At 37.7% G+C, this 64,959-nt stretch overlaps 1 protein-coding gene across 2 annotated transcripts; it reads right to left on the bottom strand.

Moving 5' to 3' along the window:
• Positions 1-45,249: 45,249 nt before the first annotated feature.
• Positions 45,250-48,981, bottom strand: LOC145031755 (protein PIN-LIKES 3-like). 2 transcript variants are annotated; one of them, XM_078980376.1, is made up of 11 exons: positions 48,668-48,981; positions 48,249-48,383; positions 47,747-47,826; positions 47,549-47,673; positions 47,313-47,434; positions 47,054-47,227; positions 46,886-46,975; positions 46,185-46,285; positions 45,828-45,880; positions 45,567-45,755; positions 45,250-45,469 (listed from the first exon to the last, which is right to left on the bottom strand). In XM_078980376.1, the coding sequence occupies exons 2-11, from the start codon at positions 48,381-48,383 to the stop codon at positions 45,345-45,347; spliced, it is 1,194 nt and encodes a 397-aa protein (XP_078836502.1). In that variant the 5' UTR covers positions 48,668-48,981; the 3' UTR covers positions 45,250-45,344. The 2 variants fall into 2 exon arrangements, with proteins under 2 accessions (XP_078836502.1, XP_078836503.1); XM_078980377.1 differs by lacking the exon at positions 48,668-48,981 and having other exon boundaries at positions 47,747-47,806; positions 48,249-48,378.
• Between the last annotated feature and the right edge of the window lie 15,978 nt (positions 48,982-64,959).

The following is a 64,959-nucleotide window of genomic DNA, read 5'->3' on the forward strand; positions in this document are numbered from 1 at the left end:
GTCTTAAGATACTTGAATAATGGGGAGCGTATAGTGAAAACCTGTTGTTCAATCACATCAACCTGTAGGTAAATTAGGGAAACGTAGAGAATGCATCATACAAACTTATAAAGCTAGAATTTTTTCTTGAATTTCATGCATTTGAAACCCCCTTTTTTAACTTCCTCAAACCACATTCATTTGAAACTCCCTTTTTTAACTAATGCAACTCAAAAGTTTTCTTAATTATGATTTAACACTCAAAAGTTTTATAACTTATATTATGTTTAATTAGCATTTAGTGAAAAGTTTACTATAAAAAGACCAATCTTTTGTGTCTTTTGTGTTATATAAAATCTTACATGTATGAAGGATATGAAGATATTGTGATTCAAAAGTTTTCATATACGTGAAGCATTCATGATCCAAATATGATGATTTGAAGAAATGAGTTATGTCGCATTGATTTTAATTGTAATATGATTTTTTCTTTTAACCAAAGCAAATGAATCTTTTATATTCTTTCTTTATATTCAGTTTGTCATTTAATCTTTATATGTCGTTTGTGTGTATTAATCAATCTTGAATGTTTTGCTTGGAATATCTTTCTGATTCTTCTTTTTCAAGGAAAATATTTTGATTGCAGATGGTTGAATGGTGTTAAATGAAGAAAGAAGATTCATAAAATGGATATAGGTTTTTTTGTTTGAGCAAAGTTGACGAATGTTAGTTTTTCTTTTGATTAAAATGTATGCATATGTACTATCTTTATATTCAACCACATAATGCTCTTATTTATTTGATTGTAGTTTTCTCTATTTTGATTATGTTTATTTTATATACAACATATTTAAAAGATAACATAACTTTGAACATTTGATATGTAATTATGATAGACTTATCATGATATCTTCTTTATATAAAAGTAACTTATCCATATTACTACAATAAGAATTACATATGATATTTACGAATATATATATATATATATATATATATATATATAATATGTGCTTTGTTTAACATGTATATGCACATATGTATGTTATAAATTTATAATTAAATACCTTTATGTTTAATAATTGAAGGGATTAAAATGATGTATCAAAACCAATTATTTAGACGAATATAATAATAATAATAATAATAATAATAATAATAATAATAATAATAATACATTTCCAAGTACCAGATTCATTTGAAACTCACGCTACAACTTAAGAGTTTTCTAATTTATGCATATTTATTAGTTACAACTCAAGAGTTTTTAACTTATGATTATTAATTACTAATCACTAATAACGTTTTATTTTCATTTCTTTTATAAGGTTGTAAAGTTTTGCTCTTTAAAAACATTAATATATTTGAAGAGATTTGTGATTTAAATATGAAGAGTTAATATAAATGTTATAATAGATGTTTTAGTGTTTTTATGTTATTAAAAGTTATAGTGTTTATTTTTCATATTTTTTTATTCGTTGTATATATCTCTTTTTTAATACAAATGTTATAATAAATATTTTTTCTATTTTTATGTTACCAAAAGTTGCAGTTCATATTTTTGTTCATAAGTTTTGTTACCCGTTATATTATCATTTATTTGATATATAATTTATACAATTTTAAACGGTTTATAAAATTATCAAATAATTGTATATATCACAACGACTTAAAAATAAAACTATAATGTTTAATAAAACTAATATGTTAACTATATGTTTGCTTTACTACTAACATTTTATTTCAAAGTAGAAATATTAAATAATAATTTGGTAAAAGTTATTATTTTAACTATATAATTTTATTCTCGCGCAACGCGCGGGAATTCACCTAGTACCTTATAAAATTTAGCACACAAATATAAGTATCATATTTCTTAATTATTGCTTGTTATTTGTAATATCTTAAAAAATACTAATAAAAAAATTTCATTTTCAAACCATCAAATACACATAATGTTTGTTCCAAAATCGATCAAAGTAAAATGTATCACAATTATCAGAGTAAAATAACAATCACCAATATGGAAAATCATCAGCGGATGTTGTGTAGTCAAGTCGGGTCATTCCCTTTGGAACTAGAAGTACCTGAAAATGTTTAAACAAAAAAACCGTAAGCACAAAGCTCAGTGAGTTCCTCAAGATACCATATAACCTAAATAACAACGGGCCTTGCTTACATATTAGGCCCCACCCATAATACAAACAGACTTAACCTAACATACAAACGAGCCAAACCATACACATAATGTAAGAGTCACAATGATAGCTAACATCATACATAGTATTGTGAGAAGACTCACGTCGCAGAAATAGTCAACAACGAACAACTCTCACATCTAATAAATTAGGTGATACTCACCTCCTAATAAAATGTTCAAGGTAAACCCTTAATCCACATTCTAAATCTAGCTAATTGTCCCAAAAGGCAATGCTCAAAGTCAGCATAAGCTAACTCTCACATTGTGACCAACCCTTGGTGATGTCGTAGGAAAACGAACTCGACCCGATCACAAACTCAGTCGCGATCCAACTCAGTCGCAATCCAAGTTACTATTACGTTATGATGGTTAGGCCACCACGTCGTGACAAAATTGATCCAAAATAACTAGGAAACCCGCTGAAATATCCCAAAAACATGACCCAAAATTTTCATTTTTCATTTAAGTAGAAACCTGTAAGACCAGATTCCTGGTATGTTTTTAAATTATAATTCTATTCATTTTTAGTCAAGAACTCGATGAGTTGCAGGCTCAAATTCGTCGAGTAGGTAATGAATTTAAACGCGGGTTTTGAAGTATACTCGACGAGTTAGGAGCCCCAACTTGACGAGTAGGTCTAGCAGTGTGAAAACCTAATTCCAGGGTTTTGCACCCTATTTAAACACGATAATCTCCAAAGTTTGGCCTTGATTATTATTGGCCCTGCATGAAGCGGGACATAGCTTGGTACATGGAGCGATGCTTGACCTGCAGGAAAGTCAAGGCTGAGCACCAGAGGCCACACGACAAGATGCCGCCGTTGGAAATTTTTGTATGGAAATGGGAGGATATTACTATGGATTTCATCACAAAGCTTCCCAGGACCGCACGGGGAGTGGATTCGATTTGGGTGATCTTGGATCGATTGACCAAGAGTGACCATTTCATCCCAATCCAGGAGAGAATCTCAGCCGAGAAGCTGGCTGACATCTACATCTGAGAGGTAGTAGCTCGACACGGAGTGCCAATCTTCGTGATTTCTGACCGAGATGTACGTTTTACTTCCAGATTATGGAAGAAATTTCACGACGATTTTGGTACTCGTCTGCACTTTAGCACTGCTTTTCACCTGCAGACGGATGGTCAGAGTGAGCGGACCATCCAAACCTTGGAGGATATGCTACGAGTGTGCATTTTAGACTTAGGTGGTAGCTGGGATACCTACCTTCCCTTGACAAATTTTTCCTACAATAATAGCTACCACGCAAGTATCGACCGTCCTCCTTTCGAGATGTTATATGGGAGGAAGTGTAGATCCCAGATATGCTAGGGTAAGGTGAAACAGAGGGTCATGGGGAGTACCGAAGTGGTACTCAAGACGACCGAGAGGATCCAACAGGTCCAGAGCAGGCTTCGGACTACTTAAAGTCGACCGTATGCTGACAAGTGTCGTTTAGACCTAGAGTTTTAGGTAGGAGATATGGTCCTCTTGAACGTGTCACCTTGGAAAGGTATCATCCAGTTCAGGAAGCGAGACAAGTTGGACCCTAGGTACACTGGTCCTTTCAGTGTCATAGCCCTGTGGGTAAGGTGGTGTATAGGCTGGATCTACCAGCCGAACTTAGTCAGATCCACATCACCTTTCATGTCTCCTAGCTACGAAAGTATTTGGTAGATGACTCCGCAGTGGTGCCACTAGAGGACAACAACTTGAACTACATCGAGTGCCCGATAGCCATCCTTGACAGAATGACGAAGGATCTAAGGAACAAGAGGGTTGAGTTAGTAAATGTGCAATGGCAGTACTGAAAGGGCTCAGAATAGACTTGGGAACCGGAGGACGAGATGAGGGAGCACTACCCAGAGTTATTTCCAGACGCAGCAGACTTCGAGGACGATGTCTAAAATAAGTGCGGGACACTTGTAACACCCGATTCCTGGTATGTTTTTAAATTATAATTTTATTCATTTTTAGTCAAGAACTTGACGAGTTGTAGGTTCAAACTCGTCGAGTAGGAAATGGATTTGGACGCAGGTCTTAAAGTCTACTCGACGAGTTGGGATCCCTAACTTGACGAGTAGGTCTAGTAGAGTGAAACCCTAATTTTAGGTTTTTGCACCCTATTTCAACACCGTAACCTCCAAAGGTTGTCCTCATTTACAGCCTCCAAGTCCCAAAACCCTAGCCATGAAACCCTAGATCCTTGTGTGAACTTGTGAGACCTTTTTGAGAGAAAAATTGTGCTTTTGAGGCTTGTGGAAGAAGATGAAGCTAAAGGACTCAAAAAGAAGAGAGTAGATCCAAAAGTTAAGCTTCATTTCTGGTTCAATAAAGGTAAAAAGCTCCTAAGTTGTCCATTGTGTGTATAGATCTCTTTATCTCCAGTTTTGTTGAGTTTTCAATCCAAATAGCTTGGTCCTTGGGAAATGGACGTCCCAAGTGATTTAACTTTCATATATGGGGTCTAGAAGGGGTTCCATGGCATAAAGGTGCAGGCTTTATGGCCATGGAAGCCCTATGTAAGCTTGAAGGTATCATTTCGGCCTTTTAAGCCTCAAAATACCATGCATGGAGGGAAAGTCTGAAACTCTACATGTTCATTTGGTGTCTGATGCCTAGATCTTAGTTTTCATGCTTTGGTTTGGAGTATTATGGACCAAGATCTAAGTCTTAAAGAACTAGGTTTTGAGCTAAACCCATTAAGAAGGACTATTAACGGGTAAAGCTGGAAACTTTACCCTTAAAAGGACATTTTCAGTGTGTAGACGAAGTGTAGAGTCCAAATTTGGAGGATAGGAGCTTAATCTATCAAGATGGCTCAGCAGACTGAAGAACTCGTCGAGTCCATGGAGGAACTCATCGAGTTGGGTTGAAAAGTCCCGACTCTATAAAAGGGAAAACTCAACGAGTGGAATGGGAAAGTCTTGATACAATAGATAGGAGGAACTCGTTGAGTTGGATTGCAAGTTGAAGGTTTTATGAATCATGGAACTCGACGAGTTGAGTCAACCAGATGTTGACTTTGACTAGATGTTGACTTTGACCAGGGTGTTGAATTTGACCAACTTGACCCTTAATGGGTTATGAGTATGAAAAGGGTAATTAAAGGAACTGTTTATGTGTAGGAGTCTGAGAGGGGTCGATTTCAAAGCAGGAGCCTTTGCAACTATTTCCTAGTTATCGAGGTGAGTTACCTTCCAGTAGAAGTGGGTTGAAGGCACCAATGTTGGCCCACTAGTAGTTGATTATAGTTAAGATGAATGTCTTTCTAATAATTGTCTGGTATGTCACTATCTGTTATGATTTATGTGCTAGTATGTTTTGATATTATGTGATAGTGGTAGGAGGGGTGGATAGACCCCGTTATAGGTTATAAGGAGTAACAGGGTAGGTCGGGCACGCAAATATGCCTGGCAGTATGTTATGCTATGTTATTTTGTGGTAGTGGTAGGGGTGAAATAGTCCTCGTAACCGCTTGAAATAGAGTAGAGGGTTGGTTGGGCACCCAGATATGCCTGATAGTATTTTATGCCATGTTATTATGTGGTAGTGGTAAGGGTGAAATAGTCCCCGTAACCGGTTGAAATAGATCGGAGGGTAGGGCGGGCACCTAGATATGCCTGGTAGGGTAGGTCGAGCACCCATATATGCTTGACAAGGGTAGGTTGGGCACCCCGGTATGCCTGAAAAGGGTAGGTTGAGCACCTAGATATGCTCAGCAGGATAGGTCGGGCATGCAGATATGCCTGACAGTATGTTTATTGTATGGTATGTGGTATGATAGGGGAACTCACTAAGCTTTGTGCTTACGATTTACAGTTTTGGTTTCAGGTACTTCCTCTTTGAAAGGAGAGGAGCCGACATGACTACAACACATCACACCTAACTCTTCCACACTAAGGATTCTTGGGATTTTGTACTCTAATATTATTTTTTCATGACATGTTTTGATTATGGATACATTGGTTTTGATATGAGTAGTACCATGATGTTTTCAGACAAATGTTTTTTTTTTTTTTTTTTTTTTATAATTATTAAATTTAAAAATAAAATTTTTGGTGGTAAATTTTGGGATGTTACAAAACCGTATTCTAAATCATTGTTCATACAACCCAAATAAAATAAGTATGTAAAACGTCAAAAAAATCAGATTGTGACCCATAAACAAAATCCTTATGGTGTGTGCAATGCAGTCACCCCGAGCTCTTCCCCTTGCCACTAGAAGTACCTGAAACATAAACTTTAAAACTATAAGCACAAATATTAATGAGTTCCCCAAACTACTCCATACCATACATAATAAATCATATATTGGGCCCCTGCCTAACATTGGGCCTTGCTCGGCATTGGGCCCCTCCTGCCATCGAACCCCGCTTAGTTTATAGATATGTTATTCTCAGGCCTCTCTTATCATTGGGCCTCGACAGATATACACATACAATCTATATCACATAATCATGCTAATACATATAATGATCACTATCACTAGCGTATGTTCCAATCCTTAGGCCTCGCCTGACATCAAGCCCCACTCAGTATACATAGCAGCACATAAGACATGCAAGGGACATGCAGGCTCCTAGTACCCTAACATAATCAATAAGGGCTGACATTGGTGCCTTAGACCTACTAAATCCAGTGAGGAAACTCACCTCGAATGTTGAATCTCACTGAAAGAAATCCCTAATTGTTTCCCTGACAACCCCCCGAGCTATCAGTACAAAATAACACCCAATCAACATTTGGGTTCCAAACTATAGCCAATAATCCATACTTGGTATAAAATGACCATTTTACCCCTGGCGTAGCTTGATCCAAAACTATGGCCCAAATCCACAATCTAAAAGGCCCAAAACCAAAAGTCATCCAAGGCCCACTTATGGAAAATTGGGCCTATCCCCTCATATAGGCCTTAACCTAAAGCCCAATAAATTTCATTAGCCTAAAAGCTTGGTTTTAGATGGCCCAATAAGGCCCAAAGCAACCAAGTCCAAAGAAATGGCTCAACCGAGGCCCAATGATGCGAAGCCCAATCTGACTGAGTACGCGGGGAGTACTCAGTTGTATGTTGCACGTACATGCTGCATGGCTTGTACTGGCTTATATGCCCATCGTACTCCTTCATTAATCCATTCTTCCATTAAGCTCTTAATGCTCATATCTAAAGGTACAAAACACAGATCTAAGTCCCAAAGGATGTCTAAAACCATAAAGACACGGACTTGGTGACTTTACATGCCCCAATGAGCCCAAAAATCGAATTATAACCTTTTACTTCCATAAAAAAAGGGTTATTTCTCATGTATGGATGGGTCTAAGCTTCAAAGGTGACAACTTTATCAATCTAGGACCAAATGAACACTAAGAGTGGCAACTCTAAGCTTTTCAAATGATATGAACCACAAGATCTCATCAATGGGACCAAAAAGGGTCCAAAGGCTAAAACAAGGAGATCTAAGCTTCTAAAGATCAAGGTCAAGACTTTATACCTTGCACAAGGTAGAAATAGAGCAGATAATCCAGATCTAGAAGCTTCTCCTTGAACCACCACCTTTCTCCAACCTTTTCCTTCTTGAAAATAGAATAAAACACACCAAAATGCAGTTAAAAGATATTTCAAGCTCAAGAACACTCAACAATGGGGTTAGGGTTTCATGGAGGTTGATTAGAGACAAGAGGGGGTTAATAGAAAAGATCCTTGTGACATAATGTTCTTTAAAAGTGCTAAAACCCTAAATATTAGGATTTTAGGGTCTGGACACATATGCTACACGTACTTCCTTGTACACAGCACGTACGTGCATGACATCCACGCCACTTTTACTGCAGTATGCCCAATGTACATAGGGTTGTACGCCCCGTGTAAGGTATACCCTAAGCCTAAAACGAAAAGGTCCAATGACTTCAAGGCCTAAGCTCTATATAATTAAATAACTAAATTTGAATAAATACCTTAGAACATCAAGCGTAACAATACTCCACCATTTGAATCAAACTTCGTCCTCGAAGTCCGCTGCCTCAAAAAACTCTGGATAATGCTCTCTCATCTCATCGATGGGCTCCGAAGTCCACTCTGACCCCTTGCGGAGTAGCCATTGCACCTTCACCAGCTCTATAACCTTGTTCCTCAAGCTTTTGTTCTTCCAATCTAAAATTACCACCGGTATCTTAATTTAATTCAGACGATCATCCGCCTGAATATCCTCTAATGGAATCAACCATTAAACATTTCCACAACTGAGAGACATGAAACATGCTACGAATCTGAATGAGATCGACTGGAAGATCTAGACGATACGCAACCTGACTCACCCAATCCAAAACCATGAAGGGACCAACATACCTGTTGGAACGCCCCGATTCTTAGGTATTGACGTATGTATGAATCTTTTTGGGTCTACTCGAAGAGTTGGCTGCCCTACTTTTCGAGTAGTAGCGGGTTGGTCTGCGTGTTTTAGTGATCTACTCGCCGAGTCCAAGAACAGACTCGACGAGTAGGAGCTGGCAGATGAAACCATAGATTTCGGGGCATTTCACCCTATTTAAAGGATCTTTGGCCTCCCCCAACCTCCCCTTTACTGCTTGTTGTCCCTCTCAAACCCTAAATCGAGTGTGTGTTCTTTTGGTGTGTTCAATATTAGAGGGGGAGTTTTGGAGGAGGAAACACTAGGGGAAATCAAGCAAGTAAAAGCAAGAACTCGTGGGATTCAATATCTACATCAGTGGACATTCTCTTGATGGTATTAGACTATTTTCCTTGGCTCATGTTCATCAAAAATCTCTTTTGGATGGGTTTTATGAAAGGGTTTTTGTGTTTGAGCTAAGATCTGAAGTTGTAACATCAGATTTGGACTCCCTTTGACGTCTACATCGATAAAGTTATTAGCCTTTCCTAGTATGAGACTTCCTTCAAGTGCAAGACTTCATTACAAGGTTAGTTTTGTCATTTAAGGGCATTAAAGCCTTGCATGCACATAAATTTTACATGCAACTTTACGAGATAAGCATGCCTAAGGAGGTTGGATCTGCAATCTGGAACCTTTGCATGGCTTAAAATGCATCTTTGTGGATGAAGAATTGAAGGGACTCGGCGAGTCACATAGTTAACTCGGCGAGTCATATGAAGATGGTCCTGAACTCGATGAGTTTGATGAACAACTCGGCGAGTCCGATGAAGATTGTCGAAAACTTGGCGATTTAGTATAGTGACTCAGCCAATCAGTTTGGGTTTTTCTCAACCACTGGATACGTATGAACTTGTCAAGTTGCAAGGGGGAAAACTCAACGAGTGGCCATGGAGCTTCGACCACGAACCTTAGGAATTCGACGAGTCACTCTGGTGACTCGACGAGCGGACGAGTATTTGAGGAACTCGTCGAGTTGATGAGGGTACTCAACGAGTTGAGGTTAACATGGACCGTTGACATTGACTATTGACTTTGAATTTGACCATGGGTTGACCAGTTGACTTATGGAGGACATTTTGGAAAGGCTGGAAATTTACAAGTATGGTTTACAATGAATATAGGTGGTGGAGTTCGTAGCAGGGATCCGAGAATTTGAGCTTATTTTACGAGTCGACAGTTACAAGGTGATTTACCTCACTATACTAAGGGGTCTAAGGCACCAAGGCTGACCCATTGGATATGTTATTCTAGAAGTGTTAGTATGTTGAGTATGAAGTTAGTTTTGCATGCTAGTGGTTATGCCAGTTAGGTAGATTTGTAGGACTACCTGTGTTGTTATATGATTATCTGCATGCTCGGTGATTATGCTATGTGTTGATATGTTATGTGGGATGGGTTGATGTAGGACTGCTTCATGAGGTAACCAACAAACCCAGGAGAATTCCAGTTTCGGGCTAAGGGAGACTTGTACTGTGGGCTTGATAGGTAGCCAGATGTGAGTTGTGCGCCCGCAAGGCAATCCAGACTCACACTGTGGGCCCAAGGGGTAATCCAGTCTGTAAAGCTGTGGACCCATTGCATGCTGTATAGTTTGTTATGTTATGATATTATTGTTAGGGTTACTTGTGTTATGTTATGATATTAGTATACTTAGCATAGATGTGCGGGTTACTTAGCTTATGTGGTGGATACGTGTGTTGGAGGTTAGGTTTCAGTTTCAAAGGTCTCGGTTGTCAGAGACTTTACAAATGTGTTTCCAGAGGAGTTACCTGCTGTGCCTCTTGAGAGGCACGTCGATTTCATGATTGACCTTGTGCCAGGTGAGGCCCCGATTGTCAAGGTGCCATACCGCTTGGCACTGCCTTAGATGAAAGAGTTGTCATCTCAGCTGTAGGAGCTGATAAACAAGCACTTCTTCAGACCGAGCAGTTCTTTGTGGGGAGCACCGATTTTGTTCTTCAAGAAGAAGGATGGTTCATACCAGATGTGCATTGGTTACTGGGAGTTGGACAAGTTAACGGTGAAGAACCGTTATCCCCTTCCACAGATTGTTGACCTCTTTGATTAGTTGTAGGGTGCATCTTGGTTCTCCAAGATAGATTTGAGGTCTGGTTATCTGAAACATCCCATAAATACAGTCCAAAAATTTCATTAATAAAAACCATAACTATTGATCATCATAATAAAATCATAAATCACGTGTCTCAAAAATATCATAACATCTGTCAATATATCAAAATCATATGTCAAAACATCAGAGTAAATCCTCCCAGGCTAAAATGCTGTGGTGTGTGCCATGCAGTCATCCCGAGCTCTTCCTTTTACTAGCAGAAGTACCTGAAACCAAAAATGAAAACGATAAGCACGAAACTCAGTGAGTCTCCCCAAAATACCACATACCATACACATAATCACATAAAAACATACATTGGGCCTTGCACATTACATCGGGCCCCGCTCGACATCAGACCAATCCGGCATCGGGCTCCGCCCAACATCAGACCAAAGTTCGTTATACATTTAACATATCAACAAGCATATAACATAAAGATATAAACATTCATCGGGCTTGCCCCGACATTAGACCGAAGTTCGGAACATATAACACATAACATATAAGCTAAACATTCCTAGGGCTTGCCTCGACTTCGGACCGAAGCTCGGAACATATAAACATACACATGCAAGAATCATGAATACATCAAGCATATAAACTTTCCTTGGGCTTGCCCCGACATCGGACCAAAGTCGAGAACATATAATCTACATCAGGCTAACCCCAGCATCGGACCTAAGTCCAACATATACTAACATACATGACTGGGTAGATATTAGTGCCTTCGACCTGTTCCTACTGGAGGAAAACTGACCTCACAAGTTGGGTGTTGAATCTCTCGGTAAGGGAATCTCTATCGGCTGCTTCCACGACTCCTCAGCTAACATCATCACAATAACACTTAATTAATATCCAAAATCTTTCTTATGGTAAAATTACTACTTTACGCCTGGTTAAAGTCAATCTTCTAGTCAAAGTCAACATTCTAGGTTGACTCAACTCGCCGAGTTGACCCATCAACTTGCCGACTCATCCCATTGACTCGCCGAGTTCCCTTGCTACTCGTATTTGTGATAAAGCGAGTCAACTAGCCAAGTCCCTCCTCGGACTCGTTGAGTTCTACCTGGTACAGAAGCAAGACAAATCGAACCAACTTTTCGAGTTCCTCTATGGACTCGATGAGTTCTTCAGTTTGTTTGGGCCTTCTTAGTGGATTAAGCCCCTACTATTTAGATCATAGCTTCTTACTTATAATGCACACTGAAAACATCCTTTTAAGGGTAAACGTTCCAACTTTACCCGTTAATACCTTTACCCCTTAGGACCTAGATCATGGGTTTAGCTCAAACCTTAACCCCTTAGGACCTAGATCTTGGTCCACAAGCCATCCATACACTAAATTAATGCATACAAACTTAGATCTGGACCCAAAACACTCCATGAACACATAAAGCTTCCACTTTTCACTCCATGCATGGACTTTTGGAGCTTAAAAGGCCAAAAAGACACCCTATGGCTTGTATGGGGCTGTAATGGTCATAAAGTTTGCACCTTTATGCTATAAAACCCTCTATGATTCCAGATCTAAAAGAATACTCACTTGGGATGTCCATGTCCAAAATATCAAGTTTTTTGGACCAAAAACCCCATAAAATGATGATAAAGAGATCTAAGATGCTACTAGGCAAGTTTAAGACTTGCTTACCAGAAAATGATGAAGAAGAAATGAAGTCTCAAGATCTACTATCTTCTTCTTGAATCCCTAAGCTCCTCTTTCCTTCACAAGCTTCAAAACACACAAAGTTTACTCACAAATAGCTCACAATTTGCATTAGGGTTTCTGAATCTAGGGTTTGGTACTTGGAGGATGGAAATGAGTCCAACAATTGGGGATTAAGATGCTTAAATAGGGTGCAAAACCTAGAAATTAGGGTTTCATTTTGGCAGCCCTACTCGCCTAGTTGAGGGATCTCAAGCCTCCGCTTAACACATATGATAATTATCTCTAATTAATACTCCAATCATAACTCTAAATAAACCAAGTGCTATTTTCTCTCTCTTACTCTTGGGATGGGTAGAAGACCATTTTACCCCTCCATGGTCCCCACCATCCCTGTCTTGACCAAACCATAAAGTTAACAGAAGTTACACTCGAGTCAACAATCCATGTTGACCCGACTCGCCAAGTCCCCTCGTTTCTTTATAAATGTCGTGAAAATACAACTTAACTCATCGAGTTGTCTCATCAACTCGCCGAGTTAGTCATGTCCAGACTCATTGGGGAAAACCCTAGCCGACTCGTCGAGTCAGTTCATCGACTTGGTGAGTCCATTCGGTCTATGTTCTCATTCAGACGTTTTAAGGCAGATCTATAATCCCAAACTCTAGATCTAGCCTCCAAAGGCTAAGATACCACGTAAAGCCACAATCTTTACATCCATGCATGGTCCAGATCTGAATTCTGGATCTGACAAGGTCCAGATCTGAATTCTGAATCATTTGGTAAGATCAACACACTCATAATCTCAAGGATGGATGGAATTAGCCCTAAAACTCCATAATCATGAGATCTAATCAATATAATGAGAAAGGTCGAGATTTTTTACCTTCAATAGAAGCTATGGATGAAGTAACACCAAATCCAACAGTCCCTTCTCGTTCCATGCTGTGATTCTTCTCTCTTTTCTTCCAAAAGATCACAAAAATTCCCAAGATTAACTCTGTTTTCTCTCTTTGCTCACTCTAGACGGTTAGGGTTTTACTTAGGGGAGTAAGGTGGTTGGTGAGGCAGAAATGAGGGCTTAAGGTTCTTTGAATAGGACCCAACCCTAGATATTTAGGGTTTCTTCTCAAAGCACCAACTCGACGAGTTGGTCTCTCTGACTTGCTGATTGGTTGTAAAACCCACATGGCCAATTCGTCTCTACTCGACGAGTTGTGGCATCCACTCGTCGAGGTACTCATTCAACTCAGAAATAATAATATAAATATTATAACTGGGAGTCAGGATTTTACAATTCTCCCCCACTAGAATCAGACTTGGCCCTCGAAGTCATGCTCAGGAAATAACTCTGGTATTGCACGCTCATCTCGGACTCCGGCTCCCAAGTCCACTCAGATCCCTTCCGATGTTGCCACTGGACCTAAACCAGAGGCACCTATTTAATCCTCAAAATCTTCACCTTCTGATCCAAGCTCACTATTGGCCTCTTAATGTAATTCAAGCTAGCATCTACCTGAATGTCCTCTAAGGGTACCTGTGACAACCTGAAATTTGTTTGCTTTGAAATCTTAGTCAGTCAACTCAACTGAGTGTTAGACTCGTTCCTACTATCATTTAACCTCGTTTAGAGTCCTTTAAAAGGTTCAAAGCTCAGTACATTAAAGCATTGAGTAAAGGATTGGATTGCGTACACGTAAAGCACCAAATTTGAGCCTTACACTCCAACATAAGGAGTGTACGGCCGCACACATGGGTGTGCGGCCGCACACCCCTCTCCTGGCAGCACACCCCCTCCTAGAAGCACACTCACGTCTATAAGTATAGATCTCATCCTTCTTTTATTCCTTTTCACCCTCCCAACTCTGGAACTCGATTTCTCTCTCAACCAGCATTCGATTTTCAGCCTAGATCTTCAAGAACGTAAATACTCCTTCCCTTTTGCTTAATACTTGTTAGAACACTAGTTTAAGCCCTTAAAAATGCCCAAAATTCATAATCATATGGTGTGTGCAGCTGCACACCAATATGTGGCCATACACTCCTCAAAACACCCTTAAAGGGGCCTTCAAAGTGCATTCTAGCTTCACCCCTTGAAGAGCAATTGTCCTATAAGCTTCCCTACCATTGGAGATCGATTTTGAGCACTCTTTACCATGAGTGTGCGGCCGCACACTCCTTGGCTGCACACCTAGGGCCGCACACTCGTCAAAGTGGCCATACACTCCCCTTAGTTCAATCACATGTGATTCCAACACTTGGTCAAACTGTTTCCTAGTCCCGTGAAGTGTTTACTTGCATTTGGTTGCTTCTAAATGCTATATTTATGTCAATATATGCAATTATATGTCATTTAGGACTCGTTGAGTCTCGTGAGTTTATTCGTGGAGCTTCTCATCCTTACACATGTATTCGTTTGATTCACCCACATCAGGTGAGTTCATACCTCGTACTCAATCTTTCCACCTGTTTTAAATGCTTTTAGGGGGGGGGGGGGGTACAAGTTGAACATAATTGATAATTGTGCAATTGTTTTTTAAAACATCTTTCACAGGTTGATTATGTCTTTAATAAGTTATTAAAACATTACAAAAACTCTTTTAAAGTTATGTTACTTTTTAGTTTAACAAATCTCCATTTATAAAGTACAAGCATAACTTAGTAGTAAAATGAGTCTTTTTAATAATAGTTCAAGTAAAACATTAGTAAGCTATAATTGGGTATAGTTTAGAGAGTCAGTTCATACTAGATACTAGAACATACTATAAAGAGAAACATGGAGGTAGATACAATACATGATAATATAAGAGAACACACAATAAAGAGAAACATGAAGGAAGATACAATACACAATAACAAAAAGAACATGCTAAGCTACTATAACAGAACAACCATAACAAGGTGCTATAGCATGGGACAACTACAGGATCTAATTATACCAATGAATCACTAAAGCATTGTTCTAAACAAAATGTGATAGCTATATCAGGTATACATGATCATATGACCTTATTGTGAAGTTACACGACCTAGCAACTCGTTTGATGAAGTCGCGTTTGGTTCCCATAATCTTTTGACAGGGAGACCGTTTAGTATGGGAACTAGCGTTCACATTATGACCTTAATAAAACAAATATGTTTTAAGGTAATTAGTACGTCAGAACGTCAATTTATAAGACAACTGAGTACTTATATTTCCCCATTACTTTCATAAAGTGACATTTCCACTTGAAAGTTAATGCAAAATATTTTCGAGTGAAGATAGTTATAAACTAGGGAAAAACTTACATCCTTTCAAAAGACAAATAGAACAGTCGGGTCTAGTACATTCAGTAGAAAGGGACCATAATGCTAACCTTATGATTCCTTAATGTATACATCAAGATATATATATATATATATATATATATATATATATATATATATATATATATATTAATAATATCTGATAGGTAATAGGATGTATGCTTTCTGCTTCATTCCCCGTTCCTTGTTTGGTTATAGGTTTAGAGCGGATTCACCTAACCTATTATCCATTCGATAGTAATTATATATATGTTTCATATACATTAAGTCATCATAAGGTGTACCAGGTATGGGTCCGGTCATAGGACACAAATTCAATGCACAATTTTCTATTACAAAACATACTTTTCAAATCGGAACTTTGGATATGCAAAACTAGAAACTTACCAGTAAAGGGTTTAATCCATTTTATTAAACATCATTTAAAGGACCGTAGGTAGTTAACTCTATAATACCTTAGTTTATACATTGAAGGTTATATATAATTAAAATCCAATAGGTAGTTGGATGTGTGCATTTCGCCTTATTCCCTGTTCCTTGTTTGGTTGTGGGCTTAGGGCAGATTCACACAATGAACTACCTGTTCGATATTTGATTATATATAGCTAGTATAAACTAAATGATTATAGAAGGAACCATTATGGCTACTATTTTATTATCAGAAATAAGGGTTTTCTTAAAGTATCTTTTCATAAATTATAAAGGAACTATTACAGTTAACTCCGTGAGTACCAAAGGAATACACCAGGGTTATATACAACAAGGATCTAACAACCAATAAGATGTGTGTCATCCGCCTCATTCCCTGTTCCTTGTTTGGTTGTGGGTTTAGGGCAGATACACACAATTGATTGTTTGTTTACTCTGAGGTTTATATAACTCGTATCCATTTAGTACTCATAGAAATGATTGTAGAGTTATTTTTACTTATCTTTCACCAAAGCAGGAAATATAGGATTTTCTGGAGGAACAGGATAACTTTTCTAAACATAACTTACAACTTACTACATTTTGCAACTACATTTTACAACAACTTTCTACAACTTACTCACATCACCAAAATCTTATGAACTCACCAGCTTAATTGTTGATAAACTGTTTCAAATAACTTGTATTCTCAGGGAACTAGTAGACAGGTACTTGCGCTGGGAATTCAGAAGATGGAGCAGTATAGCTCCAAGTCTTGTTTTGTTATTTGCTTATGTACTTTATGTTTTCTGAACAAACACATTGTAAACAATTTCTTTCTAATGAAATGGTTGTTCATTACTTTGCTTACTATGATGCATGTGTTGTGATACTAAACATGACGTCCTCTACCCCTGAACGTTTCCGCCATTCCGGTTTTGGGGTATGACAGATTGGTATCAGAGCATTGTTCATAGTGAACTAAGTATATCAACCGATAAAAGATATACAACTACAAATACAATGGGGCTTAAGTGGTCTAGATAATAATAATATATTTTTAGAATATAACAATAAGTTATAAAAATATACCTACTTGCTTATACATGTACTTACTAGAACAAGTATCACAAGAAGAACAGAACACAAGTATTTACAAGTTGAATATTGAGGTTAAACCTGGGCAGTTATGTAAATGTATCTGGGGTCAATATATCCTGATCAACTATATTCATTTTGAGATGCGACCGACATGTGCTTGGGAGTGATGTAGTGTTGCAACAGTGTTAAAACGTACCTAACTCTATACAAAGGATCTCTAGATCAGAACATGAAAGTTAAAATACTATATTAGTATTCTATGATACTATAACACGATAACAAGTTTGAAACATACTAAGTACATTACATTAAAATACTAAAGGAGTATTTTAGGCACTATATAAATAACTTATGTGATAACTTAAAAGACCCTTATGGATAGGTTTATAATCTTGCAATGTATACTTCCAAGGTTTTATATAATTGAGATTTTATAGACTTAGAATTTGTGATCTATGCTTCAATACTTGTTCCTTGTTTGGTTGTGGTTTTGGAGTAGGAGCACTTATTCGAAGGTCTATTTAATCTTAAATTATATACAACTTGTATGCATTGTACGATTATAGAAGGATTCTGTAAGAATCACCCCATAAAGTTACCTTTAATCTTGTAGATTCTTTAAACACTCCTATTCTCGCACGACAAACCCAGATAGATGTAACCACTTCCTCACTATAGTCGGAAAAAGAGTCAAGAAGGAACAAGAGTAAGTTCAAAAGAAGTTCTCTAGGAGGGATCAGCCGAAGTAACCAGAACGTCATATGCGTCGCACTAATAACTAATAATCTTGGTTAACTTAATGAGTTAGTGGGAACACTGCTCACCCTATGTGTTAGGATTATTTGCTTTACATAAAACTGGTAACAGTTCGAGGATAGCCCTTCTCATTCATAAAGTTTATTCGATATAAACTCTTTTATGAATCGTTTCCAGAACCCTATGGAAATCAGGACCCGATACATTCAGAACTAGGATAACCTTATCTTTCAGCTTTCGGCTTATCTCCACTGCTATAGACTTATCTCATCTCGTCTTTGTATTCTTAGCAAGGGTTAATATTATAAAAGCCCTAAATTTTTAATCAGTAATTGGAAAAAACCATAATATTTTTTTTATTATTGTTATGACCACAACTTTTTCACAGAATTATTACTCTAGCCCACTTAACGAGTTTTATGGTTAACTTGGTTAAATTTTTTGCAAAATCAGTCCTAAAATGTTCAAATTTAGTTCCCGATGTTTGCAAAAAATTACATCACATGACTTTTTAACTTTATTTTTCGTTTTTTGTATACTTTATTTATTTTCGGTTTTTTTTATAAATATATATACATTTTTATTTGCTTTTTCTATATACTTTATTTATTTTCATTTTTTAACTATATTTTTCAACAATTTGATTTTTTTTACCTTTCATACCTTTTGTTTTTTATTTTATAGTGTATATATAGAGTATATTAGAGTTTTTTTTTTTTTTTTTTTTTTTTTTTTTTTTTTTTTTTTAGTTTTTTTTTTCATATTTCTTTTCGTATTATATTTTATTTTTTCATCTTTATATTTTTTTATTTGTTTTCCAATTATTTGTTTTTTTTTTTTTTTTTTGTATTTCAAAACACGAATATATCATTGCAATGTAGATTCAACATGCAATGTTAGCTTGGATATCTTGGAAGAAAATAGTTGGAGTCATGCTTTAACAATTTCAAAGGTGCTACTTGCTTTGAGATCAATTTTCACCGACCCTAACCCTTGTATGTATTTCATTCTTGTTGTTATAGTTTAATCGTTAAACTCCCTATCTGAATTGTTATATTATAATCTTTTAGCATCTTTAAAAATCTAAAATTTGGATAAAGTTGATAATTTTGTTTTTCAATTGTTGCAGATAAACCTCAAGTTCCAGGAATTGTTCATTTGTACTTGGTAGACAGAAGTAAACATGATGCCTTAGCTGTAGAATGGACTTAACGATTTGCAAAGTAAAAATTGAGCATTTAGGAAACCAAATAGTCATGTGTGTTTTTAATTCATATATTATGTAGGAATTATACTATATATTTCATGTATAAGTATCGGTTTTTCTTGTATATTACATTGTAAAATGGCTTAAGAAGTGCATGTATTTTACATTTGGAAGATTTTCAAAATACTCGGTCCATATAATTTAAAAATACAAATAATAATAATAATAATAAAAACATATAATTGGAAAACAAATAAGAAAAAAAATTAAAAGATGAAAAAATTAAAATATAATACGAAAAGAAATATGAAAAAAAAAACCAAAAAAAAAAAACCTCTAATATACTCTATATATACACTATAAAATAGAAAACAAAAGGTAAAAAGGTAAATAAATCAAATTGATAAAAAATAAAGGTAAAAAATGAAAATAAATAAAGTATATACAAAAAAGAAAATAATATATATATATATATATATATATATATATATATATATATATATATATATATATATATATATATATATATATATAAACGAAAATAGATAAAGTATACAAAAAACAAAAAATAAAGTTAAAAAATCATGTGGTGTATTTTTTTCCAAACCTTAGGGACCAAATATGAACTTTTAGGACTTATTTTGCAAAAAAATTAACCAAGTTAACCATGAAACTCGTTAAATGGGCTAGAGTGATAATTCTGTAAGAAAGTTGTGGCCATAGCAATAAAAAAAAATATTAGGGCTTTTTCCAATTACGGGTTAAAAATTTAGAGTTTTTATAATATTAACCCTCTTAGCAATGATGCTTGGCGGTAGACCAGTGAAACGCGTAGTCAACAACACGACAGAGAATCTGCCACCACAGTTTGACCTAGCTGCTTTCCAGGCAACGGTAACACAACAACGGTAGTTGCCCTAACCTAAATTCGTGCAAATGGTATCAGTGGATCTAGTAGCGGTGCTCAACCAACCAACCAACCACAGAGGTACCCACGAACACCCACGGGAGTGTTCGTACAAGGACTTCATGAGCTGCAAACCCAAGTCCTTCAATGGAAATGGTGGAGTCATCGCTCTGATGCGATGGTTCGAGAAAACAGATTCGGTCTTCGCAATCTGTTCATGCCCAGAAGGGAGCAAAGTCAAGTTTGCTTCCTGCACCTTCTCTAGCAAAGCCCTAACATGGGGGAATAGCCATGTTAAGTTACTGACCGTATCAATGGCTAACTCTATAGGTTGGGAAAACCTAAAAGAGTTGATACTGGAAGAATATTGCCTGAGGGGAGAAGTTCAAAAGCTAGAACAAGAACTATGGGAGCATACCATGATTGGCTTAGACATAGTGACCTACACTGTCAGGTTTTGCGACCTGGCAACACTATGCCCTGAGATGGTTACTCCAGAGAGTAAGAAGATAGAAAGGTACATTTGGGGTCTAACTGCCCCTACCCAAGGAGATGTGATGTCTTTTAACCCAACCACATTCGATAGTGCCAAACACTTAGCCCAACGACTCCTCGACCATGGAGTCCGCCATGGCATGGAAGTCCCAGTTCCCGAGCCATCAAAGGGAAAGGACTATAATAGGAAGTCGGAGAACAAGAGAAAGAAGAAGCGAACAACATAGGAACCCCCGCAAGAGCAACAAACGAGTACTATGTATGCCGCTGCAACGCCTACTGCTCCAGCACATACCAGTCGATATGATGGAACCCTTCCGAAGTGTGGAAGTGCAACTATCACCACACCGGGATATGCCGGGAAATGTAGTGTTTGAACTGCCACAGAAAGGGACACACAGTCCGTTTCTACAGGGCACTGGCTCAACTGATCTCACAAATCCCCGGAGTTGAAGAAAACCAAGCCTGCTATGGCTGTGGCGAGATTGGACACTATTAGAGGGACTGCTCGATAGTGAAGAACTCAGGCACAGATGGACACATTCTAATGATCAGCGCAGGAGAATCAACCCCGAAGTCGCCAGCGAGCAGCGGTACGTTTTCGAAATAGTAATTACTTTAAAAATAAATTAATTTATATTTATTGATGTGTGTGAAACGAACTAGTTTTAATCCTACTAACTTAGACACAAATTAAACACACGAAAGGCAGTGTACCTATCGATTAGTAATATAGTTTAAGCAAGTAGGGTATCGAACACAGGGAGCAGTAAAAATTTAAAATAAATGCTAATATTATCTAAATAAAACAAGTAATATAAAGGGGGGTTTCTCTAGTTGTGCAAGACTAGAAACTTAACAATAAAATAAAACTCAAACTAAGCAACTAACAGTTAAAGAGAATAAACAATCACTAAATTCAATAATGGAGAAGACTTCTGCTTAGGTTCGACTCATTTACTCCCATGGTTGATTTTATGGTAAGTGCAATGGATTATTCGTTATTGGCTACCGATTAGTGTGATTAGGTTCACGTTTGCTATTACTAATCCTTAGAAAACAAATTAATTTAAACATTGGCCAATTGGTTAAACTAATGAGTTTCCTAGACTATTGATTAAGGTTAAGTAAGACTTGTAATTAGCTAATCAAATTACTAATTCAATTAACCTCTTGTTGATGGTTTGTCACACAAGTCTCACACATTAATTTACCTATTTTCTAGTTAACCCTAGTTTCACATTCATTATTCCTAGGCACACAACAATGTGTTCACATAAATCACATGAGATAAGCAGTTAAGAGATGTTCATGCAACTTAATTACTTAGCTAATTAACAGAAAATAGTTGTTGTTAACACATGAGGATCTTTAACAAGCTTAACAAAATAAATTCACCAATTTCAGTTAATCCAACCACAAAAATCAACACATAGTCATAAATTCATCTACCCTAAACAGAAGATATGAGTTTTAGCTCATGATTACAGCAGAAAGTTTATCAAAAACGAAATCTCATAGTTTACACATAGTTCAAACAAAAGATTAATTAAAGAGTAAACCTAAATTGCCTTTTATCTTCTTAAAATTGAAAGCTAGAGTTGTTACACGAGTTCCAGGGCTTCTAGCTGCACCTCCAGTCGCAAATTAACCCCCAAGGGTTCCCCCATTTGTTAGGGTTCGAATGAAAAGCGTTTATATATATATATATATATATATATATATATATATATATATATATATATATATACACGGGCTACTCGGCGAGTCCAGTGACCTACTCGACGAGTCCATCACTTAAAATCCTGTGTACGGCAAGGCAAAGTCAAGAATTGTGAAACTTCTGACCAATTCGTCGAGTTGATGGCCTACTCATCGAGTCCATTTGGAATCATCATTTTCTCAAAACACGAAAGTCGTCCGAAATTGTGTCTAGTTTTCAGAACATTTTGATTCTCGTCTGTCAGAGTTACGGTTCATGAGATATGGCCGAAACACTGACGAGGGGTCAAGCTGTCCAAGAGCATCCTTCTTTCTTCAAAATCCAAGATCCAAGCCTCCAATCGCTAGTTCCGCTTCCTTTTCCATCCGAGCGTGTCTTTGTTGCTGAAAATGAAATATTTAAGATAATTAAGCACCTTTGGTTCATTATTTGAGATAAAATTAACATAAAGTATTAAGATCATGCATGATTCTTATGACTAAATATGCCCATATCATTTATATAAGATTAAAACTTGGGGAAACCACTTAAAAAGTAATTATAATAACTCCTGTATTGAAATAAATCATAGTATTCAAGAAAACTAAAAGATCCGTTTAGAGAAGCTATGATGGCTTAGCATATACATCAGGGTTGTGCCTAGCTAAGATGTTGCAGACTGAGAGTGAGTGAGTCCGCCTTAATTCCTGTTCCTTGTTTGGTTGTGGATTTGAGGCAAAGTTACTCGGTCGACTGTCTTATTTATCTTAATTATTCATAACTTGTATATAACAGGCGATCGTAGTGGTACCAAGTAGGATCGTAGTATAAAGTATCGACACCAGTTATTAATACACTTTCATTGTATGTACTCACACATAGCGATACAATAGGTAGAAGTGTTAACATCAAGGGGAAAAACAGAAAGCACTAGAACATTTACAAAGAATACATTGTCGAACACACTAGCGTTAATTCATTGTATAATAGATGTTTCTTTCAAATCGGCTTCAGTAAAGAGTCCGTTACTATCATTCGTCATGAGTTGGTGTGGTCATCACCATACTAAGTTCATATGTTTCTATCGCCTCGATCGTCAAGTTCTCGAAACCTTCGTCATTCGTATCAACAGTCCGACCTAAACCTCAGTTTTATCTTTCGTATTCTAAACCCCGAAGTACTCGTGCGAAGGGTACTTTGTGCTCTGAAGCCTTATCATTAGATGTCCGCAGACCGTCACGAAATACCATTCTTCCAGCAGACCAGGTTCGAGCATAGAGGATAAGGACGAATACATCCCACCTATCACTATTTAGTGTATACGCGAGGTTTGTATATGATTATGATTACGCAGATCTAGTATGTGTGTTTCCGCCCTATCTCCTGTTCCTTGTTTGGTTGTGGACCTGGGGCAGAGTACCACATCCGACCGTCTTACTAATCCTAATTATATACGACTTGTATACATGAGGTAATGATAGATGGAACGAGTATGAGTCAAATCACAAAAACTAGGGCAGAATTGCCAGGTCTACAAGTGAGTATTCTGCAAATCAGAGGAGCACAACACCAGTAGTACAGTAAGAAGGCTAATTTCGGGACAAAATTCCATCTAACGGGGGGATGATGTAACAACCTGAATTTTTTTTGGTTTGAAAGCTGAATCAGTCAACTCAACTGAGTGTCAGACTCTTTCCTGATATCATTTATCCTTGTTTAGAGTCCTTTCAAAGGTTCGAAGCTCAGTACATTCAAGCATTGAGTAAAGGATTGGATCGCGTACACGTAAAGTACCAAAATTAAGCCTTACACTCCAACATAAGGAGTGTACGGCTGCACACATGGGTGTGCGGCCGCACACCCCTCTCCTGGAAGCACACTCACGTCTATAAGTATAGATCTCAGCCTTCTTTCATTCCTTTTCACCCTTCCAAGTCTGGAACGTGATTTCTCTCTCAACTAGCATCCGATTTTCAGCCTAGATATTCAAGAACATAAGTACTCTTTCCCTTTTGCTTAATACTTGTTAGAACACTAGTTTAAGCCCTTAAAAATGCCCAGAAGTCATGAGTATATGGTGTGTGCGGCCGCACACCCATGTGTAGCCGTACACTCCTCAAAACACCCTTAAAGGGGCCTTCAAAGTGCATTCCAGCTTCACCCCTTGAAGAACAATTGTTCTACAAGCCTCCCTACCCTTGGAAAACGATTTTCTGAACTCTTTACCATGAGTGTGCAGCCACACACTCCTTGGCCGCACACTCCTCAAAGTGGCCATACACTCCCCTTAGTTCAATCACATGTGATTCCAACACTTGGTCAAAGCGTTTCCTAGTCCCGTGAAGTGTTTCCTTGCATTTGGTTGCTTCTAAACGCTATATTCATGTCAATATATGCCATTATATGTCATTTAGGACTCGTTGAGTCTCATGAGTTCATTCGTGGAGCTTCTCATCCTTACACACGTATTCGTTTGATTCACCCACATCAGGTGAGTTCATACCCCATAATCAATCTTTTAAACTGTTTTAAATGCTTTTATGGGGGGGGGGGGGGGGGGAGGGGGATACAAGTTGAACACAATTGATAATTGTGCAATTGTTTGTTAAAACATCTTTTAAAGGTTGCGTATGTCTTTAATAAGTGATTAAAACATTACAAAAACTCTTTTAAAGTTATGTTACTTTTTAGTTTAACAAAACTCCATTTATAAAGTACAAGCATAACTTAGTAGTAAAATGAATCTTTTCAATAATAGTTCAAGTAAAACATTAGTAAGCTATAATTGGGTATAGTTTAGAGAGTCAGTTCATACAAGATACTAGAATATACTATAAAGAGAAACACATAGATAGACACAATACACGATAACATAAGAGAACACACGATAAAGAGAAACAGGGAGGAAGATACAATACACAATAACAGAAAGAACATACTAAGATACTATAACAGAAAAAACATAATAAGGTGCTATAGCATGGGATAACTACATGATCTAATTATACCAATGAATCACTAACGCATGGTTCTAAACAAAAGGTGATAGTTATATCGGGTATACATGATCATATTACCATATTGTGAAGTTACACGACCTAGCAACTCGTTTGCGGAAGTCGCGTTTGGTTACCATAATCTTTTGACAGGGAGACCGTTTAATATGGGAACTAGCCTTCACATTATGACCTTAATAAAACAAATATGTTTTAAGGTAATTAGTACGTCAGAATGTCAATTCATAAGACAACTGAGTACTGATATTTCCCTATTACTTTCATAAAGTGATAGTTCCACTTGAAAGTTAATGCAAACTATTTTCGAGTCAAGATAGTTATAAACTAGGGAAAAACTTACATATTTTCAAACGACAAACAGAACAGTTGGGTCTAGTACATTCAGTAGAAAGGGACCATAATGCTAACCTTATGATTCCTTAATGTATACATAAAAAGATATATATTAATAATATCTGATAGGTAATAGGATCTATGCTTTCTGCTTCATTCCCCGTTCCTTGTTTGGTTGTGGGTTTAGAGCAGATTCACCCAACCTATTATCCATTCGATAGTAGTTCTATATATTTTCAGTATACATTAAGTCATCATAAGGGGGACTAGGTATGGGTCAGGTCATAGGACACAAATTCAATGCACAATTTTCTAATACAAAACATACTTTTCAAATCAGAACTTTGGATATGCAAAACTAGAAACTTACCAGTAAAGGGTTTAATCCATTTTATTAAACACCATTTAAAGGACCGTAGGTAGTTAACTCTATAATACCTTAGTTTATACATCGAAGGTTATATATAATTAAAATACAATAGGTAGTTGGATGTGTGCCTTCCACCTTATTCCTTGTTCCTTGTTTGGTTGTGGGATTAGGGCAGATTCACACAATTAACTACCTGTTCGATATTTGATTATATATAGCTAGTATAAACTAAGTGATTATAGAAGGAACCATTGTGGTTACTATTTTATTATAAGAAATAAGGGTTTTCTTAAAGAATCTTTTCATAAATTATAAAGGAACTATTACAGTTAACTTCGTGAGTACCAAAGGAATACACCAGGGTTATATACAACAAGGATCTAACAACCAATGAGATGTGTGTCATCCCCCTCATTCCATGTTCCTTGTTTGGTTGTGGGTTTAGGGCAGATACATACAATTGATTGCTTGTTTACTCTGAGTTTTATATAACTTGTATCCATTTAGTACTCATAGAAATGATTGTAGATTCATTTTTACTTATCTTTCACCAAAGTAGGAAATATAGGATTTTCTGGAGGAACAGGCGAACATTTCTAAACATAACTTACAACTTACTACATTTTGCAACTACATTTTACAACAACTTTCTAAAACTTACTCACATTGCTAAAATCTTATGAACTCACCATCTGAATTGCTGATAAACTCTTTCAAATAACTTGTATTCTCAGGGAACTAGTAGATAGGTACTCGCGCTGGGAATTCAGAAGATGGAGCAGTATAGCTCCAAGTCTTGTTTTGTAATTTGCTTATGTACTCTATGTTTTGTGAACACACACATTGTAAACAATTTCTTTCTAATGAAATGGTTGTTCATTACTTTGCTTACATTACCAACACCATCTCATCGGCTACACACTTCCTCGATTGAGACACGTTGAAGTTGTTTTGAATCTGACTAAACTTTGCAGGTAGCTCTAACCGACAAGCTACTTTCCCTACTCTGGAAGTCACTCTAAAACAACCAATATATCTAGGACCCAAATTTCCCCGCTTCCTGAATCGGATCACCCCTTTCCACAGGGATACCTTTAGGAGGACAAATATCTGACTTGGAACTCTAGCACGGATCGTCGCTGGTCTACGTAATTCTTCTGGAGACTCTAGGCTGTCAGTAACCTCTGTCTTACATGTTGAATTTCCTCAGTCATTTTTAGCACTATATCAATGCCACCCATCACTCGTTGCCCTTCCTCTCCCCAACATATGGGATTCTAAAACCTCCTCCCATATAAGAGCTCTAAGGGAGGCATATCAATACTGGAATGCTGGATATTGTTGTAAGAAAACTCAGCCAAGGGCAAATAAGTGTCCTAACTTCCACCAAAGTCCATAACACATGCACACAACATGTCCTCAAGCGTCTTTATCGTCCGCTCACCCCGCCTGTCTGTTTGTGGGTGGTATGCGGTACTGAAGTGCAATCGGGTACCCAACTCCTCTTAAAACTTCTTCAAGAACCTGAAAGTAAAACGCACATCTCGATCTGACACTATTGATGTCAGCACTCCATGTCACGCAACCATCTCTCTCACATAAATCTCAGCCAATTTCTCTTCAGAAGAGCTCTCACTGATAGTAAGGAAGTGAGCACTCTTTGTCAACCGGTCCACAATCACCCATATCGTGTCAACACCCCGAGCGGTTCTCGGTAATTTGGTGATAAAATCCATGGAAATCTATTCTCACTTCCACTGGGGAATCTCTAGAGGCTGTAACGGTCCATGTGGATACTGATGCTCTGCCTTAACCCCACGATAGGTCAAGCACCTCTCAACTACCCATGCCACATCCCTCTTCATACAAAGCCACTGGTATTCTCTCTTAAGATCCAAATACATCTTAGTGGCTCCTGGGTGGATCAAGAATCTCGATCTATGTGCCTCCTCCATCGGTATGCGTCAAGCTCCACCCGTATAGGGCACCCAAATCCGCCCACGGAAAGTCATAAGCCTCCGACAATCCATCTCAAACTCATAAACCTATCCGATCACCCGCTCCTTCTTGCATTTTTCCGGTCTCACGGCCTCCACCTGAGCCTCTCAAATGGTATCTAAGACTGGAGTCATCACTTTCAACCTCATACAAACATATAAGATCGGAGCACTCGCTGCTCTAAAGCTCAAGGCATCGAATAACATATTCGTCTTGCCTGGATGATACTAGATCTCGCAGTCATAGTCTTTCACTACATCCAACCAACTCCTCCATCTCATATTCTGGTTGGGCTGATCCATGAGGTACTTTAGGGTCTTGTGGTTCGTATATATGGTACACCGGAATCCATACAGATAGAGATGTCAGATCTTGATGGCGAACACCACCGCCCCTAGCTCCAAATCGTGGGTGGGATACCTCATCTCATGAGGCTTTAGCTGCCTCGCTGCATATGCTATCACATGTCCCCTCTGCATCAACACCGCGGCCATCCGAAATATAGAAGCATCATAATAAACTACAAATTCCTCCACTCCCTCGGGGAGGGCTAATATTGGGGCTTCGCAGAATCTCTAGCGAAGAGTCTCAAATGAGGTCTACTGCTCAAGCCCCAGGCAAAAGTAACACGCTTTTGGGTCATTCGGGTGAGAGAAACAGAAATCTTGGAGAAATCTTTGACAAACCTCCGACGGTAGCTGGCCAAACCCATAAAACTCCTGATCTCGGACGGGCATCTCAACTTCTCCCATCTCATAACTACCTCAATCTTGTCTGGGTCGACCAATATCCCATTCTGATTAACGAGGTGTCCTAGGAATTGGACCTCTCTTAACCATAAATTACACTTGGAGAATTTGGCATAAAGCGTCTCCGTCCTCAATACTCCAAGAATCTCTCAAAGAGGCTCCTCGTGCTGCTCTTTGGACCTCAAGTACACCAGAATATTGTCTTTGAACACGATCAACGATCGATCCAACATGGGCCTGCACACCCAATTCATGAGATCCATGAATGCTGTCGGTGCGTTGGTGAGTCCGAAAGGCATCACCACAAACTCGTAGTGCCCATAACGAGTCCTAAAGGCCGTCCTCTAGATATTCTCCTCGTAAACTCTCATCTGATGATATCTAGACCTCAAATCAATCTTGGAAAACAAAGATGTCCCCTGCAACTGATCGAATAAGTTGTCGATCCTTGGTAGTGGATAACGGTTCTTGACCGTCAGCTTGTTCAGCTCCTGGTAATCAACACACATCTAGTGTGAACCATCTTTTTTCTTGAAAAAAAGGATCGATGCTCCCCATAGTGAGCTACTTGACTTGAAAAAACCCTTGCCGAACAACTCCTGAAGCTATGAGGATAACCCCTGCATCTCAGGTGGTGCAAGGCGATAAGGTGCCTTGGCAATAGGTGCCGAACCTGGAACTAAATCAATCCGGAACTCCACCTGCCTCTTGGGAGGCACACCCGGTAACTACTTGGGGAAAACATCCAGAAACTCGCACACTATCGGAACCTCAGCGATAGAACTTGGTCTCTCTATAGCAACCCACGTATCCATCACATACACCAAAAAGCCTATACAACTATACTGTAGACTCTACCTCGCTCTGGCAGCAGAGCAGAAAGCTGATCCAGATCTGGTACCCTCGCCATACACCGTAAGAACTCCCTCACTTGGGTCTCGTATGGTCATCATCTAACGCTCATAGTCAATCACAACTCCGAACCGACTCAACCAATCCATGCACACTATGACACAGACATCGCCCATCGTGATCGGTACCAGGTCTATCGGGAACCCAACACCAAAAATCTCTAGTACACACCCTCGAATTACATCAGTAGCAAAAACCGTATGCACTTCGGCCTTAGAAACCCTCAGAGGACGACTTAACGCCTCACGTCGGATACTGTTGTGACAACTAAAAGCTAAAGATACGAAGGATCGAATCGCACCCGAGTCAAATAACACCAAAGCAGGTATAGAACACACAAGAAAGGTACCTTTACACAACACAATATAAGCATAACAAATCTCAACATAATATAAATAAGGAAATACATACCGGCCACGACATAAGGTTTTGCACGGATCTCTTCTGCTGTCAATTGAAAGGCTCTCCCACAAACCCTCAGTGTCTTGACCTTTGCTGGCCGACTATCAGTAACATGCAAAACAGTAGGCGCAGAACCCTGTGTTGACCCCTGAATAAGCTGAGGGCACTCGACCTTCCGATGGCCGGTCTGGTTACAGTGAAAGCAAACTGCAAACCCCTTGGGGCAATCCTTTGCTATGTGCCCTTCTTTGCCATATTTGTAACAAATCCCTACTCAACATGATCCCTCGCGACTCTTTCCGCACATGCCACAAGTGCGGTGCTTCTGGACCTCGACTCTCGCATCATCGGGCTTAGCCCGCTTCGTCGCTGGCTGTGACTGCACTGGTCTTCTATCCTTACCCCGAGACTCATCCTCCTCTCTGGTCTATACCTCTAGCTCAATCTCCCTCCGCCTGGCATTGGTATGAAGCTCAGCCAATATCCAGTATGATGAGTTCACCACTAACTCTCGAATATCTCTCCTCAAGATGCTTAAATATCAAATCACGCATTCCTAGTTAGTGGACACATGCTCGGGGCAGAACAACGCCCTCTCGTGGAACATCCTCGTAATCTCACTAACTGGCTCTATCTTCTGCTTGAGAGATCGAAACTCCTATGCCAAACGTTCCCTCTCCATCTGGGGAGCATACTCATCTCAGAACAATTGTGTGAATCCCTTGTTGGATAAGGTGTCTAAGTCCATAACTATTTCTGGTATGTACTTGACCCGACCCGGCATGGTCCATTTGGGTTGCATGGCACCATGCAATTGGATAGACTAAATGAGAGAAATAACGCTTGGAGATTATTAATATATTATAAGTTCTAATATATTAATAATATTATTTGATTAGTTTGATCAAGAATTAATTTAGAATTAATTAAGTGATCAAAAGATAACTAATTAAATATATGGGTTGATTAAGTAAATCATCCATATCTTGTATAGTGGGCTAAAAGGCTCCATGGATCATCAAGTTGGGTTCCACCCATAGGATGCTCCATGGATGCTCCATGGGAGTTACAAACCCATGGGTCATGGAAATGAAGAGTCATGACACATTAGGGTTTAACCCTAGGTGTGTCAACACTATATAAGTAACATGATCTCCTCCCAAATCGGACACACTAAGAAATAGAGGGCTTGGCCAATTTTGTGAAGTGAGTGTTCTCACATAAGTTCTTCCAAGAGCATTTGGTGTTGTGTGAAGCATTTGAGGCATCACACTTGGGGTGCTACGCTCACAAGGTTTCAAGGAACACAAGCAACAACAAGGTAAGTTATTCTATCTATACTTTATGTTAAAATTGTTCCCCATGTATGCTAGATAGGAATATAACCTTGGAAATCAACTTTGCATGACAAATTAGACAAACATAGATCCAAGGTTATTAGGGTTGCATGTACACTTAGGAAGTGTTAGAATGCTCAAAACCCATCAGTGGTACCAGAGCCTAGGCTTGTTTGTTCTTATTTGTGCTTAAAAGTTGAAAAACAGAAACGAAAATTTTCTGTCTGCGAATGGACTCGTCGAGTCTATAGGGGGGACTCGTCGAGTCCATGTGTATCTTCAACCAACTGGGCGAGTCATGTTCATGCACTCGGCGAGTAGGGTCGAATGAGTGCAGAATTTCGATTCAGTTGCTGGAAAATGAATTAGAAACATTACCCTAAACTGTTTTAGTAAATGTAAACTTGTTTTTGGTGGTGTAATGTCTTGCTAATTCATTTACAACAACTAGTTATCAAAATTACAAAGTTTTATGTAATTTTTTGATTGTGTTCATATTCATGTTCTTGTTCTTATGATGTTTTAGATGATCATAGGAATTATTTGTAACCTATTTGGTAGTTTAATTCTTGATCATAATGTGTTTTAATGGAGTTCATAACTTATCCTTAAGTTATGGAAAACCAAGAGTCACACTTGAGTTAAAACCATTACGAAAACACAAGAGTTATAAAAAATGAAGAGTCTTCATTTTATGACTCTATTAAACTCATAAGTTACAAGAAATGAAAAGTTTTGAAAGTTACAAAACTTTCCCTCAAGTTTTGGAACAAGTAAAGTTAAGTTAAAACTTTAGTTCCAACCCCTAGAATTTTAAAAGTTAAAATTCAACCCTTATACTTATATTATGATGATTTAATAATTATATATATATGTATAAGAACAAGTCGTCTTACCGCTAGTACGCCTCATTCACGAAGCCGGTCTATAAGGTGGGTATAAGGTTGTTGCCTATAAAATGGTGACTTAATGGGTGTATATTCTCACCCACCGCTTGCTTGACTGGTGGAGGGTCGTTAGCCGAACGGGTAAGACAAGGACTTATAAATTCTCATTCAAAGTATGATGAATATATAAAGTAACTAAACGTTTTATTAAATTCTCAATCTTAGTTACTTTAGGAAAAATGTGAATAAGGTGCTAATCCATGAAATTACACTTTACACTTTGTCTGAGTCGTTGGTGGAGCGTGTGTGGTTAACCGGCACACTAACTTGGACTTAACAAGGTAGGTAAAGGGTGACTTAAGGTTTATTATAGTATCGGTGGAGCGTGTGTGGTTTACCGGCACATCGATTGAGTGATAAAATTTAAGGGTACCAAGTGATTTGCATGGTTACTTCACACCTCGTTTTATGATCCTCGGCATCCCAGTCACAAAACCTGGAGGGCACTCCCGAGATTGAAACATGCCTTTGAAAAGTTCATTGGATCTCAAAGAATCTAGGAATTTCTAAAACCAATAAAAACTAAATATTTAATATTTCGGTTTTCGTGGTGGAAATTGGTGAATCGTCATTCACCTACCTTTCAAATATGGTATAGCTTAGATTACGACATACCTCTTCTAAGTTATATTATATTGTGATTGGATCCTAGCCTTAATATTACATTTGGGTGTTTTATTAAGGACTCTCTTAAATCTAAACTAAACTTGTTCTTCTTTTTCAGATGTCTTCAACTAATGCTTCTGGCTCGAATCCTAATGGCTCCTTTACTCTTATGAGTCTATGTGGGAAAGTCACCTTTGATGGATCCAACTTCAATAAGTGGATCAGAAACATCAGGATGATTACCCGCTACGAGGACAAAGAATATGTCCTTGACAAGGAGCTTAAGGAAATTGACGAGTCCACTGCAACTCCCCAGGAGATCGCTGACTTTCATACTCATGAAAGAGATGCAACCAAGGTGGCTTGCATCATGTTAGCCACCATGACAGCTGAACTCCAAAAGTCTTATGAAGACTTCTACCCTTATGAAATGCACCAAGATTTGATGGAAAGATACCATCAAAGTGCGCGACAAGAGAGGTACGAAGTCATCTGCTCCATGATAACAACCATGATGAAGGACGGAGAGTCCGTCACGAGCCACATGCAGAAAATGCAAAGGTATGTGGATCGTTTGTTGAAGCTCATTGTGAACTTCCCTGAGGAGCTTGCAATAGATATCATTTTGCACTCCTTACCATCGTGCTATGATCAATTCCGCATGACATATCACATGAACAAGGAAGAGGTCACCCTCAGCAAACTTCAGGGACTTCTCAAGACCGCAGAAACAGGTCTTAAGGGGAAGTCGGTTGCTATCACTCCTACTCCAGACTCAACTCCGGTCTTGGCAATCGGGCAAAGTCGAGGGAGGAAGAGGAAGAGATCTTCAAAGGGTACCAAGGCTCGGACCCTTGATGGCTCTTCTTCAAGTGGAACCAAGAAAGGTTTCATTACTCCTTCTTCTGACCCAAAAGAGGCTGAATGCTTCTATTGCCATGAAAAAGCTCATTGGAAACGAAACTGCCCAAAGTACCAGCAAGATGTGAAGGATGGGAAAGTCAAACCCAACCATGCAGGTATTTACACTATCATTTCTAATAACTCACCCCATTCGAAATCTTGGGTCCTTGATACAGGTTGCGGTATTCATATTTGTTGTGACTTGCAGGGACTAGGAAGAAGTGAGAATGTGGAGCAAGGAAGAATAAACTTAATCATGGGGAATAGGAAAGTTACACCTGTCACCAAGATTGGAGTTTATACTTTATCGCTAAGTAGTGGGTTAAATTTAGATTTGAATAAATGTTGTTATTCGCCAGAAATGGCAAGAAATATTATTTCCTTTCATGCATTGTACAAACAAGGTTTCACCTTTTCGTTTGATAATGAAGTTGGTTCGATTAATGCTTTCTTTAATAATGTACTTTATTTTAAAGCATTACCTTGTGATGGTGTGTATGAAGCTGTATCTATTGTAGATAACTTAGGAAATAATGTTTTGTGTATTGATTCTACTAATAATAATAACTTGGATAAAGCATCATTATGGCATTGTCGTCTTGGACATATAAGCAAGAAACGCATAGGCCAACTCCAAAAGGAAGGAGTCTTGGAGTCGTTTGATCTAAAGTCAAATGATAGTTGCGAATCATGCTTACTTGGAAAAATGACAAAGTCACCCTTCACAGGCTCGTGTGAAAGGGGTGAAGGTTTGTTGGACCTTATACACACGGATGTGTGTGGACCATTCAAACATGCCACAAGAGATGCTAATCGTTATTATTTGACTTTTACTAATGATTACAGTAGATATGGATATGTCTACTTAATCAAGCATAAGTCAGAGACTTTCGAGAAGTTTAAGGAATTTAAACAGGAAGTCGAGAATCAATTGGGCAGGAACATTAAGATGCTTCGATCCGACCGAGGTGGTGAGTATCTTAGTTCAGAGTTCCTCGACTATCTAAAGGAATGTGGGATTGTCTCACAATTGACACCTCCCAGGACACCGCAGTTGAATGGTGTGGCTGAGAGGCGTAATCGAACCTTGTTGGACATGGTTCGTTCCATGATGAGTCGAGCTTCGCTACCAATCTCATTCTGGGGGTATGCCTTAGAGACTGCCGCCCATATCCTTAATCTAGTCCCTACAAAGAAAGTTGCCAAAACTCCTCACGAGATGTGGACTGGTAAAGTACCTAAACTAGACCACATCAAGATTTGGGGATGCGAGGCTTTCGTGAGACGCGAGACTCATGATAAGCTCGAACCCCGAAGCGAGAGGTGTATTTTCATCGGCTACCCACAGCAATCCTTTGGTTACCTCTTCTACAGACCTAGTGACAATGTGGTCTTTGTAGCAAGAAGAGGAGTCTTTCGAGAAAGAGAGTTTATAAGCCAAGGAGACAGTGGGAGGCAAGTTGATCTTGAAGAAATTCAAGAGTCAAGTGGTGAAGGAACTTCAAACTCTAGCCCTCAACTTGAGGAGGAAACTCCTGTTGAGCCAATTGACGAATCTGTACCTCTGAGGCGTTCCACGAGAGTTAGGAGTGCACCTGAGCATTACTATGGATTCCATATTACTGCAGAAGGTGAGACACTTATTAGTGATGAGACACTAGTAAGTCAAGATGACCCTAACAGCTACGAGGAAGCCATGGCGGGTCCCGAGTCTGCCAAATGGAAAGAGGCTATGGATAGCGAGATACAATCCATGTATGATAATCAAGTTTGGAACTTGGTTGAGAATGTACCAGGTCGAAAGACTGTAGGGTGCAAATGGGTCTTCAAGAAGAAGACCGACATGGATGGTAAAGTACACACTTATAAGGCTAGACTGGTTGCAAAGGGATTCTCTCAAATTCCTGGAGTGGACTATGATGAGACCTTTTCTCCGGTAGCCAAGATTAAGTCTATTCGGGTTCTGTTAGCCATAGCTGCATTTCATGACTATGAAATTTGGCAAATGGATGTCAAAACCGCTTTCCTTAATGGAAAGTTGGCTGAAGATGTTTACATGAGTCAGCCAGAGGGTTTTGTCAATAACGAGTACCCTAATAGAGTGTGTAAGCTTGAGAAGTCCATTTATGGACTAAAGCAAGCACCTCGCAGATGGAATCTTTGCTTTGATGAAAAGGTCAAGGAATTTGGCTTTTCTAGGAGTGAAGATGAATCTTGTGTATATGTCAAGGCTAGTGGGAGTATAGTTAGCTTTTTGGTATTGTATGTGGATGACATACTACTCATAGGAAACGACATTCCAACCTTGCAGGAAGTAAAGTCCTGGCTTGGAAAGTGTTTCCCTATGAAGGACCTTGGTGAAGCTGCCTATATTTTGGGGATAAGGATTTTGAGAGATCGGAGTAAAAGACTAATTGGACTTAGTCAAAGTACCTACTTGGAGAAGATTCTGAAGAGATTCAGAATGCAAGACTCCAAGAAAGGAGAGTTACCCATCCAGAGTAGCGCCAAGTTGAGTAAGACACAAAGCCCTAGCACTGAGGCTGAGATAGCAGAAATGAGTCGAATACCTTATGCTTCGGCTGTAGGTTCGATCATGTATGCTATGACGTGTACTCGACCTGATGTAGCCTTTGCCTTGAGCATGGTTAGCAGGTTTCAGGGGAACCCTGGCAAGGCACACTGGATTGCGGTAAAGAATATTCTCAAGTACCTACGAAGGACTAAGGACTGGGTCCTTACCCTCGGTGGGAGTGATGACTTGAGAGTTGTAGGGTATAGTGATGCTAGCTTCCAGACTGATAGGGATAACTTCCGCTCTCAGTCGGGCTGGGTCTTTACCCTAAATGGAGGAGCAATTTCTTGGAAGAATTCCAAGCAAGAGACAGTGGCAGATTCTACTTGTGAATCAGAGTATATTGCAGCTAGCGAAGCAGCAAAGGAGGCGTTATGGCTGAGGAACTTCATTGGAGAACTTGGAGTTGTACCAGCTATTAAAGAGCCGATGGAAATTTTCTGTGATAGTGAAAGTGCTGTTGCCTTAGCCAAGGAACCAAGGGATCACGGGAGATCCAGACACATCGACAGAAAATACCATTTCATCAGACATCGGATCGAAGAAGGACTCCTCGTGGCAAAGAGGGTATCATCAGATGAGAATCCGGCAGATCCCCTCACGAAGGGACTGACTCGGGTTAAGCATCTCCAGCATGCTCGGAGCATAGGGCTGAAGGATGATATTAAATTTAGTAGTTAGATAATTTCGAAATTTGTAAAGTGTAATTGACATTTGATGATGAATAAAAGTGTTTTATTTATGAGTAAAGTGTTGCTATCTCTTGTCGATCGTTTACTATATTTCTTTTGCATGTTTTGACTTCCAGAATAATTTTGTTTGGTATAACATATTATTCAAACCTCCACAGTCGGTCATATGTCGGAAGTAGGTATGAATCAAGACTGTCATGTTTGGTTGTAGAGGTCTGGGACAAGGCTACAACAATCATGAGTGCTCATAAGTTCTGAGCATTGGACCCAACCCACGCTCACTGGAATCACTTCATGGAATTCTATCTCGAGTGATCGTGAGACGGTAATATCATATAAGTCTTTAAACCTAGAGATATGATTTGTTACTTACGATTTGGTTGTGCATTGATTGTACGAAAAACGCATTGGTAACTCGATGTTATAAAATCGTGCTCTTGTGTGTAATTCAATGAGTAGTAGAACAAACATATGAGTCGAAGTTTATCTGTTCCTTCTTGGATTAGAAGCTGATATCTGGGCCCCTCGATGATTTTGTTTTGACCTATGTACCGAGCCCGGTCAGAACTAAATTGATGTGTTCAATAAAGTTCTTTGTCAAACAAATCGGAAATCGGGAAACAAATGTTGGATAATAAGTAAGACATTGTTCCATGTATTTGTCCGACTGATATCTAGAACAGAGGATTATATGATCACTTATCTTAAATGGCGTACCATCATCTTCTCAAGTTTCGAGAAACCTTGTAAAGATCTACGATTGCCGATCGGTTCCTGAAGTCATACTTGTAGTAATAGTTACTAGACTTATCCAAGTGGGAGACTGTTGGATAAGGTGTCTAAGTCCATAACTATTTCTGGTATGTACTTGACCCGACCCGGCATGGTCCATTTGGGTTGCATGGCACCATGCAATTGGATAGACTAAATGAGAGAAATAACGCTTGGAGATTATTAATATATTATAAGTTCTAATATATTAATAATATTATTTGATTAGTTTGATCAAGAATCAATTTAGAATTAATTAAGTGATCAAAAGATAACTAATTAAATATATGGGTTGATTAAGTAAATCATCCATATCTTGTATAGTGGGCTAAAAGGCTCCATGGATCATCAAGTTGGGTTCCACCCATAGGATGCTCCATGGATGCTCCATGGGAGTTACAAACCCATGGGTCATGGAAATGAAGAGTCATGACACATTAGGGTTTAACCCTAGGTGTGTCAACACTATATAAGTAACATGATCTCCTCCCAAATCGGACATACTAAGAAATAGAGGGCTTGGCCGATTTTGTGAAGTGAGTGTTCTCACATAAGTTCTTCCAAGAGCATTTGGTGTTGTGTGAAGCATTTGAGGCATCACACTTGGGGTGCTAGGCTCACAAGGTTTCAAGGAACACAAGCAACAACAAGGTAAGTTATTCTATCTATACTTTATGTTAAAATTGTTCCCCATGTATGCTAGATAGGAATATAACCTTGGAAATCAACTTTGCATGACAAATTAGACAAACATAGATCCAAGGTTATTAGGGTTGCATGTACACTTAGGAAGTGTTAGAATGCTCAAAACCCATCATCCCTCCCACGTAACTGTAACATGGTCTGCAGGAGTAAACTGGTAGTCACAAACTTCCACCAGTCCTTTGCTCCCAAGCGAAGCTGGTTTAGCGTAAACCGAAGTCTCAAATGATCTGGTCATGAACACGTATAAAAGAATCCCTCAATGTCAGAGATCCATATCATGGCAGCAATCAGATCCTATGTCTCGTCAAACTCTGGTGGCTTCGTGTTAATGAACTTCCAGAATAACAATGAGTCACCTCTTTGTGGCCTAGCAGCTGTGAAACCTACGATGGCTACAACATGCACCGCCTCAGTAATAGCAACATATCGCTTGCCAAATGTCTCAATCAGTGTGGTCTTAATAGACCCAAACATCTCCGGTATCGCCTCTCGAATGGCTGCGGCCACCTCCTCATGAATCATCTTGCAAATCTCCTCATCACTGGTCCCACTGCTCCCATGGTTGTGGCGTGTACGCACCATGATTTCTCTAAAACACAACACAAAAATCATCAGAGACTCATTCGAGCATACTCACACTCGATTCCCCGTCCATACATGCTCCTTAGCACCCTAAAGATTCTTACTTGGGTTGCATACAGATCTGGTGCTTTCAGTAGTACGGGCCCAATACTACCTTCCACACCAACCTGTAGTCACCCCAAGTCCTCCTCCTAGGATCCCAATTCATACGTACTGATATCTCATAGATAATAGACAACTCTCTTAGTAGACCCCTTAGATGCTAATCTAGGTCTCTCTCCTAGATTATCCCTCGACTCAGAACTCTTTCTAAGTAAAACATGCTAGATACTTCTACTTAGTATATACTTAAGGAAAATAACAGATAGTAACAACTCATAGGCTAAGGCATCACAAATCAGGAAACTCTAGCCCTAAATATGAAATACATAGCCTATCCTCTAGCATGCATCCCTAATATCTCATAAATATCTCACAACACAAATATGTAAGGGTATTTTGGGAAATCACCGTTCGGGATCTGGCTGATTGTACACACTGCTCCAATTTTTTTTCTCTTAAAACTCTTTCTCGTTTTAGAAAAATTATTTCCTTTGAAATTTTTTCTCAAATACTCGGTTTGAGTCTAGACACACCCGAAAGTACACCTGAATCCCTCAAACCAAGGCTCTAATACCAACTTGTAACACCGTAAAATTTCAAACAAAATTTTCATTTAAAAATCACGTTAATCCCATTAACACAATCATAGAATTCCCAAAACACAAAATTACCAAAAACATGTCCATAAAAAAAATCCAGGATCCTCATAACTTAGTCTCATGTGTTCAATCAAGCCGGCGCCTTCCCGTAATCCTTAGAAGTACCTGAAACACATAACACATAACACGGTAAGCACGAAGCTTAGTGAGTTCCCCAAAATAGAACACATTTCTCATTAGCCTCTTATGGCAATGCTCGAGTAAGACCCTCCGGTCAATGTGTCTCAGTGGACCTTCTGGTCCCACAACTCGGGTGGACCCTTCGATCCTAACTTAGTAAGCTCAGAATAATACACATCATAAATCACAAAGAACTAATGCAGAATATCACAATACTCAATATAAGCACATAAGACCCTCCGGTCACACAAAGATTACCACTATAGGTAAGTATAGTGAGAAGACTCACCTCGTAAGCAAGCAAGCAAGTAAACCTCGTACATGAATCACCGATCTAGCCTACGCCTAACACATATGATGATTATCTCTAATTAATACTCCAATAACAACTCTAAATAAACCAAGTGCTATTTTCTCTCTCATACTCGTGGGATTGGTAAAAGATCATTTTACCCCTCCATGGTCCCCACCATCCTTGTCTTGACCAAACCCTAAAGTCAACATAAGTCAACACTCGAGTCAACAGTCCATGTTGAATCGACTCCCTGAGTACATCTATGTGAGTCACCAGGTCCCATCGTTTCTTCACAAATGTCGCAAAAATCCAACTTAACTTGTTGAGTTGTCTCATCAAGTCGCAGAGTTATTCATGTCCAGACTCATCGGGGAAAACCCTAGCCGACTCGTCGAGTCAGCTCATCGAATCGGCGAGTCCATTCAGTCTATGTTCTCATTTAGACGTTTTAAGGCGGATCTATAACCCCAAACTCTAGATCTAGCCTCCCAAGCCTGAGATACCATGTAAAGCCATAATCTTTACGTCCATGCATGGCACTTTGGGCTTGAAATGCCAAAACAAATCCCATTTAGGGTTTTAAGCGTATAGGCTATTCTATAGCTGAATACAGCTAGGACCCTTGGAATCTAGGGACCTCACAAGGTCTAGATATGAAGTCTCAATCATTTGGTAAGCTCAACACACTCACAATCTCAAGGAAGTATGGAATTAGCCCTAAAACTCCATAATCATGAGATCCAATCAACATAATGAGAATGGTGGAGATTTTTTACCTTCAACAGAAACTATGGATGACATAACACCATATCCAACAGTCCCTTCTCGTTCCTTGATGTGATTCTTCTCTCTTCTCTTCTAAAAGATCACAAAATGCCCAAGATTAACTCTCTTTTCTCTCTTATCTCACTTTAGATAGTTATGGTTTCACTCAGTGGAGTAAGGTGGTTGGTGAGGCAGAAATGAGGGATTACGGTCCTTTAAATAGGAACCAACCTCAGAGACTTAGGGTTTCTTCTCATAGACCCAACTCGTCGAGTTGGTCTCTCCGACTCGCCGAGTTGGTTGTAAAACCCACAATGTCAATTCGTCTCTACACGACGAGTTGGGGCACCCACTCGTTGAGTTGCTCACTCAACTCATAAATAAATATATAAATATTATACTTGGGAGTCGGGATGTTACAGTTTTCTACATTTGAGCAGACTCAAATGACCCGTTACTTAAGAATGCTCAAGACGGAGATTAGACAGTTTGTTTCCACCCAACGCTATGGTTCTTTGTTGGAGATGCAGGAGGGCACCAGGTGGCGTGAGATTGAGATTGATTTGCAGACGAGGGAGCAAAGACTAGCCCCGACGTAATCGCAGCGTGTGCCAAAGCATTTTAAGACCATTGGTGTCAGATCTGGCGCTTGGAGGGGCCGCACTTGTAGGAAGTGTGGCAAGGTTCATTAGGGTGCTTGCCGATCACCTTCTGGGTGCCATAATTGTGGCCGTCAGGGCCATATGGAAAGGGATTTACGCTTGCAGTCCCCATCACTCACTTCTAGGATTTGTTATCATTGTGACCAGGTTGGCCATGTTAAGGCTAATTATCCCTCACTTGCTGCTAGGCCGGCACAGGCTACAACGCCAACTACTTTGAGGACCACTGATGGGAGTCAGGGCAGGGTAGAGCCCCCGAGGGTTCAAGGTCGTGCTTTCCAACTCACTGTTGAGGAGGCCAGAGCTGCTCCAGATGTTATGACTGATATGTTTATTTCCATTATTCTTTATGTTATGCTTATCTTTTTGCCTCTATTAGGTACGTTCCTAGTGAACTCTTTTCCCGCTCTAGTGTTGTTTGACTCGGGTGCGATTCGGTCCTTTATATCTTAATCGTTCAGTAGAGAGTTTGATATGCCTATTCGGAAGTTGGAATGTCTATTGTGAGTTTCTATCGCCAACGAACATGGGGTTTATACATCGTTAGTGTATCAGGGTTGTGTTCTAGAGATTTTCAGGGTGCCTTATCCGATCAATATGATCCCTATCCGCATGGGAGATGTTTGCGTGATTGTGGGTGTGGATTGACTGAGCCGGTTCGGTGCGATGATTGATTGTAAGGGCCAACGTGTGGTAGTTCGAACCCCAAGTGGGGAAGAGCTGGTTATCTATGGAGAGGGCACCAGGATGGGTTCAGGGTTTTGTTCTGCAGCCAGAGCTCGACAGTATATTCAACCAGGGTGTGCGGGTTACTTAACTTATGTGGTGGATACGTGTGTTTAGGAGGTGATTGAGGCTGAGGGTGGAGAAAACCCTAGCCCTCACTTCCTTTAAATAGGGCCTAAGTCCGGAAATTAGGGTTTACCCTTGATCAATTGTCATGTAGTGGCAAACATGGTGTCACGCCGTGACACTTAAATGAGACTCACGTCTCTTGAAGTCACGTCATATCGTGACAATGTTTCCCCCACATCGTAACCCACTGAAAACTCATAATTCAATTAAAATTCCATACCTTGAGGACACAGATGTTACATTATTTATAAAAATATGAGGAATATTCTAATAGTTGTGATTGTATTGGAACTATTTAGTTAGGGAGGTTTGATCGACTAGCCTCCTTTATCGTGCTTATTTATACTATATTATGCATTATAATCCTGGTTAATTTATGTATAAAGGGATCGTTTGATTTGTTTTGAGTGATTTGGTTAGTATAGAAATTTAAGTGAAAATGTCAAGCAAATGGAGCTAAAGAGAAGAACCATATGCCTAAGGAACTCATCACAAAAACATCTTTATCTGAAGGTATCCTCAAAGCTATATAACCATCCTCAATGATTTTTTATCACATACAATTTGCACTTTCTTCCAAGGCATTCCCGATGACTTTGGGGCATCCTAGATTGATGGAGATTTTTGGTGTGTTTAATTATTTTTTTAAAGCTATTAAAGGAGTTATTATGATCCCATTTAGCTTACCTTTCATCCTAAACTTCAAGATGCGATTTTCAGAGAATTTAACATTATTTTGAAGATCCCAAACACCTTTAGAATTAATGGACAATACCATTCAGTCTATTATTCCTCACAATTCTTTACCCGTTCAATCTACCACACCCATGAAGAATTCAACCTTGATCAAATTGCATTTCTTAAAGACATGGAAGTCTAAGTTAATTCGAGAGTGCTTTTGGTGAGATTACCATGATATCACATCCGGTTTCCTTGATTATCACTTTGATTCTAACCAAATATTATTTCGCTATTATGATCTGAACATTATAAAGCATTTACATAATAGTAAACTCTTTTGGATTTTTGAAATTTCACTGCTTTAATTGCAAGACATTGTGGAATCGACCTGACTTTCCATACCTACTTAGGTTTTGTTGGTTATTTTTGATCCTATAATGAGACACAATGATTTGTTTCCCGAGGATCACTCATTCGTCAAAGCATGCACGAGTAGCAGCAACACCATCGTGAACTATGATGTAAAAAAACTCCAAACGAAACACAAACAGGTGTCTAGACTCTTATCTCCCATTCTACATCCACATGGAAATAAAGAAACTTGGTAAGTTCGTATCCTCCACTATATTATACACAAGAGAAACTACCAGCTCAACAAATCCACATACATATACGACCTTTTCGACCTTCATGAGGTTCACCGAAAACACTCCTATTCTCTTATTTGTTTCTTCATTGGACATCAGGAAAGAACCAAAAATATTCATAAAGATATCCAACGTAATTAACCATTGGAGTTCACTGCCATGCTTTTCTCTCTCCCATTTAACCCTTTGTGTCACATTCTTCAAGAAATTTAAGATGTGTTTTTCAAAAAGAGACAACCCTAATAACCATTAAACATTTGTGTTTTTATACATCACTACAATTATTCTCTTGAGCTTAACTGAGAACTACAAAATTGCAATGATCACTTTTAATAAACACTTCAATTTAATTATATAATGCCTTTCGTACGATTACACTTAATTATAGTGTTCTAGTAAAGGAAAGAAAAGGGAGGGAAAAAAGTTGTATTTAGGTGTTTCCAATCAGAAAGAAAAGGAAGGAACAAGATAATTACTTATTCAGAATCCACAAACAAACATGTCTTTAAGTCTACTTTCCTCAAAATTAGGAGAGAATATGGTCCTTAATATTCTTTTCTTTTTTTTTTTTTTTTTTTTTTCCCAAAAAGTAAACTCCGTATTAGAAACAAGATAATTTCCTTTTTATTTCCAATTCTCTTCACTTCCATTTTTCTTTTCTTAATTTGGATTCGAAAACAAGGTGTCTCATACTCAATCTTCCAATTTGTATAAAATGGCGATATCTATACAAATGATTAAAAATCATTTCAAACATCCAAACACATTAACTTCTTACTAGACTTAGCCAAACAATAATTATATTTTGTCCAAAATAACTATAGCACATTGATTTTATAAATTTGACCGACCCCAAGGACATTTACAATACTAGGACTTGTGAATTATATTGGGCTAAAAGTGTTTGATGGAAAGTTTAGCTCAACTAGTTATCTTTCGAGCCCATTTCTTGTACTCAAACTCATAAAACTCAACTTGAACGTGCTCAAGCTCGAATAACTAATAAAAACTTTGGACTGATTTATGTTTTGATCATTGAAAACTTTCAGTTAGCCATTTATTTAAACTTCGACTTTTCTTCTTCTTCTTCTTTTTTTCAGCATTAGACTAACAGGAATCAAACATTTAATATTCTGATAAATTTGAGTGACGCTGCTACGAATTGAAACATTATGAGTAGTTTGCAAGTTTCCACTGGCATATTATTTTTCAATGCCAATTTGATGACAAAAGATTTTTAGATTAAAAGGTAACTTTTCAATGCCAATTTGATGACAAAAGATTTTTAGATTAAAAGGTAACTATTTTAGTCGTAGGTGTAGCTCAAATGAATTGCAACTTGTATCAAGAATCATTGTTCCTTTTACGCTGTATTTCCCAATTTTGGAAAATTTTTGATTGGCAATCAAACAAATCAAGCCACGAGCCACATGAAGAGCATTGACCAAAGGGTCAGTGTCACAGACGCCAAACCATAAGCCCACAACATAATCACTGAACATTCACTCTCACCAACTCCAAATAACTGTGTTATTGTACCTATCAATACCATATTAAAAAATCATAACTTTATCATTAAATAAAAGAAAAACAAATAAAAGATATCTCAAAAACTTGAAGTCTCATAAGTTCGTACCAATGTTCATAGCAGGTGGAAGTGCAAACTGTAGGAGAAGAACAAACAGATAAAGAGGATCTGTATGCACTAAGCCCACATAAAGCGCACCTTTCACAATTAAAATGCCAAAAAGTGGCAACAAAACTAACCGAACTGCTACGATTCCTAGCACAATTGGTAACGAGACACGAGATGATCCTTTCAAACCTGCAAATTGTCTTTACTAATATTAATCAATTGATCAATGAATAAAAAAACTATTTATAATATAAATTTTACCTTTCAAGAGGTTAGCACCCAAAATCAATGTCATGGTTGGGATCGCCGCATCCCTGACACAAAATGGGGAATACGATACGTTAGTGTTAACTAAGTTTCTTTTGTTGTGGGTCCCATGATCCCATTTCATAATCGGATCCACAAAATGGAAGAGAAATTCATGAGACCATAACGTGTTCGAAATATAACTTTTAAGAGCTTTTAACTATTCTGAGTTTTTAGGTTTTGTTTTTATTTAATTTTAAACTTTTAAAAGTTAACAACTTTTACCGAGTACTTCTACACAAATAAAAGCAACCGTTTCGAATTAGTTTTGTCAAACACGTCCTAAATGAATAATTTTTTTAAAAACTATACCCGATTAACGATGCAGAATCTTGTATCACCCGAAGAGGAGCAGTGGTGCCTATTAATAGCCTGCGCATTGGAGCGATTGTTCCCACAAGGAAACCCACAATCTTTATGATTCAAAAGAAACAAATAGTTACATGTATGAGTGTATATAGGTTAAATAATGAGAAAATAACTTAATAAGGTAATATGTTTTTTATTTTGTACAATTTAATCATTGATCTTTTTATCCACATTTGACCATGTAGCTTGTTTTTTTATACATATTAAATCCTTATAACCGTATATTCTATGTTAAGTCGAGAAAAATGACTTAATAGCGTAATATAAATTTTAGTTTGTACACCTCTAGTCCTTAATGTTTTTGTATACATTCAGTTTTTGTGATCGATTTTTTTTTATTATTATTATTTTTTTTTCAGGTTTGCTCATGACATCCTACATAGACAATCATTAGTGAGGTGTTCAGTCGTCCCTCACTTATAGCAATAACCTAATTCACAAATCGGTCAAACAATGTTACCTTATTAAGTTATTTCATGGCTTAAACTGAAGTAGCGTGTTATAAACACCGGATATGTAAAAAAACAAATTAAATGGTCAAATGTAGACAATAAAAATTCATTGACTAAATATATGCAAAATAAACAATATATTATCCTATTAAATCATTTTCCATTAAATAATATACAAGGGTAGGTGTATACCGCTCCATTGGTTGATGGTGCGAACAATGCCTTTAAGTTGACCCCTCTTGAAAAGTTCCCCAAATGTTGCTTCATTCTATCTAATATCACCTGATTCATATAAAGTTTTAAATTTTTTTGTAAGTTCATATCAGACATGGATCACTCCATTGAAAGCAAAAAAACAACCTTCAATGTTCCCTTCGTGTTAACCGTAGATGAAGATGATGGAAGCAAGGTTTCAGTCAAATCCTCTTTCATGGTTTTTGTCTCTTTGACAACAATGTTATCAGAGTCTTGGGGATGATCCGAGAATACCCGTACTAGGTTGTACACATAAGTCCACAAATATATCGCTCCAATCTGATGAATGTATATATGTTGTTATGATATATAGAGTTTAAATTAACAAATAATCACCTAGAAATTTCAATGAAAAAGTACATACTGCCAGAGATAATGAAGCATAAGCCATGGCATACTCATGACAAACATCAGGATCACCAAAGGGACTTCCTTTCTCTTTGCATACAGCTGGGATTATAATCAAAGGCAAATTTCCCATGTTTCCTATCATTCATAATCAAGAACCAAAAATTTAAAAACTTGTCAACTTATAGGAGTTTATTTATTTATGTTCTTAATATAAAATGATATATATTCATCAGGATGCAAGCAATTTACCAGCTGCGCATGCACCTAGGATGAGGCCCTTTAGATGTTTAGGTGGTTTCGTGATTATCAAAAGCACCCATCCAAGTGCTGACCCAATTATGAATGTAATAAGAATATTCACAGGCATAAACCACCTGAAGTTTTTAATATAACAGTTAATCTTCACACAGCGACAACAGAATTAAGAACCCATTGAAGAAAGATTACATAGAAATGATGCTTTCGAGAGTGATTGTTCTAGCAAGATTGTTGCCCACTAGTGCTGGACTGAACACAAAGAACACAATCTGATCAAACAGGAAGGAGTATTATGAGTCACATATTTAGAAAATCGTATATTTAATCATATTTAGTTTTTTCTTTAATCGGCAAAGACTAAAGAGAGACTCGAAATTAGAGCCATGAAATCAAAATCATTGTATACTAGTCCTATGATCAGAAAAATCGAATCTTTAATCAAATAGGCAACTTTCTTGAACATGGGTATTTGAATTCCATAATCAGAAAAACTGAATCTTCCATTAAACCACCAAGATTTTGTATTATTAGCAAGCTTAAGAAAAAGGGACCACGAAAATGCAGTGAGGACTAGTCCTAAAGTGCAATATCAACTTGTACATTACAAGTCAACAATGCACAACCGACGATTTCTAACTTGAATTGCGGACGTATGCTTTCTTGAATAATTGAAGGAATTTTAAAGACTTACATTATTGACTTGCTTCCTTGTACTTTGTCCCAAGATATCAATAGAATCCAGGGCAAGAAATGAGCCAAGTGCAGTAACTATAAGAACTTTGAGAATAGGAGTAGAAGCAGCAGAAAACAGATCTAGAAACCCCATCTGTTAATCAAACGGTTTTCAGAAATCGCAAAAAAGGAAAACAACAATCTAAATCTGATTACAGTTGTGTGAAATCAAAGAACTGGTATATATAAAAAAAAGTTAACGAACTGAAATTCTAGGTATCATCATTATATTAAAAGACAACATAATACATGCATGATGCATGACAGCATGAGCAAAGCATTCTTAGAGATATTGAAACTTCAAGAAAGCAATCGGTCATATTTTATTGATAATTGTGAAAGCATCAGAACAACAAAACAAGGGAAAAAGATTGTTACCTCAAGATGGTGTTGTAATTAAAGGCAGCCCTTTTCTATAAATTTAGAACAAGTAAGTATCAAATATGCAACAAAAAGTTCTTTAACATTCCATTAGAACGGTAGTTAGTGTGGAATAAGATATGAAACCAAAAATTCCTTTGGGTTTTTGGGAACTCGCTTTCATGGATGGATGAATCAAGAATCAGAGACAAACCCACATAAAGATTTTGATTCAAAGAAATTATTGTTCAATTCTAAGCTTTTAGTGGGAGATAAGGACGAAGAATCAAGAATATTATAAGAAAACAACAAGGTTCAGAGAATATGATACGATTGCTGTTAACTTATTATTATTATTAATATCTTTTTTTCTTATTTTTTCGATATTTGTTCTTTAGTGTGTGTTTTGTTTTTGGAAAATGACGCAACTGCGTACTATGTATTTCGATTTTACCATTTCAATCTCTGAAGTTGTTTTCGTTTCTTTTAAAGGAACAAATTGTTTTTTGTTGGATCGATTTGGTCACATTTAACAAAATGAAAGGGTAACTTGGTTATTCTTTTGCCACATATACATTGATTTTTTATTTTTGGTTCATAGAAATTGACTTTCTATATTTATATTAATTCCTTTTCACTTTAGAAATAAAAAATAAAAAAATATGGGCATCTCTCTCTCTCTCTCTCTCTCTCACACACACACACACACACACCTTTGTCTTTCTCCCTCACGACCAAAAACATTGAAACTCCACCTGCAAATACATTTTCTCTACTCATTCTTAGAAAATCGAAGTCTATGGTTTGTGAAATCGATGAAGAAATAGGAACTTCAAGAAATATCAATTAGAACCGTAAGAAATCGACAAAGGCGAATATCTTTCCCACTCACGATCTAGATCTTGATTTCTCACTTTCTCTTTCCAATCACCGACCACCACCCACCTTCTTTCCAGCCTTACCGGTGAAACAAATCGACGAGGGGGTCGGGTCGTACGGATGGTCTAGACCTACCTTCATAAACTCAGATTTTGAGTCTATTTCACCCTCTTTTCGTCCTTATGGTTTTGATTTTAGGTTCTAATTTATGGTTTTGAGTTCACGCGGAGGATGACAACGATGAATTTAGCTTGAGTTCAGTTTTTGAAACATTCCAAAAATTTCATTTTAAATCATTTACGAAAATCATAATTCATCAAACATCACAATAAAAATCATAAGTCATGTATATCAAATCATCATAACAAAATATTGTATCAAAATCATAAGTCAAAATATCAGAGTAAACATCCCAAGCTAAAACATCTTGGTGTGTGCAATGCTGTCATCCCGAGCTCTTCTCTTTGCAACTGGAAGAACCTGAAACCACAACTGAAAACCGTAAGCACGAAGCTTAGTGAGTTTCCCCAAACTACCATATATTATATACATAATCACATACTGCAAACATTGGGCCTAGCACGCTACCTCGGGCCCCGCCAGACATCGGACGAATCCGACATCAGGCCTCGCCTGGCATCGAGCCCCGCTCGGTATACAAATATGTTTCTACTAGGCCTCACCCGCTATACACATGTAAACATATAATCATAATCAAGTTGGTACATAACAGACAAAACACAAAACTATAACTACTAGTCTTAAGGATCCGCCTGTGCCCCACCCCTACTCTGCTACTAATGAGATATGGAACCCTGTCTACACTAAACTAGTGATGAGATACGGGCCCTGCCCACACTCATCTCCCTACCAGGCACATACACGTATCACAAAGACAACAAGTATAACTAAGCATGCATTCATTCCTCGGGTACCACCCGACATCGAACCGTAGTTCGGTAACATACATATAAACCTTCCTCGGGACTCGCCCAACATCGGACAAAAATTCAGAACATGTAAACTACATTGGCCTAATCCAACATTGGATCTAAATCCGGTATACACTAACATACATAAACAGGCCGACATTGGTGCCTTCGACCCATTCCTACTGGAGAAAACTTACCTCACACGCTGACCGCAGAATCCCACGAATAAACCTCTCACTGCTAGCTGGCAGATCCTCGAACTGCTGATCACTCTACTCCCTGAGCTATCATTATCAACATAATACTTAGTCAAGAACTGATAATCCTTCTTAGGGTAAAACGACCATTTTACCCCTGGTCAAAGTCAAAGTCAACGCTTGGTCAAAGTCAAAGTTAACACCCGAGTTGACTCAACTCGCCGAGTTATCCTCCTGACTCGCAGAGTTTTTTTGCTACTCATAGACGTGGTAAAATGAGTCAACTCGTCGAGTCCCTCTTCAGACTCGTTGAGTTCTGCCTTGCACCAAATCGGGACAAATCGACTCAACTCCTCGAGTCCCTCTCTGGACTCGCCAAGTCCGTTTATCTGTTTGGGCCATCTTAACATATTAATCCCTATAGACTTCAGATCTACACTCTAAACTACTTATACACTTCGAAAATACTACTAGAGGGGTAAAGTTTCCAACTTTACCCATTAATACATTTCCTACAAGGGTTAAGCTCAAACCCTAACTCCTTAAGACATAGATTCTTGTCCAAAAGCCATAGTATTCCAAACTAAGGCGTAATAATATAGATCCAGGCCTTAGACATCGTTTGCTCACGTAAAGTTTCTGCCTTTTCTTCCATGCATGGCCTTTTAGGGATTAAAATGCCATAATAACTCCTTAAAGCTTGCATGAGGGTTCCAATGGCATAAAGTTTGCACCTTTATGCCATAACAACCCTTAGTGATCCTAGATCTGATGGAATCCTTGCTTGGGACGTCTAAATCACAAAAGTTATCATTCTTGGACGATAAACCATCATAAAAGAGAAGGAATAGATCTAATGAACTAATGGATAAGATAGAAACTTGATTACCAGAAAATGATGGAAGTGAGGTGATGTGGCAGTATCTACTAGCTTCTTCTTATTTCCCCAAGCTCCTCCTTCCTCATTAAGCTTCAAAGCACTTAATAACACTCAATAATCACTCACTATCTCAAACAAGGTACTAGGGTAATTCGTGGATTAGGGTTTGGACAATGGAGGCTGTAAATGAGGTCAGGGGGTGTGGGTTAAGGATGCTTAAATAGGGTTCAAAACTTGGATTTAGGGTTTCCCAAACCCAGACCAACTCGTCGGGTAGGTCCTTCCACCCGCGTCCTAATCTTGCTTCCACTTGTCGAGTTACCCTTTTGGACTCAACGAGTAGACCTTTTGACTTGGGGTTTTTATTTCCTTAATTGGCCTTCTGGATTCCGAGTGTTATAATTTTTCTAGGTTTTTCATTTCAAATTAAGTTCATGTTTTGTTTATAGGTTATAGGGGAAGAATACACACGGGAAGGAAAGAGAAATCAAAGAAAGGAAAAAGGAGAAATTGAAAATGAAAGAAAGGAGAAAGAAGAAAGGGATTGATTTAAATGTTTTGTTTATGGGTTAAAGGGGAGGTATGAATACACAGGGGAAGGGAAAAAGAAATCAGAGAAAGGACGGCGATTAGAATGTAGATGGAGCAAGTGATAAAGGGTATGGGGCAAACGTCGATACCGATGATGAGGTTAAAGAACTAGTGGTGATGGAAAAGCTCGCCAATGTTGATCCTTTTTCTATTGGTAAAAGCAAGTTTAATTTCGATAAGATAAATCAAAGAAAGGAAAAAGAAGAAACATAAATGAAAGAAAGGAGAAAGAAAAAATGGATTGATTTCAATGGCGAGTGCAAGCTTCAATTCAGCTTAACTTCCGAGGGAGAGAGAGAGAGAGAGAGAGAGAGATAGAAAAAGAGAAAAGAGAGAGAGAGAGAGAGCTGAGTCCCAAGTTTTATTATTCTTTTTATTACTAAAAAATGTCAAATCATATAGAAAGTGAAGCCACAACAACTTTAAGTGCTTATGTAACCTAGTATATTAGGTCATAATGACCAAAAAAGTAGGTTGACATCAATTTTTCCCTTAAAGTGTAAGAAAATCACTTTAGTAACTGAAAGAGTTAAACCGAAATACATAGTACGGCCTTTGCGTCATTTTCCTTTTTTTTTGTCAACTATTATGGCTTAAGGCCATTTTACTAATGAATATCATTCGTTTTCTTGTGTTAAACTTTTATGGTGTTCGGATTATGGAGCGATTAAGACCGGTGGGTGTCATACCACACTCACCACACTACTGCACTGCCACATCATGACCATATCACTTTTCCACACACCCCACAAAACTTGATGGGTGTCATACCACACCTTACCACACTTTTATATATATATATATATATATATATATATATATATATATATATATATATATATTAAACTCAATGTAATTTAATAAAAATAAAATTTTATAAAATTAAGAAAAGGAAAATATTTCATCAATTTAAAACAAATTGATTATAATGATAAAACGATAATTTAAATAAAACGACTACATAGATAATACGGTGATTACGATTAAATGACTGTAAAATACGACTATTTGTAATAGTTTCTCATGATATCTTCTCTAGCCCTCAAAACCATATCGAGCTCGTTGTCGGTGAGATGATCGATTGGTTTTGTTAAAAATTCCGAATCATGTGTTTTTTGTTTCTCCTCATGAATTCTTTGCTTCTCCTCTCACGCTTTCTTTTTCTCTTCCATCTTTTCTTTCTCAAAATTCAACCGATGATTGAAATTTAAATTATAAATTTCAAAACTAGATGCGACCTTTTGAATGTCAGAGCCACTTCCAACCCCGATGTATTTGATGAAGACCCTTTCTTTTTCGCTCTATCTCGCCCTATCAGCTGAACTACTTCTTCAAGTTCGAGCTCATCCACACTGTTTAAATCAACCCCAAAATGCGCATCTGATGAAGTAGTGTAACTTGTCTCCGAAACTTTTATTCTTTTCTCATCACTTTCTTCTTCTTCCATGTACTCTTTTGTAACGCCCGTATATCCGGGCTAGTCAATTTAGAGACGTTAAGCATTAAAAATGACTTTTTGATAGAAGATTATTTAGAATGAATAATCTCAACTAAGATGTAGTATATGTTACACGGATTCCATACATATAAAGAACGCCGAAATTCGAGTTATAACGAAGAAGTTATGACATGTCGAAGTTTCACGACAGAACCGGTATGACACAGTGCGACGTAAATAGTGAATTTACGTTAGAGCAATATTTGGCCTTAGCGATCTAAATGAAAGTCGTAGAATATGTTAAACCGAGAGTGTGCATAAAAAGAACGTCTAAATCTTACTTCGTATGAGGAAGTTATGATTTTTCGAAGTTTCAGCATTAGTAGTATGCAACCCGAAATCCGAATATTAGATCGAGCGTTTTTAGCTGACACAACCTAAACGAGAATCGAAGATCTCGTTAATATTAGTGTAACGAAAAAAAGACAGACGAAAACGGAATTCAGATGAAGGAGTTATGAATTTTGAATGGAGTTTTCCTGTCCCGGCCTACTAAAAATAATATATTAATAATATATTAAAATTAAATCAAAATTAGCCGACAAAGTATAAATGAAAGTTGTAGATCTTGTTTTTACCTACGCGTGGATATAAAGAATGTCGAAAACGGAGTTCGTATGCGAAAGTTATGAATTTATGAAGTTCGGGGCGCGAAACCCCAAAACTGTCAGAACTCGCGAGGTGAAAATATGTAGTTCATGAGGTGAGCATTAGTGACTCACGAGGTGAACAAATGATGGATGTCTTCCAGGGCAAGTGGCCATGATGAATGCAATGACGTATCGAACTAACGAGGTGAATACTAGAAACTCACGAGGTGAGCCAGTTCACGAGGTGAATATTAGAAACTCACGAGGTGAACCCAGAAAATTCACCCTATAAATAGAAATCAAGGGTCAACCGAGTTTGGTTGCTCATCTCTTTCTCTCCCACTCCCGATACTCTCTCTCTAAGCCCTATTTTAACCCGCCATAGCCCCGGTATCATCCCGAGACCCGAAGCGAGTCCCGAAGCCCGAAGATCCCGAGAAGTGAAATTCCCGAGCCAAAGTTCTGCCTACGAGAATCCGGTTTGTGTGAAGATCTTCCAGATCTACCGAAAAATACTACTTTTACAAGCTGTAGTGCTGTCCGATCATCTTCTGATCAAGTGAGTCTGTGGTCACTTTCTTCTAACACATAAATATTAAGTATTTGCTATGAAATACGTGCTATGCGTATAATATAAAGATGTTTATACATGTGGGTATATAGTCCGTTTCATAAACACAATTTTAATACAAGTATTGTTTGAATGTATTAAGTATATGTTTGGGTGAGTGTGTAGTTACTTTCTTCTAAAACATAAATACAAAGTATTTGCTATGAAATACGTGTTATGTATTTATATATTATTTGTCTATTTAAGATGGGCATGGAATTGAAGTTTTATATAGGTTTTAAATGAGTTAAAATGTATATGTATTTTATGTCTACAAATATGTTCGGTAGAACATGGGTAGACGAAATAGGTGGTGTGTGATGAAGGATGAGTTTGAGGATGCGACAAAAGATAAACCTCGGTAGCTATGGATTTAGTACTGTAAAGATAAGCCTCGGTAGCTATGGATTTAGTACTATATATAGATGAACCTTGGTAGCTATGAATTTAGTACCGTATAGACAAACGTTGGTAGCTATGGACTTAGTACATACACTGGTAGCTATGGATTTAGTACCCAATGAATGAACCATAGCAACTATGGAATTAGTGCTTTACGAAAGAACCTTGGCAGCTATTGTCCTAGTGCCAAATAAAGAATCCTGGCAACTATTGTCTTAGTGCCAAATAAAGAACCCTAGCAGCTATTGTCTTAGTGCCAAATCAAGAATCCTAGCAGCTATTGTCTTAGTGCCTAATAAAGAATCCGGGCAGCTATTGTCTTAGTACCTAATACGAAGTGAACGAATAGATGATTCTTAGGGTAGACCCTTAAGAGTAAGGAAGATAATGAGGGTGGGTAATTGGGTTGATTGTTTGATGATTAAATATAATAATTATATTATTGTGGGTTGAAAACCCTATATGCTCACCAGGCTACTAAGCCTGACCCACTCGGTTTTCTTTGCATTACAGGTAATGGCACAAGAGTATAAGTTGGTGGACTTGACGAGAGGTTTTGGATTATAGACTAGTAGTTTTAAATAACTGTTGTAAGGTCTATTTTATATTGTTTATACTTTTGGTCTGTATCGGAACATGACATCCCGATATTTTGTTATTTAATGAAAATACATTTGTTTACAGAAATGCTTTGATAAATTCTTATCATATTTTATTTTGGGAAAAAAAATTTTGCAACCGTTTTCTTTAAACGAATACTCTGATTTATAAAACAAAGCATAAACAAATTGGTCTTTTCTGGCCGTAAAAAATGGGCTGTCACAGTTGGTATCAGAGCATTAGTTTAAGCGAACTAGGAATTTATAGGATTTCTAGACTAAATTTAAAACTAGGAATTTATAGGATTTCTAGACTTAAACTTAGAATGCTAAGCGATGATGGTGACATGAGTGTCTACCATATTTTAAGACACGAGCACTAGTATATTGTAGGAAAGTTGCCTAAAATTCTTTTATGTGCTACATGTTATATGTTGCCATATATGATATTATTTGTTCGGATCTATGGTCTGTTGCCGACCAGATCGGGAAACCTTATGTGTTTAGGATTCTAAGCGTGCATCTACGATATTAGAACTAGCATGTAACTTTTTGGGGTAATAAGGAGTATTACATGTCTAAATCTTCTTTATCTATATATCGTATTGATGCAATGAATGCATGCTTCTGTGAAAATAACGTCATGGTGGAGACTCGTAGAGAATTGAGAAAATGGAGGAAATGAAAGGCTTATGATAGTGAATGACACCTATCAGAAGATATCGTGAGAGTGGTGTCTTGCCTTTAGTTTATGTATGATAAAATAACAGAACGTTTAGAGGAGTACGGTACGCATGAAGTACACCTTCGATTGGTAGGATGATGGAACGATTGGTGTAATTTTTGAAGTTGTCCCATCGTCTGGAATTTTCATCACCAGCCGAGTTGAAGTAGAATTGATGAGTGAAAATGTGCATGGAAGAAGTCCTAGTAGAGTCTAGAAAAATGTGTATGATTAATTGGACACATTAGTATGTATTAAATTGTTTTGTGATATTAGGACTTGGGGACCGCAAGACAATACTTGGGACGAGTATGAGTAGGTTTGAATAGTAGTAGAGATCTATACTACTGCAAGCATAGAACTCACGCTTGGATCATGGAAAGTCACAAGGTTGCCAAGAATCTTGTAATTGAGTTTGTTTTTATTCAAGTATGTCGTTACCATTGTTTCGGTAATGACTAAAAAGATGATTGATATTCTGACCCTAGAGGTCATATGAAATTGAGTCCGACTACGATGAGTTTGGTACGTGGTTCATAGAACCAAGTTCGAGGTAGCATCTGACACAAGTCAGAAGATTGAAATCAATGCGATCAATAGCATCGCGCTCGTTGTTAAGGAAGCTTGTAGCTAGAAATGCTACATGTAAAAATGTGATTAGATCACATTAGAGTATGAAGGAAGGTATATTCCATTCTGGAATTTGACCCTAAGAGACTTGAGTCTAAGCGTTGCATCATACGATGAGAGGTCATTAGAACATGACCCATCGGTTTCTTACACTAGATAAAGGAACGTACTTATTCTAAGAAGAAGAAGGAGTCCTCAGTAAGGATTTGTTTTGTAACTCGAAGGTTACGATTGAAAGTCCAACATAGTACGAAGAGCAGATGTAGGATTGAGCACTACCTGCTATCGAGAAGTCCAAGAGTTAGATACTCTTTTGAGGAAACATAGAACTTACAGTTATTACCTAGGATGAAGAGACAACATAGGTAATCATTATACAAGTCCTATTTCGTTGATGATTCAGGGACGTAATCATCCTAAGGGGGAGATAATTGTAACGCCCGTAGATCCGGGCTAGTCAATTTAGAGACGTTAAGCGTTAAAAATGACTTTTTGATAGAAGATTATTTAGAATGAATAATCTTAACTAATTTTTAGTATATGTTACAAGAATTCCGTACATATAAAGAACGCCGAAATCCGAGTTATAACGAAGAAGTTATGACATGTCGAAGTTTCGCAACAGAACCGGCACGACACAGCGTGACGTAAATAGTGAATTTACATTAGAGCAATATTTGTCCTTAGCGATCTAAATGAAAGTAGTAGAATATGTTAAACCGGGAGTGTGCATAAAAAGAATGTCTAAATCTGACTTCGTATGGGGAAGTTATGATTTTTCAAAGTTTCAGCATTAGCAGTATGCAGCCCGAAATCCGAATATTAGATCGAACGGTTTTTAGCCAACACAACCTAAACGAGAATCTAATATCTCGTTAATATTAGCTTAACGACAAAAAGATAGACGAAAACGGAATTCAGATGAAGGAGTTATGAATTTTGAACGGAGTTTTCCTGTCTCGGCCTACAAAAAATAATATATTAAAATTAAAGTCAAAATTATCCGATGAAGTCTAAATGAAAGTTGTAGATCTTGTTTTTACCTACCCGTGGATATAAAGAACGTTGAAAACGTAGTTCGTATGCGAATGTTATGAATTTATGAAGTTTGGGGCATGAAACCCCAAAACTGTCAGAACTCACGAGGTGAACATATGTAGTTCACGAGGTGAGCATTAGTGACTTACGAGGTGAATAGATGAAGGACGTATTCTAGGGCAAGTGGCCATGACGAACGCAATGACGTATCGAGCTCAAGAGGTGAATATTAGAAACTCACGAGGTGAGCCAGTTCACGAGGAGAATATTAGAAACTCATGAGGTGAACCCAGAACATTCACCCTATAAATAGAAATCAAGGGTCACCCGAGTTTGGTTGCTCATTTATTACTCTCCCACACCCGATACTCTATCTAAGACCTATTTTAACCTGCCGAAGCCCCGGTATCATCCCGAGACCCGAAGCGAGTCCCGAAGCCCGAAGATCCCGAGAAGTGAAATTCCCGAGCCAAAGTTCTGCATGTGAGAATCCGGTTTGTGTGAAGATCTTCCAGATCTACCGAAAAATACTACTTTTACAAGCCGTAGTGTTGTCCGATCATCTTCTGATCAAGTGAGTGTGTGGTCACTTTCTTCTAACACATAAATATTAAGTATTTGCTATGAAATACGTGCTATGTGTATAATATAAAGATGTTTATACGTGTGGGTGTATAGTCCCTTTCATAAACACAATTTTAATACAAGTATTGTTTGAATGTATCAAGTATATGTTTGGGTAAGTGTGTAGTTACTTTCTGCTAACACATAAATATGAAGTATTTGCTATGAAATACGTGCTATGTATTTATATATTATTTGTCTATTTGAGATGGGCATGGAATTGAAGTTTTATATAGGTTTTAAATGAGTTAAATTGTATATGTATTTTATGTCTACAAATATGTTTGGTAGAACATGGGTAGACGAAATAGTTGGTGTGTGATGAAGGATGAGTTTGAGGATGAGACGAAAGATAAACCTCGGTAGCTATGGATTTAGTACTATAAAGATAAGCCTCGGTAGCTATGGATTTACTACTGTATTTAGATGAATCTTGGTAGCTATGGATTTAGTGTCGTATAGAAAAAAGTTGGTAGCTATGGACTTAGTACCTATATTGGTAGCTATGGATTTAGTACCCGATGAATGAACCATAGCAGCTATGGAATTAGTGCTTTACGAAAGAACCTTGGCAGCTATTGTCTTAGTTCCATATAAAGAACCTGGCAGCTATTGTCTTAGTGCCAAATAAAGAATCCTGGTAGCTATTGTCTTAGTTCCTAATAAAGAATCCGGGCAGCTATTGTCTTAGTACCTAATACGTCGTGAACGAATAGATGATTCTTAGGGTAGACCCTTAAGAGTAAGGAAGATAAGAGGGGTGGGTAATTGGGTTGATTGTTTGATGATTAAATATAATAATTATATTATTGTGGGTTGAAAACCCTATATGCTCACCAGGCTACTAAGCCTGACCCACTCGGTTTTCTTTGCATTATAGGTAATGGCACAAGAGTATAAGTTGGTGGACTTGACGAGAGGTTTTGGATTATAGATCAATAGTTATAAATAACTGTTGTAAGGTCTATTTTATATTGTTTATGCTTTTGGTATGTATCGGAACATGACATCCCGAGATTTTTTTATTTAATGAAAATACATTTCTTTAATGAAATGTTTTGATAAACTCTTATCATATTTTGTTTTGGGAACAAATTCCGCATCCGTTTTCTTTAAACAAATACTCTGATTTGTAAAACAAAGCATAAACAAATCAGTCTTTTTCTGACCGTGAAAATGAGGATGTCACATCTTTTATCCGCTTCGGGGATGCAAATTAAAATATCCAAACATCATTAAATTTGAAAGACTTCTTAATATCAACAAAATATATTTTAACAGCCGTCTCAAAACTTTGATGATTGCTTTCCCCATTTTTCCATTGAGTAAGCAAGTGCTTGTAAAAGCCTTTGAATTTATTAACCAACTTGTTCATCTTTTGAAACTTGATACAACATTGGTGTTTTGTTTGGTATTCCCCATGACCATGACACTAAGAAACTGCTCCATAATGTGTCGCCAAAAGTGGTCATCTGTTTGTGCATTTCCGGTTTCCGAATCCTCAGAAATGTCGACACGTGACTTGGCTAATGCCATATCTTCATCTGGTTGCCATTGTTGACCCTGGTCCTTCTTTTTCACCACATCCTATGTTTTTCCTTTACCATAATTTTTACGTTTGAATGGATTAGCTTATGTTTCACGAAAAATGTTGGGTTCGGGTTTGGTTACAGATTCTGGTTCGGGATCAGGTTGTCTTTCTCGAACGAATTCTACATCTAAGATATATTCGGGAAGCGGTGAAAAACATTGAAATGTGTTTGGGCTTAGAAGTTGCATGGGGTAATAGTAAACTTGTTGGGGACGTGTTTGGGGTCAGAGCGAAACTATGGATGAATCAAGATGGGGTCGGTTTACCAATGTATCCAACAATCGAACATTTGGACACGATTTTCCCCAAGCGGTAAATTTAGGATTGTTTGGATTCATTTTTTTTTGGAAAAAATAGGTTTGAAGACTAGTGGAATTGAGAGCATTGCGTGTGATATATGTGTAAGGTATGATGTTAATTTATAGTTGAAATATTATAAAAAAGTTGAAAAAATGTCAGTTGCCAATGGTCAAATATGTAAACGGTCGAAATTAAGGCGCAGTAAGACCACCTCCCGCGGTAAGAATCTCGAGCGCGATAAGGGGGGGGGGGGGTGAGAGTTGTGTTTACCACACACTGTGATGCCAAATCAGCTACCGAAGTGTGCAATTTGTGGTGCTTCGACCGACCTAACAACCTTTAATACACCTCATTCTTTATTTTTCTCTTTCTATATCTCTTGTTATATAATATTAGGAGAGAGAGAGAGAGAGAGAGAGAGAGAGTTACGTTTGTATGTAGATGAATATGTATTATATGTCCGTATTTGGAATATGTTATTTTGTAAAAATGACTAAAAAATAAGTTTTTTGATAGTATGAATGCATTCAACCTCCCATAACTATTGTTATTATTATAGACACTCACACTAGTTAAATCGCTAAGAATGGTATAATGATTTTATTTTATTTTATTTTTCCATTTTATGAATCTCATGTTGTATGTGACATCTCACATTTTGCAGAACCGATATAAACTTTTTATTTATACTTTAATATATGAGATGCGGAAATTCCAAATTATATAAAACATATTAAGATAAAAGAAGTTATTTCGTTATATGAAATTTCGAGGATGTCATCGTTCATATTGAAACATACATTACTACATAAATAAATAAAAGGTCCTGAAATACTATAACATACTCATCTCTTATTTCATTCGACATCCTAACTAAGCTTCAAGAGCTTATATCCGCTACCTATGATGCACACAGAATGAGTGGATCATGTTTGAGAAACTTGGTAAGATGCGTACATATTTCAAAATCATACTAATTTAATGATAACAATTCATAATATCATTCCTACAAAACAATCTTGACAGATAATATAGGTATATATAAAATCTGATATAAATATCCTTAAGACATTCTACACAGCTCAACAGATTCTCACGAATCCTAAGTCAACGATTATTTGGAGGAATCACCCTACCTGATAAATCGTTTAAGTATCTACCTAGCCCATAAAATGAGTGGGCCAAGTTTGGGAATGTAACATCCCATTTTCATAACAAAAAAATTTCATTTTTATTAAGATAAAAATTCCTAATTTATTAATCCATTAATTAAGAAAACCATTTATTCCGAATTACATTTATTAAAAATCAGAGTATTATAAAAACACGGACTCTTCAATGTTGCTGATGAGTGTGTATTGTCCCGCCTTCGCTTTCCAGCAATAACCGATGATACCTGAAACCATAAATAACTAGGTAAGCATAAAGCTTAGTAAGTTTTGCCTAAAATACCACCATATAAACAGATCACACATACAATCAAACATGTTGGGTCCAGTCAACTTCCGGGTTAGAATACCCCAGGCCCAGTCAACCTCTAGGTCCAGTCATCCTCAGGATGAAATACCCCAGCTTGGAATGCCAATATACAACAGGTCCAATCAACCATTGGGATGTAATACCCAGGGTTTGTTGGCATACCGCCTCAACCCTACCGCTTATCCCGAGCCGTCGTGCCTACGGCTTATAGCCGACCGCACCGGGTATCTTGGCCTACCGCAAAAAGCAGGACTGCCTTAACCCAACCAACACAATATGTCGACATATAAACAACAAGGAACAAGTAGGCACTGATATGGGCATATTTAGTTATAAAATTCATGCATGATCTTAATACTTTATGTTGATTTTGTCTCATTTAATGAACAAAAGGTGCTTAATTAGATTAAATATTTCATTTTCAGCAACAAAGACATGATCTAAAGGAAAATGAAGCGGAACTAGCTATTGGAAGCTTGGATCTTGGATTTTGAAGAAAGAAGGATGTTGCTGGACAGCTTGACCCCTCATCAGTGTTTTGGCCATATCTCATGAACCGTAACTCCGATTGATGAGATTCAAAATGTTCTGAAAAGTAGACACAATTTGGGACGACTTTCGTGTTTTGAGAAAATGCTGATTCGAAACGTACTCGGCGAGTAGGACCGATTACTCGGCGAGTTGTATCGAACTTTCGCGATTCTGGACGCGCTGACTTGCCGTACACGGGTTTTAAGTGACGTACTCGCCGAGTAGGTCATTGTACTCGCCGAGTAGCCACTATTTTGTGAAAATCTATATAAAGGGACTTTCAGATCGATATCATAGGAGACAGATGAACCCTTGGAGGCCAATTGTCGACTAAAGGTGCTGTTGGAGCGTGGGAAGCAAGGGAATCAACCCTACATTCAATTTTAAGGAGAATCAAGTCAAAATCAAGTTTACTCTTACCTAATCTCTTGTTTGAACTATGTTTTTACCAATTGATTTCGTTTTTGTGCTTGTTTCTGCTGTAATCATGAGCTAAAAACTCATAACTTCTGTTTAGGTAGATGAATTTGTGAACATGGATTGATTATTTGATTAGGATTAATTTTAATTGGCGATTATGTTTTATTAAGCTTGTTAAAGAACCTTATGTGTTAACAATAACTATTCTTCTGTTAATAAATTAGTAATTAAGTTGTATGAACATCTCTTAGTTATTAATTTCATATGATTTATTGTGACCACATAGTTGTATGTCTAGGAATAACGAATGTGAAACTAGAATTAACTAGAAGATAGGTAAGTTAATGTGTGAGATTGTTTGATGAACATCAGCAAGAGGTTAATTGAAGGGCCAATTTAATTAACCATTACAAGTCTTATTTAACCCGAATCAATAACTAGGAAATTCGTTAATTTAGACAACTGGCCACTGCTTGAGTTAATTTGTTTCCTAAGGATTAGTAATAGCGAACGTGAAACTAATCATCTTAGTCGGTAGCCAATGAAGAATTAATCCGATACATTGAAATCATCCATGGGAACAAATGAGTCGAACCTAAACAGAAGTCCTCTTTATTATTGAATTTAGTTGATTTTTATTTGCTTAGCTCTTAGTTTCTTAGTTTAAGTTTCTAGTCTTGCAAAACTAGAGAAAACCCCCTTTCTATTATTTGTTTTATTTAGATAATATTAGCATTTATTTTGATTATTTACCGTTCCCTATGTTCGATACCCTACTTGCTTGAACTATATTACTAATCGATAGGTACACTGCCTTTCGTGTGTTTATTTTGTGTCTAAGTTAGTATGATTAAAACTAGTTGGTTTTACACACATCAGGCACATAATACAAGCGAACAACAATTATACAACTCATTGCTTCCAACTAATCCTCTCATAACATAGAGTCCCACTACCTGCTAACCCCCATAGAATGCGTAACCATTAGTAACCAGAGGTGAGATAGCCACCTGAACATATGGTCCTACTCTAGAGTCACAACCAAACAAGGAACATGAAGAGATCCTAGATCAAGAGTCCTCAGTCTATCCTACATGATCATATACAGTCCCTAGGGCATCCATCTACTAGCAGATAACCAAAACTAGTAGGTCAAAATGGGTGCCTTCAACCCACGGGTACAGTTAGGCAAAACTCACGCTGATATGGATGTAGATAACCATTGTAGCAATGAAGGACTCTACCAGCTTTAACTCACTTCCAAACACCTATAGGAAGATACTTGAGTCAATACTCGATCACATGTCATAGTCACTTGCAATAGTAACCACCTCACATGAAATGACGATTAGGGTTTCACATAAAATGATGATTAGGGTTAAGTAAGAACACTTAGCCCATTAAGGACTTAATCATTTAAGGTTATGGATGATTAAAGTTTGATAGTCATTCTCGTGTGAACTAATAACCCAATCAATATTCCAAATACGTGTCCAATCATTGACCAAAATAGAGCTTCTCAATTCTAGGGTTTTTCACCTAAAATGATAACTAAGTTAAGTGTTCCACACTTATCCTTTTAAGGACTAAATCTATTATGCCCAATATTGCATTAAGTTAATTGTAGGCACATTATTAAGAATTATTTTAAGTTTAGTTAATAGTTTTAACGTGGGTCCCGACTAACTCCAAAATTTGGATTTTCTTGATATTAGGGTTTTCTAAACCCTAATTAGGTGTTCCAAATCCTTAAGTTAATTGATTAAATAATTAAATAAATATATAATTAATAAAT

Source organism: Lactuca saligna, chromosome 2 (genome assembly GCF_052625555.1).
Source record: "Lactuca saligna cultivar CGN05327 chromosome 2, ASM5262555v1, whole genome shotgun sequence".
Lineage (NCBI taxonomy): Eukaryota > Viridiplantae > Streptophyta > Magnoliopsida > Asterales > Asteraceae > Lactuca > Lactuca saligna.

What these genes read in the sequence shown, in the direction of transcription:
- LOC145031755 (XM_078980376.1), bottom strand. Translation starts at nt 48,383, where the DNA reads ATGGGGTTTCTAGATCTGTTTTCTGCTGCTTCTACTCCTATTCTCAAA. An exon ending in CTCGAAAGCATCATTTCTAT is followed by an intron (nt 47,674 to 47,746) that starts GTAATCTTTCTT and finishes TAAAAACTTCAG; the next exon opens with GTGGTTTATGCCTGTGAATA. An exon ending in GATTCTGCATCGTTAATCGG is followed by an intron (nt 45,881 to 46,184) that starts GTATAGTTTTTA and finishes ATTTTGTGTCAG; the next exon opens with GGATGCGGCGATCCCAACCA.